The sequence below is a fragment of the Solanum verrucosum genome, unplaced genomic scaffold (genome assembly GCF_900185275.1).
Source record: "Solanum verrucosum unplaced genomic scaffold, falcon-dt-bn FXZP01000103.1, whole genome shotgun sequence".
Classification (NCBI taxonomy): Eukaryota; Viridiplantae; Streptophyta; class Magnoliopsida; order Solanales; family Solanaceae; genus Solanum; species Solanum verrucosum.
In genome coordinates, this window is record NW_026020048.1 from 2,433,797 (window position 1) to 2,504,791 (window position 70,995).

A 70,995-nucleotide genomic window follows, 5' to 3' on the forward strand; every position below is an offset into this window, starting at 1 on the left:
ATGAGTATAAATATCCAGAAATTAAAATGATATCTAATTATGTTTGGCAGATCTATATAATTCTCCTTTATATACTACAAAATTATAATCCTAAGTCTTAAGCAACTTGGTCTTAATTAAGTTTGTAAAAATTGAGCATTTTTTACCTCCCATCAAATAATTATTAAATTTAATCACTTTTTTGCGAGTTCAATGTTGTATGCGCTACCTGCCTAAACTAACACCAACTATATATTTATCAAAAAATATCTCATTTTCTGATAATATGTTGCTTTCTAATTCATCGTTAAGTTGAATTTAACTGATCGTGACAAAAGTTGTATGTCGCTAATTCTTGAATTTTGATTGCAGAAGATGCAAGTTAATTCGTCTAACGATCGACTTTCTTTCTTCCAATTGCTACGTTTTGCAGGCTTGAGATTCAATACTGATGTTTGTTGCTGCTTTCTTAACCGTTATGGCCGTAGCTGCATTCCCTTCCTTTGTTATACATATGAAAGTAAAGCCGTCAAAATGGGCTTAGTCCATGGGCAAGCCCAACTCAATCCGTTATTGGGTAGGATTGAAATATGATTTTTCAAGCTTATTTAAAATTAAGGCTTATAAACACGATCCATATAAGTCATTGGCCCTTTAGGCTTGATTGACACCTAAAAAGATTCATTTGACTTTTGAATGATGTCACATAAATTGGGACGGTCAAAACGATAAGAAACATATTGATATACTGATATGATGTGACTCAAACAACCCTTACTTTCACCCTAACCTCCTAGTTAATGCAACGATTGAATTAGTCAAAAGATTTGTACCTTCAATTTCACAAGCTTCACGACACATAATCACCGAGTCAATTCATGTCTTAAATCAAATTATAACTACTCTCTTGAGTCTTGAGTTCACTTTCTTACTAACTTATTGGACTTTGTTTGTGTATAATTAATTGCTAACGAGAGAGATTCGTGAGTACAAGTAGACATATTGCACGGCTATAGAAAGTTTGAAGTATAATCAAGTGAAAAATAATGAGTTTTGATCCCCATGCTATCGCATTATTCTAGTTTTGTTTGTGTATAATTTATTTGATCCGTCCAAATTCAGTCCAACCAGCCCATTTGACACTACACACAAAGATGGTCCAACAAGTTAAGTACGAAAGTGAACTCTAGAGAGTAGTTATAATCTTGATATTAAGTATATGGGGTCCCTATCCACCTAACTCTATGTAGGCAAAATTTAATGTCTTTCATTTTGGTCCAGAGTATAAAGTTTTAAGAACCTAAACAGAGAAGATTACCTGTTAGAAAGCATCAGTTATGTGTCAGAAGAAAGAGTTGTTGATAGTAATTGTTTCATTTCTTGTCCCATTTTGTAGTTCCATAGATACCATTTCCTTTAACCAAACTCTCAAAGATGGTGATTTGTTAATCTCTTCAGGGAAATCTTTTGCTTTGGGTTTCTTTGGGAATTCCCCTGGTAAACGTTACGTCGGAATTTGGTACAACAATGTTCCTGAACTAACTGTTGTTTGGGTTGCCAACAGAGACAACCCTGTTAATGGCACATCTGGGATTCTTACCATCGATTCAACTGGAAATCTTGTTATACGTCTCGATGCGGAATCAAAAACTGCAGCTTGGAGAACAAATGTTTCTTCAGCTACAAAACGAGCAGACTCGTATACAGCTAAGCTGGAGGATTCAGGGAATTTTATATTGTTTCAAGACTCCAAAATGGATGTTACTGAGTGGCAGAGCTTTGATTATCCTACCAATACTTTGCTTCCTTCAATGAAATATGGAATAGACAAGAGGACGGGTTTGAACCGGTTTCTAACATCCTGGAAATCATTGAGCGATCCAGGCACTGGAGAGTATCGTTACACAATGGAGCTCAATGGGACACCTCAAGTTTTCTTGTACAAGAACTCTAGCAGGATTTGGCGGACAGGATCCTGGACGGGTCATGGTTGGAGTGGTGTACCAGAAATGAGCCCACGATTCATCTTCAGCCTTAGTTATGTGGACAATGATACCGAGGTTTCCTTGACATATGGCATACATGATAGTTCAATAATCTCAAGAATGGTCCTGAATGAATCCGGGATCGTGAACCGGTTAACTTGGCAAGAGAGTGAGCAAAAGTGGGTGCAATTTTGGTCTGCCCCTAAAGACCCTTGTGACAATTATGAACATTGTGGAGCATTTAGCAATTGCAATCTGTTCAATTTGGCTGAATTTGAATGCAGTTGTCTTCCAGGGTACGAGCCAAAGCTAAGCCGACAATGGTTCTTGAGAGATGGCTCTCATGGATGTTTGAGGAAGAAAAATGAAGAGGTGTGCAACAGTGGTGAGGGGTTTGTCACATTAAGTCATGTGAAGATCCCCGACACGGGTGCAGCTCGGATGAACAAGAGCATGGGATTGAAGGAATGTGAAGAGTTGTGTCTGAAGAACTGCTCCTGCACAGCCTATGCAAGTGCTAATATTAGTGCAGGAGGAAGTGGATGCATCACTTGGTATGGTGAGTTGACAGACATAAAGCAATTTACAGATGGGGCCCAAGATTTATATATCAGAGTCTCTGCATCTGATTTAGGTAAGGAGTTAACTTAATATATTGTGTGAGGATTCAGGTAATTCACTATTATGCGGAGAAGAAATGTGCAAGTTGATCATTTTTGGTTAGTAGCAATACACAGTATCTAACCCTGGTGTTTACTGGAAGTTCTCATTTTTTCTTTGTTCAGTGCAATTCTCGAAGAATTCAAGAGGCCATAATAGGAAAAGAACGATAGGGATTCTAGTAGGGTCTGCTGCAGCAATAATTCTTGCACTCTCTTTGGCATGTTGTTTGGTTATCAATACAAGGAGAAATGGTAAGGATATTATTCTACATCATATTTTAGTCGAATATTTTCAGTATCTGTACAGCAGCTATAATGGTGAAGCACCTATAGCAACTTAGATCTCTCTACTACCTTTCTATATCGTGCAGCAAAAACAATGATATAACTGCAAATTTCATTTGATCCTAATCGGTGTTTGCTGATGTACAGATAATGAGAGAAGTGAAAGTTTAGCATCCTATGACGGCATGGATGAAAGTAAACATGCAGAAATCTCAATCTTTGATCTAACCACAATAACTAATGCCACTGATAAGTTCTCTGATGCTAACAAACTTGGTGAAGGAGGATTTGGTAGCGTATACAAGGTAACAACTCCCAAACATGATTGATATCCTAGCGATCAACATTATCTTTATAGGAGGCTGCAAATAGATGTAATAATAATTATTAAACCAAGCTTTTCACCCTTAAAAAAAAGAAGAAGCTATGTTTACCAAATAATAATCTGGATTCAATATCAGGGTCATCTGACAGATGGACAAGTAATAGCTGTCAAAAGACTTTCAGTAACTTCAGGGCAAGGGACGGAGGAGTTCAAGAACGAAGTCACACTAATTGCAAGACTTCAGCACAGAAATTTGGTGAGGCTTTTAGGATGCTGCGTTCAACGAGGAGAGAAGATGTTGGTTTATGAATATATGCCAAACAAATCCTTGGACAGTTTTATTTTTGGTAAGGAACATCTTCAGGACCGGAATTTCTTTCATTGACCTCCAGTCTCTACATGCTTTTACATGTTTACTGATGCTTACTGCTTTAACGCGTGTGTGTTCCTAAAAGATTTCTTATGCACAAATTTTTAAACTGTGATCCAGATAAAACAAAAGGGTCTTTGTTGGATTGGGGAAAACGGTTTGAAATCATACATGGGATTGCACGAGGAATGTTATACCTTCACCAAGACTCTAGACTAAGAATTATTCATAGGGATCTAAAAGCAAGCAATGTTTTACTCGATGCCTCCATGCAACCAAAAATATCAGACTTTGGAATGGCCAGAATATTTGGAGGTGACCAAATGGAAGCAAACACAAATCGAGTAGTTGGAACATAGTAAGTATGTCAAGTTGTGTATAAACATAAATGAGTTATGTTAGATATGTGCATGTGATCTTTAAAATGATAAATCTTGACATTGCTTATCTATTGCAGTGGTTATATGTCACCTGAATATGCAATGGTAGGGCACTTTTCAGCAAAGTCTGATGTTTTCAGTTTCGGGGTTTTGTGTTTGGAAATTATCACTGGCAGAAAGAACAACAGTCATAAGGATCAGGAGCAATCTCGACATTTAGTTGGATATGTAAGTACAAACATATATATGCTGTTAAAATCGAGAAATTGCATTTATTATCTTACAGTTGCCTTAGACATAAGCTGTGTCATGGATGGTAGTACTGCAAATAATAATTTGGAAACAATTCCCTTTCAGGTTGTTAAAAGTGCTGAATAGATCGAGATTTTGTATTTCAGAATTTCAATTTTTGGTGTTATGGTCGCTTCTCTTATAGAGAAGAAATTGTCTGAAATTTTGATTGTGATGCATTGTGGTGTTTCTATTTAAGGTTTGGGATCTTTGGAAGGATGAAAAGGCTTTAGATGTTGTTGATCCATTGTTAGGTGGCTCATATGAAGCTTGTGAAGTTTTGAGATGCATCCACATTGGCCTTTTGTGTGTACAACCGTTTACAGATGACAGACCGACTATGTCAGAAGTGGTCTTCATGCTGTGCAATGAAACAAATCTTCCTTTCCCTAAACAACCTAGCCTTATATTCAGATCAGAGAATCATAGTTCAGTTAAACACTCTTCATCAGCAAGTATAGCAACATCTTCTGTCAACGATATGTCTATTTCAACAGTTCATGGTCGCTAGAGCTTATGCTAACTATTCAAGAACTATTTTGAAAGAAATACAGAATTCCTTTTTCTGTACTTTGCTTTCATATTATTAGAGAGATTTATTGGTGGGTTATACACAACATTTAACATGCTAGTCCATTCTTGATTGAAACTAGTGGGGTTGGGCTCTAATAGCACTGGAACCAACACTGACTTCTGATTCCCCATGGCCCATGTTACAGACTTAAAGGTAGGTGGGTGGCAAAGGATTGGTAGGAAAGAAGCATAAACACAGAGGGTTTCTATTTCATCTGTGAATTAAATGGTGCTCTTTGTCAGCTGTATTTGATAATTGCCACACTTCATGTTTTCTTTAACAGTCTTCTCTGTGTTCATCAATGCTCTAAAAGCAACAAAGGCTAATCCTGCTAGCCACACACAACTTTTCAATGTTTTTATTGATTTGCAGGATAGTAATTTGGTTGTGGAGTTTTGTCAATTAATGAGATATTTAACTATTATTAGTTGGTTATGTTTTTCCTCAAAAATTATTGATAAAAAAATACAAACATGTAAGTTATCTTATGAAAGATTTTAACTTTTGTTTCATAATTAGATCATGAGATAGACATGTATCAAATACAACAATAATATTATGATCATGAGTAAGAGCACTGTTGTTTCAATCTTTCTGTGATGAGTATCTGTAAAAGTAATATCAACTAGTCTATTGAAAATCTTTTAGCATTATTTGCATTGAATCATTGAAGACTATATCATACTTTGGGAAGTAATGAGCACTAGATACATTTGATAAACAGATAACAGAAATACATATACACGTCAGACAACTACCGAACATAAGGTGCTGTAATTGTCACCTCGTTGATCGAAGATGATGCTGTTTCAGTAGTAATCAAGTCTGAGTTAGGGGTAATGAAGGGCTGCTTCGGGGAGGGAACTGTTGCTTCAATACTTAGCATGGACAGAATTGTTGACATGGTTGGTCTGTCTGCTGCGTTGAGTTGCAAACACAATAGTCCTACTAGAATGCAGCGTAATGCTTCCTCACTGGGACAAGAATCAACTATTGATGGATCTACCAGCTCAAAGGCCTTACCATCATTCCACAACTCCCAGGCCTGAAGCAGCAGTTCATTTAGAAAATAAGTATGATTATTAAATCAAAAGATAGTTTCAAATGTTGTATCTTAAAACTCACCCGTCGTATCAAATTTGGAGGGGAATCACTATTATAAGAGACCACGTTCCTTTTGCCACTTATGATCTCCAATAATATAACACCAAAGCTAAAGGCATCAGATTTTACTGAGAAGAGACCAGCTCGAGCATATTCAGGTGACATATAGGCACTGCAAAGGAAAAGGGCAATAATGAGCCAAGTAATGAAAAATGGTAAAGATGCGACAGAGAAATCCCTTTTGGTATTTTCTTGCTTACTATGTTCCAACAACTCGAAGAGTCTTAGCTTCATTCTGGTTTCCACTAAATATTCGAGCAGTACCAAAATCTGATATCTTGGGGTTCATATCTTCATCTAAAAGAATGTTGCTGGCTTTCAGATCACGGTGTATTATTCTTAATCTTGAATCCTGATGAAGATAGAGTATCCCTCTAGCGATTCCAATAATGATTTCATACCGCCTTCTCCAATCAAGCAATGACTTCCTGCTCTCGTCTAAGTTGTTCATATCAAATTTATCCAGTAAGCACTACTTAGGAGGAAAGGGTTAACACAAAAACAGATAGTAGTAAATTATCATACCAAATATGAAATAGTCTAGACTTTTGTTTGGCATATATTCATAGATCAACATTTTCTCCTCGTCTTCTTCACAGCAGCCAAGAAACGTAACAAGATTTCTGTGTTGAAGTTTAGCAATGAGAAGGACCTCAGTTTTGAATTCACTAATTCCTTGCTGTGATTGAGTTGATAGCCTTTTCACAGCTATTTTCTGCCCATCTGGCAATTGACCCTAGAAATTGCAATGCAATTAATCACACCATTAAAACACAAGTATGGAAAAGATTTTAGTTAAAACCATTACGCTACCTGTTCACCTCAAGAGGGACTTTTTCCCATTTTCTTTGGGCCTGAGTAGAATTTAGTGTTGCAGTTATTCAGGTTGTCAATATATTTTCTTATGTAGTAACAATACCTTAAAAACAGGCCCAAAACCTCCTTCTCCAAGCTTATTGTCAGGTGAAAAATTATCTGTCACAGCTTTCAACTCACGTAATTCAAAGAACTTCAGCTCGATGGAACGTTTATTTTCTTGTCCCATTTTACTGGAAGTTCCAGGTTTTGATAAGTTAGTTGCTGATTTAGAAAGTAACATTTCCCTGAACTTTTTCCTTCCCAAAATCCCTGATGTAAATCAATATAAACAGGAAGTTTATTGATGAGTTTAGAAGAAGCTGGACATGGGCAATTTTAACTTTTATCTAAGCATAATTCGGAGAATATAATTTCCTTTCCATGACTAATTAAATCAAAGGTTACATTTTGATTGACCTCTTTCAGTCATGCCAAATAGAAGTGAAACTTAAGTTACTCAACTGCTACTAGCAAGAATTAGAATGTACCTTTTTCCTTGAGTTTTATTCTCCATAGAAAGTAACAGCATGTACCACAGACAAAACTTGCAGAAGTGATGGACACTACTAGTGCTACCAGTAGTAGTTTCTTCTTTCCTAAACATTAAGGAAGATCAAGAAAGGAGGAAAATAACATATTTTTGGTTGAAAAGGAGCACATTAGAAATAAGATGCAGCTTGGAAGCACCTAACCTTTGTTCGAGCGCTCAAAAAGCTTAATGTTGAACTCTACTTGACTTGAATTATTAGGTAATATTGACAGATCAATCAAATCGCTATACCAAAATAAGCACTCTCCACTATTGCTGTAAGCATAAGCATTGCATGAGCAATTGGATGAACATATATATTCACAGATCTGATCATTTACTCCTTTCATTGATTCAGATGACACAGGAAGTTTTACATTTGGCATACGGACAAATTTTTTGTTATTGCTGCCACACTGCCGCGGATTTTTTCTCACACACCCACCTGAATAGTTTCTACTATCCCAATCTAATTTAAACTTCGGTTCATAACCTTTTAAGCATTCACAGGGTGGATTGGCATTCATGTCACAAATTCCAAAAGCACCACAGAAATTTATTCGGTCACAATTATCAGTAGATCGAGACCACACTAACTGCCAACTCTGATGATCTTTAGACCAGAACCATTGCTTCATCGACCCATTAAATTCTAAGACAATTCGAGAAATGTCAGATTCAGCAAAGCCATTGTAAGTAATATATTTACTATATTCAGTTGGATCATAACTGAAGTCGAATAAATCCTTATAATAATTTTGTTCTGCTCTAATAGCAAACCCTCCTTCATTCCAAGGCCCAGACCTCCATTCTTCCTGGAAATTATGTTGAACAACTAACTCACCATTTTGATTCTGGCCTACTTGCAAAGAGTAGCTTCCTGAAGCTGGATCATTCAGATCCCTCCAAGAAGTAAGTTTCTGGAGTGTGTTCTTGGACTTATTAAATCCAATCATCGCACCAGGCAGCCACGTATCTGTAGGATAATTAAAGCTCTGCCACTGTCTGTCAATGCCATTTGTCAAAACAAGATTTCCAGAGTCAAGAAGTACTGCTTTATTGGCATATGCTGAAGGTGTGGATAAACTAGAACTCCAAACTCTTTGTTTACGTGCATCCAAGAGTTGTAGATTTCCATCAGACAGCTCTAGATGAGAATTATTGAACGGAGGACGAATAGGGTTGTCCCTATTTGCTATCCAAACCACAGTTTTGGGCTTTATGTTTGTATACCATATACCAATAAAAAGCTTTTCAGAATTACCTGGACAGAAGAAACCGAGTTCAAACTTCCCTTGTTTGGATACTAAAGTATCTTCTGCAGAAAAGGAAAAGGACTGGCCAGGCAACAAGGTATCTGAACGAGTACTATTGCAGCTAACTAAATGAAAGTAAGAAAGCAAGAGAACCAATATTATCTTCATTTCTCACTACTACATAAAAACGAAAGAGGAGAATAAAGAAAGTTACTAGGTGATGGGCAATGAAACTTTGGGGGAAGTCTGATAGAGGACTAACAATAATAACCAGTAAATACAACCAAAGTTCCCACTTAATCATATACCCTAGTTCAAATCTTTGAAATTTCTAAGAAAGGAAAATACAATTGATGAAAATGACATCAAATTGCAATCTTTCCACTAAAAAATAATTACGTAACTTTGACCAACTAATAATTCCAGGCATTCCCACTGGATGTACTTGCTTCAATTAAAGTCCAAAAGGTGGCTGATAACGAATTTCACCTAACCTTGCTTATTGTCAATGAACACTTTTCCCAGTGAATGAAAAGGAATTTTATTGATTCTTAAAGTGAAAGATGTCTAGCTACTTCAGTGTTTAGTTCTTTGGTGATTTGAGTAAAATGATGATTGACTTACTCTTGGATACATCCAATCCAAATCATCAAACATCAGATATCTAAAAAGGATGAACACACTAGCCAGTTAAGTTAGAATTTAGTGTTGAACATGATTCTCCATCCTCACCTGCAAAGAAGAAATGCAAAGATGCATCATCTAATTCATAATGTTTGGGCCCAAGTTCATGGACATTTGTTTTGGAATTAATGTTATGGGCCACATTCAGAATTTTCCTCCTTAGCCCATCTTATATTTTCTCTTATCCAGATCTTGTAAATATCTTTAGAGAATAAAAGTTTGTTATGGTCACAGCCAATAGGAAAAGGGACAGCTGTGAATTAGTTAGGGTAGAACTTTCTTTTTGCTTCTTTTAGCTTGTATATAGATGGTTTGATAGAGTGATGAATGCAAGAGAGAAAAATTCCCCAGAATACTCTGTTTTCCTACATGGTAGCAGAGCAATAGGTGCTCTTCTTCTCCGTTTCTTCCCTCTCATTTTTTCACCTAATCTTGATTTTCTCTTCTCCTTGCAATGGTTGATACTTCTTCATCAGAAGTCCAGCCAGGCACTCAGTCCAGCACTCTCATTGACTCTGCCAGTCCCTTCTATATTCATCCTTCTGATTCCCCTGGAATGCTGTTGGTCAATTCTCCATTCGATGGTAAGGGTTATGCTGGCTGGAGTCGTGCTCTTGTCATTGCCTTGTCAGCCAAAAACAAACTTGGACTGATCGATGGCAGTCTAGCTGAGCCTCTGCCTTCCGATCCTACTCACAAGCTTTGGGCTAGATGTAATGACATGGTCATTTCATGGATCCTCAACTCTCTTTCAAAGGACATTGCTGAATCTGTCCTCTACTCTAGAACTGCAAAAGAAATATGGAAAGATCTATCAGCCAGGTTTGGACAATGCAATGGTGCACAACTATATCAGCTTCAAAAAGAACTCTCTAATGCAGTACAGGGTAACACTGATATAGCGTGTTATTTTACTAGAATTAAGAAGCTCTGGGATGAGCTTGATGCTTTCATTACCCTCGATCATTGTTCTTGTGCGTGTATTTGTGGAGGCAAAATAAAAACCATCAAGTCTCATCAGGATGGGAGGTTGATTCAGTTCCTCATGGGACTCAATAGCTCTTACTCAAGCGTTAATAGTAGTATCCTTATGATGGATCTTCTGCCTTCAGTCAGTCAGGCATACTCTTTGCTCATTCAAGATGAAAAGCAAAGAGAAGTGCATATGGAATCTAGCCCTTCACATGGTGCTTTCTCAGTGTCACATCAACAGTTTGGACATAATCAAAGGTTCAATAATACTCAAAAAATTTCAGGAAATCAGGATGGGAGGTTCAGGACTCAGGTTGACAAACCCAAAACTGGACTCTTCTGCACTCACTGCAAGTTAACCAATCATGAGGTTTCCAAATGTTATAGGTTGATTGGTTTCCCTCCTAATTTTAAGTTTATCAAGTCCAAGAAAGAAAAGTTTGCTGCTCATAGCACTAGTAATGTGCAAGGTGATCAATCTCCTGATGTTAATGCATCTGCCAATTGTGCTGGTATTTTTACGCCTCATTTCAATCCTAGTTTCTACTCTTTTTCTTCTCACCTCACTTCTATTTCTTGGATACTAGATTCAGGGGCATCCGACCACATGACTTTTAATTATTCACTCTTGTCTAATGTGACTCATCTGCCTACTGTTCTGTATGTTAATCTGCCAAATTCTCGCAAACTCAAAGTGACACATAAAGGGAGTGTGCATATTCTGCCTGATCTTGTGATTGATAATGTTCTTTTTGTTCCTGATTTTAAGTTCAATCTTCTTTCTGTTCACAAATTAACTTCTCAATTTCATTGCTTGCTAACGTTCTCTTCTTCTGGTGCTGTTTTTCAGGGCTCTTCTATGAAGAGCCCACTGGTTCTTGGTGAAGTTCACGATGGCCTTTACATTTTCAAATCAGCACCTATCCAGTCCAGCTTGGTTCCAGACTCATCTTGTCCAGTTTCAGCTAGTAGTTCTTTGTCTAAGTCTGTTTGTCATTTTCCTTCTAGTGGTTTAGGCGTTTCTGTTTCCTCTACTTTTAACAATGACGATGTAAGCCTATGGCATCAAAGATTAGGGAATTTGCCTCTTTCTAATATGAAGAATATTTCCAATTCCCCTTTTACTTTTTCATTGCCTACTTTACCTTTTCCGTGTGATGTTTGTGCCCAAGCTAGACAATCTAAATTGCCTTTTACTTCTAGCACTATTTCCACTCATGCAATTTTTGACTTGATTCATGTGGATACTTGGGGTCCCTACAAAGTTCCTACCCATAATGGCTTTCGATACTTTCTCACCATTGTGGATGATTATAGTAGGGGAACTTGGTCCTATTTACTTAAAACCAAGAGTAACGCTTTCCATGTTCTCAAACAATTTCTAACTCTTGTTGAAAGACAATTTCAGAAGAAAGTTAAAATTATCAGATCTGATAATGCCAAAGAACTTGGCTCTAGTTTATCCAATTCTGATTTCCTTTCTTCTCATGGAATAATTCACCAAACAACATGTGTCTACACGCTGGAGTTGTTGAACGAAAGCATCGACACCTTTTGGAAACTTGTCGGGCTTTACTTTTTCAGTCTCATCTTCCTTTATCTTATTGGGGGGAATGTCTTTTAACAGCCACTTATTTAATCAACCGATTTCCTTCAAGGGTCCTCACTTTCAAGTCACCCTATGAGATACTTTTTCAGTCACCACCTTCCTATCATCTTCTTAAATCATTTGGTTGTCTTTGTTATGCTAGTACCTTACCTCATTCCAGATCCAAACTTGACCCTAAAGCTTCCAAATGTGTCTTCATTGGCTATCCTTTCAATAAAAAAGGGTACAAGCTTTTAGATCTTACTACTAAAAGAATTTTTATCTCCAGGGATGTCATGTTTCATGAATCATTTTTTCCTTTCTCTCCTTCGTTTTCTTCTATCTCTTCATCCTCACCTGTTCCTTCTACTTTATTTCCTTCTCCTCCTCCTCCACATCTAGATATTCATCCCATTCAGTCAGATACATCTCCTGTTCCTCCTCCTCTACATCCAGATATTCATCTCATTCCGCCAGCTATACCTCATGTTCCTCCTCCCACGTTTCCTCCTTCCGTTGTTCCTCTTTCCTTCTCTTCTCCTTCTCCCTCTACCATCACTCCATCTCTTTCTTCTCCTACTCCCATTTGACATTCCTCTAGGACTTCTCATCCTCCTATTCGTCTCACCGATTATATATGTAATTCTGTCTCTTTCACTAATGTTACTTTTAGTTGTTTTGCAGCTCCTCTCACTTCTTCTATTCTTTCTTTTTCTGCCTTATCTCCCTCCAATCAATCTTTTTTAAACTCTGTTGCTCATATTCCCGAATCCACTTCTTTTTCAACTGCTTCTTTACACCCTTGTTGGCAGGATGCTATGGTTTGAGGCTTTGCAACTCAATCACACTTGGGATTTGGTTCCTTTACCACTCGGAAAACGAGCATTACCTTCTAAATGGGTTTATAAGTAAAATATAAAGCAGATGGTTCAATTGAAAGGTATAAGGCTCGTCTAGTGATTCGGGGTGATGTTCAGAGGGCTGGCATTGATTATACAGAGACTTTTTCTCCTGTGGTCAAGATGACTACTGTGAGATGTCTACTAGTTGTTGCTATTAAAAAGGGTTGGGATTTGTTCCAATTGGACGTCAACAATGCTTTCCTCCATGGTAATTTACAAGAGAAAGTCTATATGAGGATCCCTGCTGGTTTACAGATTTCTGGTTCTAATCTAGTTTGTAAACTCAATAAGTCTCTTTATGGGTTAAAACAGGCCTCTCGTCAATGGTATGACAGGCTCACTGCCGCCCTTCAATTCAAAGGTTATCATCATTCTTTGAATGATTATTCATTATTCTTCAAACCGACATCTATTGGTATTTGCATCATCGTTGTTTATGTCGATGACATTTTAGTTACTGGGATGATCTGGATGAAATATCTTCCTAAAAGTCTTTTCTTCATTTCGAGTTTCAGATCAAAGATTTAGGCCTTGCTCATTATTTTCTTGGTTTGGAATTGATCTGAGAAGAACGGGGGTTGATTGTGACTCAGAGACTATTCACCATTAATCTCATTTCTGAGTTTGATTGTCTTGACAAGAAACCTGTTGTTTCTCCTTTGGAGCCTTCCACCAAGCTTCGTGCCGATGTTGGTGATATTCTTCCTGATCCGCTTATTTATCGAAGACTTGTCGGCAAGCTCAATTTTTTGACTCATACTCGACCGGATCTTTCTTTTGCCGTGCAACACCTCAGTCAATACATGCAATCTCCTCGCATGCCTCATTATCAGGCTGGTCTTCACTGTCTTCGTTATCTTCTTGGCAACCCTGGCATTGGTCTTCTCATCAAATCGTCATCCGTGTTTGACCTTCAAGCCTACTGCGATTCTGATTGGGGTTCATGTCCAGAGACTCGTCGCTCTATCAGTGGTTATTTCATCAGTTTTGGAGGTACTCCAATTTCCTGGAAATCAAAGAAACAACCTTTGATTTCCCTTTCATCTGCTGAAGCTGAATATCGATCAATGCGTCGGGTTGTTGCCGAAATCACCTGGCTTGTCCGTTTGTTATCAGACCTCACTGTTTCTCCATCACTTCCAATCCCTCTCCATTCAAATAGTCAAGCTACTATTCATATCGCTAAAAATCCAGTTTTCCATGAGCGAACCAAACAAGTGGAACTTGATTGTCATTTCGTCAGGCAACAATTTCTTGCTGGTCTCATCTCTTTGCATTACCTTCCTTCCACGTCTCAACTGGCTGACATCTTCACTAAACCGCTTCACGGTTTTCCTCATCATCACTTACTTGGCAAGTTGGGGGTCTTTCCACACCCTTCCAACTTGAGAGGGGGTGTTGAACATGATTCTCCATCCTCACCTGCAAAGAAGAAATGCAAAGATGCATCATCTAATTCATAATGTTTGGGCCCAAGTTCATGGACATTTGTTTTGGAATTAATGTTATGGGCCACATTCAGAATTTTCCTCCTTAGCCCATCTTATATTTTCTCTTATCCAGATCTTGTAAATATCTTTAGAGAATAAAAGTTTGTTATGGTCACAGCCAATAGGAAAAGGGACAGTTGTGAATTAGTTAGGGTAGAACTTTCTTTTTGCTTCTTTTAGCTTGTATATAGATGGTTTGATAGAGTGATGAATGCAAGAGAGAAAAATTCCCCAGAATACTCTGTTTTCCTACATTTAGATGGTGGAATAACACAATTCTATTCCTAGTTTAGTTAAAGACCGAGACATGTTAGTTGACAAGAATAGTACAACAATAACATACCCACTAGAATCCTACAAGTGGAGTCTGGGGCTGTGATAAGTGCTTATGCTCCTTGATGTTTTGATGATCTCCTCACAAGTGCAGAGACCTGGTCCTCTGCAGAGTATGAATACTCGTCCAGTGGTCAAAGTGTTGTACAGCTGGAAAGTTGTCTGCGTCAGAAAGTTGGTGAAGCTGCAAAGTACTGCACCAATCAGAAGCGACGAGGTTGCATGTTCATTGGATAATAACTTTTCATGTCTAAATATATCCAAGGAAAAACAACAAGTTACTCATTCATTCAAAAGGAGAAAACTATTCAAGCTTCAAGACCAGCAAGGGACCTGATAGAATCATCATTAATGCTTTCTGTGTCTATTGTCTTGTTTGCTTGTAATAAGTACTTACATGGTAGGATTCGTTTCGTTGTGTTAAGAAACGTTTCAATTTGTGTGAATCATTGTGAGTTCTGAGTTAGAGTTAACTTGGTTCTTACTTTAAATCTATATTAATCAGGATAGGATTAGTATAGTGGGTAGTGTGGTATCTACTCTAGCTCGTCTAAGTAATAGGAGGGGTTACTTAGAGTTGGGATTAGCAGGCTAATCTCGGTTTGTAACTAGCTTTTACTTTTGCTTGAGAAGATTAGTGAAAAACAGTTCTAAAAGTCCTGGCAGGCCAGGTCGTGGTTTTACTCCTACGTAAACTCTCTTGTCAATCTTTACCTTTCAGCACTTGTTCTTTACTGTTTTAGTTTCAACTGTGCTGAGGACCTGGTCCCATTGACACTGATGGACGTATACATTCCAACAGGCTGCCTCGTGGAGTTGAAGAGGCTCTTTCATATTGTTTCTCAAATTTCATTTTCCTGCTTATTTCAATTTGATTGGAAATAGGGTTATACCGATTCTTTGTAATGTTGATAAGATACATCATAATAAGAAAATATATTTTGTTGACTATCAATCTATTGCAGTCATCTTCCTTTCCACATACATGCATCTAAACAATTATGTTTCACGAAAGTGCTGACAAAGTGGAAAGGAACACACACAGTGCAACTCTAGAGATGAAATTTTACAATGAGAAAAATTCCCCAATCTGGATAACTGATTATTGGAATTTTGACTTTCCGAATACGTCCATTGACGCCCGCTCAAAGGAGACTTGTTTTCCTTTTTAATTAAAACCAAGTTGCTTTGCAATGTTCCACCACCCTACTCTACTCTCTCCCTATCAAAATAAATGTCCTTTTAATTCTTTTCACCAGTTAAAAAAACAATAAAAAATATATAAGGTACTATTATTTATTGAATTCTTCTATTTATTATATCTTTTAAAAATTGGGTATTATTTGTTTCAGAATAAGGATATAATTAGAAACAATTACTTTTTCGGTGTGAACGTTGTAGAGAAATGAGGACAATAATGGGGATAAAATTCCAGTTCACTCAATAAGAAAACAAGAAGAAAGTTCCTAGTAACGCTGATGAGTGATGGGAAAGCAAGAACCCCACCAATTTTCAAATTTATTTGTTGACTTGTGGGTGTATTGTGATATTCTCGTGTTTATTAAGATACACGTGCCTCGGCTCCCACGTTAGCAATTAATTATACAACAACCAAAAATTCAGTGAATTGGTATGGATCTAACGTGTCAATTAGATGGGTTGAGTAGAATTTGAGTGGATTAAATTTGATTGAAACAGGACTGCAATGTGAGTTGTAACTCAATCCGTTCAATTCTTAGTAAGGTTTAATTATTTTATTTGTTCTTTTATGAATTTTTAGTACCTAAAATTATTGTTTTCTTTATGGTAACTATATATATAACATATCAAATAAAAAAATGTCTTCTGAAAATTATTTTGGCAATCTCTCTTGAATCAATTTGGACAGTATATCAACCCAATTCGTTGAGCTAGTAAATGGACGGGTCACACTCGAACGGATTGGCTGATGACTGATGATTCATCACTCATCAGCTGACTAACGACCGTCAAGTACAGTAATAGTCACCTCATTGATCGAAGATGGTGTTGTTTCTGTTGTACCCAAGTCAGAGTGAGGGGTAATCAATGGCTGCTTTGGGGAGGGAATCGTTGCTTCATTACTTAGCATGAATAGAACTGATGACATGGTTGGTCTGTCCCCTGCATTCACTTGCAAACACAAAAGTCCTACTTGAATACAGCGTAGTGCTTCCTCACTGGGGCAAGAATCAACTATGGTTGGATCTATCAGCTCAAAGGCCTTGCCATCATTCCAAAGCTCCCAGGCCTGAATCATTAGTTCATTGAAATGGATAAATTTGATTCTTAATCAAAGAAAGATTCGAACATTTGCATTTTACAACTTACCTGTCGTATCAAATTTGGAGGGGAATCACTATTATAAGAGATTCTGTTCTTTTTTCCACTAATGATCTCCAATAATATGACACCAAAGCTAAAGACATCAGATTTTACTGAGAAGAGACCAGCTAGAGCATATTCAGGTGACATATAGCCACTGCATAGAAAAGGAGCTATAATGAGTAGGCAAAATATTGGTAAGTAGTATGGGAAAAGACCTTTCAGTATTTGCTTGCTTACTATGTGCCAACTATTCGAAGAGTATTTGCTTCATCTTGGTTTCCGCTAAATATTCTTGCTGTACCAAAATCTGATATCTTGGGGTTCATGTCTTCATCTAAAAGAATGTTGCTGGCTTTCAGATCACGGTGGATTACTCTCAATCTTGAATCCTGATGCAGATAGAGTATCCCTCTAGCTATACCAATAATGATCTCATGCCTCTTTTTCCAATCAAGCAACGACCTCCTGCTCTCGTCTAAGTTGTACATATCAAATTTATCCAGTAAGCACACATTTGACAGGAGGAAAGGGTTAACACAAAAACAGATAGTAGTAAATTATCATACCGAAAATGAAATAGTCTAGACTTTTATTTGGCATATATTCATATACCAACATTTTCTCCTCATCTTCTACACAGCAGCCAAGGAACCTAACAAGGTTTCTATGTTGGAGTTTTGCAATGAGAAGGGCCTCAGTTTTGAATTCACTTATGCCTTGCCTTGATTGAGTTGATAGCCTTTTCACAGCTATTTTCTGCCCATCTGGCAATTGACCCTAGAAATTGCAAAAAAACATTTATCACACCTCCAAAACATAAGTACAGCTAGCAAAGATATTAACTAAAATCAGGATATATACTATCTGGCTATTTCCCGAGGGATTTCTTTCCATTTTCTTTAGGTGTGAGCGCATATTTGTGTTGCAGACTTGCAGGTATTCAGGTTGTAGTAACAATACCTTAAAAACAGGACCAAAACCTCCTTCTCCAAGTTTATTATCAGGGGAAAAATTGTCTGTCGCGGCTTTCAAGTCATGTAGTTCAAAGAACTTCAGTTCAATGTCACCGTTCTTTTCTTGTCCCTTTCCAATGGAAGTTCCAGGTTTTGACATGTTAGTTGCTGAGTCAGAAAGTAACAGTTCCCTGAACTTCATCTTTCTCAAAATCCCTGAAAAGGCAATAGAAACATGAAGTCTATAGATGAAGCTGTACATTGGTAATTTTAACTTATAATCTAATCCATGATTGTAGTGAGTGTGACAGCGAGAACACAGTTAAGTCAGATAACCGGCTACTAGTAAGATCTAGAATATCACACGAAAACTGCCCACGTTCCAGCAGTTTAATAATGAATCCAGAAGGACTAGGTTCATTTATTGGCATACCACATATGTTCATTGTTAAGAAAATGTCAATCTCGATTGAAAGCTAGTTCATGAGGTGAGGATAGCCAAGACAATATAAGGAGACAAGATCCTATACCCTCATCGCCTCAACCAATGTAGGCCACATTAACATTCATAAAGCGCTGGCATAGCTATTGGAAATATAAAGAAGTACCTTTTTTCTTGAGCTTTCGTCTCCATAGAAAGTAACAGCATGTACCACAGACAAAAATTGATGAAGTGATGGATGCTACTAGCACTACAAACGATGACTTTTTATTGCCTGAGCATTAAGATAGATGGGGAGAGGAGAAAACGAACATAATGTCAGTTTCAAGTAAGCACAATTAGAACAAGATGCAGTTTAGAAGCACCTAACCTTTGTTTGAACGCTCAAAAATTTTTATGCTTAACACTGCTTGACGTGAATTATCAGATAAGCTTCTCAGATTGATAAGATCATCATTCCATAATAAGCAGACTCCACTATTGCTGTAAACATAAGCATTGCATGAGCAATTGGATGAACATATATATTCACAGATCTGATCATTCCCTACTTGCATTGATTCAGATGATGCAGGAAGTACAACATTTTGCATACGAACAAAACCATCGTTATTGCTGCCACACTGCAGCGGAGTTATTCTCACACACCCACTAGAATAATCATTAGTAGCCCAACCTAATGGAAACTTGGGTTCATAACCTTGTAAACATCCACAGATTGGATTGGTATTTATATCACAAATTCCAAAAGCACCACATAAATTCGTTGTGTCACACATATCAACAGGTACAGACCGCACAAACATCCAATTCTGACTCTCATTAGACCAGAAGAATTCCCCCATGAACCCGCTATGATCTAGGACAATTCGAGAAATGACAGATTCACCAAAGACATTGTATGTAATAAATGCACTATGTTCAGTTGGATTATAACTGAAGTTGGATAAATACTTGGATACTTTCACGAGATTCAAAGGCACCCAGCTCCACATTTCCACAAGGTTACGTAGTATGACTAACTCACCATTTTGATTAGGGTCTAATTGCAAAGAGAAGTGTCCTGAAGCGGTATCATTCGTATTCGTCCAAGAAGTAAGTTTCTGGAGTGTGTTCTTGGACTTATCAAATCCAATCCTCGCACCAGGCAGCCATGTATCGGTAGGATAATCAAAGCTCTGCCACTGTATTTCAATGCCATTTGTCAAAATGAAATTTCCAGAATCAAGAAGTACTGCCCTATTGACATCTGCTGTGGATAAATTAGAGTCCCAAACTCTCTGTTTACGTGCATTAAAGATTCCTAGATTTCCATCAGACAGCTCTAGATGAGAATTATTGAACGGAGGGCGGATAGGGTTGTCCCTATTTGCTATCCAAACCACGGTCTTGGGCTTTATGTTTGTATACCATATACCAATAAAAAGCTTTTCACAATTACCTGGACAGAAGAAACCGAGTTCAAACTTCCCTTGTTTGGACACTAAAGTATCTGCTGCAGAAAAGGAAAGGATTTGTCCAGGCAATAAGTTGTCTGAACGCGTATTATTGCACCTAACTAAATGAAAACAAGAAAGCAAGAGAACTAAATCAACCAACAATATCTTCATTCCCAAATACCTGTTTTTAAAAAGCATTGACAAGTCGAGGGAATAGACGAATTAACACAAACAAACATTCAAGTATCCATAAGTATATCAATGTTATCATCTCAGAGAAACAGAAAAAATAAAATTAGTCTTTGAGAATTCTACCAAACCATTAATATAACCAAAGTTACGCAACAAATCAAACACCTTAGTCAAAATATTTGAAAATTCTACGTAAGGACAATATCCAATTGATGAAAGTGACATCAAACTGTAGTAGTGCAATCATTCCACTAAAAAATAAGTACTAATAATGTTGTGAACATGGATAACCCGGATATTAATGCATATGGACCAATTATCTGGACAGAGGCTGGCTAAGATGTTGGGCGTAAGGTTAAACTACAAAGAGGCACAAGAATTAGACAGCCTAACGGAAGATTTGTTTGGGATTCAAGTTGAGTAGGAATTACGTGACAAAGGGTTGTCGTCAGCTGCTTTGGAAATTATGGACGAAAATGTGTACTCCTCTCGTCCCCTTTCTTAAAGTCTCAAGTTTTTCATGCCTATTTGTATCTCTATTCTTAATTATTTGTTATATCAGTATTTTCCATTGCAATTCAATAGTTTTAATGTTGCAGTTGTAATTAGACAATATCATTGATTATACAATACATAATTGAGAATTCTGATTTATTAGAAATAACGAACTAAGAATTCCAGTCATTCGCCGTGGATGCTCCTTCCAGATACTTGCTGCAATAAATGGCTGGAAATTTTGGTACCGAAATAACCAACTTATGAAATTGGACTTTTGTTTGGTTATACTTTTTTGTAAAAGAGGAAACACAAGTTTTTTGAAAAGAAAAAATAAGCTTGTATTCAAACATAAAGGGCAAAGCCGTGGTTTGACAATATTATATTCTATTCAAATTTCAAACATAGAGGATTGATTTATCTTTAGAGAAGAAAAAATAATACTGTAGTAAGTTGGATTGTTGATAATTTACCTTGAGAAAAACTTTGACTGAACAGTTCCTCCAATGCCCCAATCTGATTTTGTGAGAACTGAATTGAGCTTCCAAATAATTAAAGTGACGGTCCACATTGGCTATCATCACATAATTCTTTAGTAAAAATAAAATAAAATAAAATTGAAAGATGACTTCCTTAATTGGCACCAACCGCACATCATTAATTAGTTTCCTTGAAAATCCATTGTAAGGCATTTTGACGAATGAAAAGACTGACTTGGTCCAAAATAAAATTTCCAACAAGCAAGGCAAGTTCTAAGAAAATAGTAGACAAGTCCCTAACTAGCTCGTTTGACTAGTCTAGAAATGGGATATAAAAAACTTCCTTAATTCTATAAATATCCACACTTAATTTATGTCATTTTTTATATAACAAGCAATAGCTTCTAGCAATATTAATTTGTGATTGTACTACAGGAAAAACAAATATGGTACATTTAGAGTTTCAAGACTTGCTGCCAATTATGGCGAGAAAGCTAGGTGGAGAGGGACTGATCAACGAGCTATGCAAAGGTTATCGGATGTTAATGGATGGTGAGAAAGGAGTGATCACAATTGATAGCTTAAAGAAAAACTCTGAGCTGATGGGATTGCAAGAATTTAGTGAAGAAGAATTGAAGAACATGATTAGAGAAGGAGATATGGATGGTGATGGAGCTCTTGATCAGATTGAATTTTGTATTTTGATGTTTAGATTGAGTCCTGACTTGTTACTTATGGCTCAACAATTGTTACATAAAGCTGATCAACAACAAAATATTGTACACCTTAAGTGATACTGCATTATTCCTGATTCATATGTAATGTTTCACTTGATTTGTCAATGTTAAACTTTTCTTCTTATAACCATGGTGTTCAAGTTAGTTTGTGTGTAATTTGATTGATTTCACGGAATGTTATCTCCTACCAGCATAGATAGTAAGTAAATAGCTTTATCCAACAAAGTTTGGAAAAATAAAATTAAAGTTACAAATAGTACTTTTATTACCTTAGAATTCTCAACACTCTTCACTGACCTAGCGGTGAAACTTGCTTTACAACATGAACTTGAACAAGTATGTGAGGGGATTAACCAATTCGACTCCAAAGATCATGTAAATGTGAATCAATTACTAATTCACGAAGAAAAAAATAACTCGTGATGAAGTATGCACTACGAACCAAGCTCAATAATATTAAAACAATTTTAAGAATTATATTTATGTATGTTGACATATGAAAAAATGTGATAGACTCGGATTAGCTACATATAAAGTCACTCAACTTAACTTAATAGAGTAATTGTCAAAAATATCTTCAAATTAATTTAGCTAACAATAAAATTAAATCACTCAACTTTCACTACATATCCAAAAATATCATTTAGGCAAAAGACCAATAAAAGCATGGTGGAAATCATTCTATTCTATTTAACAATTTTTTTATCAAGTTAAAAAAAAATGTTTAACCCAAGTTTGGAGCTGTGTTAGGTTTTTTACAAGTCGAGTTTTGGGTTACGGTATTCATTTGGATAAAATTTAGAAATAGTTATTTTCACTTCATGTAATTGAAAATATTTATATTATAGAGTTTTCAAATTTCATTTAGAATATTGTTAGTTCTCAAAACTGTGACGTGGTCAGTGTGCCGTATATCATCTTTATATTTGGGTCATTTTCTCTTCCCTCCCATCTCTCGGAATAAAGCTGCTATTTGTTATAGGGTTAAAGCAATTAGCGTCTGGACAATCGAAACTTGAGATTAAGCTTCTTCATTCTCAGGTAGCCTTTGTTTTTCTAAGCTTGTATTTTTGAGAAGGTAACAAAGTACTTTGCGAAATATTATTATTACAAACTTTGATTCATTGAGCTTTAACTGCTTGCCATTGTTGTAGTCATGAAGTTATATACATAATTAATGTATTGTATTGTTTGATTGTAGTGTATGGATGGTCTGATGACCTATGCACACCACATGTTTGATTATTTGCTTATTAGACTTTCAAGTTTCAACCTCTATGCTTCGAATTATGTAGCCTTTAACGGTAGCCAAAAGCAGAATTTTAAGTCGTCCATGTGGAATACCACCGTCTACGCTACTTCTTCGTGTGGATTTTGCTTAGTTTAATATATTTTTGTTAAATAAAACTTAAAAAGACCTAGTACTGTGCTCAACAATTCAACATCAATGTTATGGCTTCTACATTTGGCTTTGTTTAAATACCTTTTGAATGTAATGCTAGTCATTTTGCATGTACATAAGACTGTGATGTGGATGATGAGATGTTTGATGTTTACTCTTATCTGCTAGTTTGAAGTGATGTCTTAAGATATGTGTTTTGTAGACTAGAGTTTGATAAAATTTCACTCTTAATTTTGGTTGGTGTTATCAACAGGCTTCTTGTATTAAGAGTTATCCTCGTAGAGATTTTAATCCTCCCAGCAAAGTATTTAAGCGAAGGAAGATGGTCATCCATTCTGCATTAAATCTTAACTTTTGTGCTATTTCATCACTCTCTGCACTCAAAGCAGGGCAACAGTGTAGTTCTTGCTCTTTTTCTAACTTCCTATTGCCACCTCCTTTGAAACGTCTGACTTGCTTTGCCACTTCAAGAAAGTCTGAAGAGGAACAGGTGTCTGATCCTAAGCATAACTCTGGTTCAAGGCCTAGGAAAGCTACAAGGTCCCAGGAAAATAAAATTTCTCATAATGAAGACAAAGACTCTGCCAAGATCTTCCCAACAACAATCCCTAAAAAACCGAGGCGTGGTCGCAGGAGCGAAGCAGCTGCAGTTGAGGATTTTGTTCGTGATTCATTAGAAAAGACATTTGCCTCTATCCGAGAGCAGAACTCTGATATGATGAAAGATACCGAGAATATCCTCAAAGATAGGGTTGATGATGACACCGATTCTGATGAAAGTAGTGATGATGAAGATGACAGCAGTAGGGATAAGAAAGAAAAGAAAATGATCATTGAGGAGGAGGATCCAAATTGGCCTCTGGATGCAGATGTTGGATGGGGAATTAGAGCATCAGAGTATTTTGACAAGCATCCAATAAAAAATGTTATAGGAGAAGATGGAGTTGAGATCAATTGGGAGGGGGAGATTGATGATTGCTGGGTGAAGGAAATCAATTGTCTTGAGTGGGAGAGCTTCGCTTTTCATCCCAGTCCCCTCATTGTTCTTGTTTTTGAGAGATACAATCGGTAAGTGAATCTTGTTTTGTTTACAAATTGAAGTCCTAGAGGATATATCCTATAAGCAATATGCAAGTCTTTTATGTTCTCTGAGATAATTTCTAATTGCACAGGGCTAGTGACAACTGGAAAGCTCTTAAGGAGCTAGAGAAAGCAGCCAAGGTGTATTGGAGTGCCAAAGAGCGCTTGCCTCCTCGGGTTTGTGAAACATAATCACTTGTCCTTACATTGTCCGTTAGTGAACCCTCTTATCTTACTTTCCCCTAATTACTTGGTGTAGACTGTGAAGATTGACATTAATATTGAGAGGGATCTAGCCTATGCGCTTAAAGTTAAAGAAAGTCCACAGATATTGTTCTTACGAGGAAACAGGATACTATACAGGGAAAAAGGTACTTCTTATGTATCCCCTCACTAGTTTGATAAAGTAATTGTAATCTTTTTAGCTACATTCATTGTTATGTTGAACGATTGTTTACTTTGCAACTTCCGATAAATCTATGCAGAAATTCGTACAGCTGATGATTTGGTTCAAATGATAGCATATTTTTACTACAATGCGAAAAAACCTTCATGCATTGATGATGCAGCTTTATCTCAACAGTCATAGTCAACGGAGGTACTGATGCTGACTTGTCTAGGCTTTCATTAGAAGCTCATAGATTAATGTCATTAAAAATATTTAAACTTGTATGCACATCTCAGATTAAGAACAAGGCAATGGAGCATGGATCGATCCCTGTGTAACTGGAATCAATCGTGGTTGTTTTGTTCACGGGAAAACAATTGACCAATTGAGGACAGAACCTTAGAAGAGTGACTGGTTGAAACGAGATGATGGTACTACCCGCTTGATGCTTCCAGCTGCTGATGTAATTAGCAAGTGGAAGGTTGAAGAAAAAGGCTATATACTATAATGTGCTTAAAGTAGTGCCATACTATATAGAAGAGGATAGTTGGAAAGAGAACACTCAGTTGCATGATCTTACTTTAGTTTTATTTGCTTGTTTACATATCATACTAGCCCTAGATGTCTATAAACTACTTTATGTATTTAACTAGAAAAGTCCATGCACCTTCTGTTACTTACATGTATCTTGACCTTGCTAGCTATAAATAAACGTTTTCGGAGGAGACGTTTGTCACGCTAGGTATGGAACTTTTTCCCATTAATACTAACCTAGATAGATATGAATGGATACTGTATTGGTACCTTGCTTTATTCCATCTTAAGATAGGAAAGTTCAGATCAGATAAACAAGACACAGTATGTTCCTTGGATGAGTCAACTATGTCTGCTTTTATCTGTTTTAGGTTATATTGAGATACTAAAGTGCTTTCTTTTGAAAAGTTTTGGATATCACATTATCAGGAATATGCCCTGATTAAAGATATGTTAAATCACTCAACATCAAACCTAACTAGGACCATTTGTAGATAATACAGTTTAACAAAACCTGAACTCTGAATAGACTCAACTAACAAACTTTCACCTAATTGACCTCTTAAATATGCGGTGATTTTGTTCATCTACTTAATACTTGGCGGGTGAAGTCTGACGATATTTTAGTGGAAGGTAGCAGATATTTGATGATACTCCTCCGTTTTAATTTATTTTTTCTACTTTTTTTTATAGTCCATATGTTTAATTTTGGGGACATTGTTTAAGGCTACAAGGTTAAAGGACATTTTTGTATATTCTACACATGTTTAATTTAAGACCGCAAAATTTAAAAAGCTTCTTTACCTTCATCTGGGTGTTTGTTGTTGTACTAGATGTATTATTGTAGTTTTTGCTTTTGTTTCAATTATCGCATGTGTCTTGTTCCTTTCTTGTAGGATTTACACTGCTTCCCTTGTTAGTTGTTATGTTTTCTTATCCTTTGTACCTGTTATTTATGAGATTTTTCTGAATATGTTATTATTATTATTGCACCTACTTAGACTTTGTGTCAAATTAAAACATGACAATTAAATTAAAACTGATGGAGTATAATAAACGAGTTGGCTAGAACACCCATCTTCTTGTTAAGAAAAAGTTCCACGCCCTTCCAAAGAACATATTATATGATGGGACAAATAAAACCATTTAATTGATTAATAATTTTATAAGTAACATTAATCAAGTTGGGACGATAGGAATATACTGTAAAATGATCCAGACATTTGGCAAGTATGAGAGGTTGTCACGAAGGCTTTAATTTTGTCATAACGGAAAAATTACAATTTAAAAAGGTCCCATTTACCAACCTATGTCATTCTCAATTTTCTTAATTCCAACATCCATTCATTTATTTATTCTTGTCGTTTTCTTTTATGCTTATCATAGCTATCGTAATAGGCGTATATACCCTTTTTATATAGTTGGAAATTATATGCATGCTAAGTCTTAATGATTTATCAAGTGAGAATGAAAATAGCATATTATATCGAGATCTAAGCAGATAAAGTGTATCGAGATCTGAAAAGATAAAGTGTATGAAGATTTTATCATCAGTGTTTTATAAGATTAATCAAGTTAATTAACTTGGAACATATTTAAAGTACATACTAGAAATCTTTCTCATCGCAGGATTACGAAATTCACGTGGTAAGAAACAATCAACTCTTTATATTGACGTGTTTTTGTGGTATTGGATTTTAATGCTTTTTAAAAAAAATAAAAATTGCATACTTTATGTGAGTTGACTTGTAACAGTTCCACCGCTAAGGGTAAATCAGTAAATGAATATCATTTTCATAACGGTTACACTTTCTCGTGACTACAGACCGATATATTAATCAGGGGACCGTTAAGGTACTACCCTACTAAATTTTACTTCCAAAAATACCCCTTTTCATTGAACTGCGATTTTTCGTAATTTGTTAATTAATGAAAAGATATTAGGAAATTGAGTTTATTTTCAAGTATAAGATTCAATTTCCCTTTTTGAGAGAAAAAGTGACCGACAAATCCTTTTGAATCAATTTAGCTTTGAGAGTCCCAAACGGCAAATATCAAACTTGTCAATATCTAGCAAATTACTATATGTTTTCCTAATTATTATTTTCACCTACCCATATTGAGCTAGTGTTTTATGATATTATATATTTAAGATATTATGTGAGTTAATATATTACTATTATTGATGTCATTTTCAAGGAGAATAATGTCATTTTACATAGTGATGCATGTCACAAGCTGAGCTCTTCCACCTCACAAGTGTACACCTTTTACTTGACCTAAACCTCATAAACCCTCTCTTACCTCCACACACACACTCTTCTATATATTATCTATATCTATAGATAGATACGTATAGAAAGAGAATCTAGAGAGAGAAAACAGAAACCCATTTCCCAGAAGGAACAAAAATAGAAATGGCAACTTCAACCCAGTTCCCGGACGATTTTCGGTGCCCGATTTCCCTTGAGATTATGTCCGACCCGGTTATTCTCTCATCGGGTCATACCTTCGACCGCTCTTCAATCCAACGGTGGGTCGACTCCGGCCACCGGACTTGCCCGATCACCAATCTACCCATTTCCGACCCGGTTTCTCTCATCCCTAATCATGCCCTTCGGAGTCTCATTTCCAATTATACCCTCGTCTCTTTCCCCAAACCACTGGCTTACCCTGACCCACAGTCCCTTATTCAAACCCTTATTGCTTCTTCTTCTTCTTCCAATTTGGATTCTAAGCTCAACTCGCTCGACCAACTAAGTAAGCTGTCTAAGCGTGACTTGGCGATCCGAAGGAAACTCACTGAGTCAGGCGCTGTTTCTGCTCTTCTCAATTGCGTTAACTCGGATGATGACTCGGGTGGTTTGCAGGAGAAAGCGCTTCATTTGTTGTTGAATTTGAGCTTGGATGATGATAACAAAGTGGGGTTGGTGGCAGAAGGGGTTGTGGGGAGAGTGGTCTCCGCTTTAAGGAGAGGTGCTGGAGACTCGAGGGCGGTGGCCGCCACGGTTTTGACGAGTTTAGCGGTGGTGGAAGTGAATAAGGCAACAATTGGGGCATACCCAGATGCAATTCAAGGGTTAATTTCGCTGCTTTGGGGTGGCAGCGGTAGAGAGAGAAAGGAAGCTGCTACTGCTCTCTACACGCTGTGCTCTTTCCCCGATAATCGGGTTCGGGCCGTGGAAAACCAGGCTGTTCCAGTACTGATTAAGAATGCTAATTCAGGCCTAGAAAGATCAGTTGAGGTATTGGGATTATTAGCAAAATGTAGAGAGGGTCGTCATGAAATGATTAAATACTGTGGGTTATTGGATGTTTTGATAAAATTCTTGAAAAATGGGTCTTCAAGAGCTGTGCAATATGCTCTTTTGACCATCAGTTTGCTGTGTAGTTACAATGAAAGGATGCGTGTGTTGGCTGTAAGAGAAGGGGTGTTTGAGATTTCTGTTGGCTTATTAGAAGATGATAATGAGAAAGTGAGAAGGAATGCTAATAGCTTGATTCAGGTTTTACAAGGGAAAAGATTAAGTCTTTGATTGGTTTATAAGGAAAAGATGTGAATTTGGCAAGTGTTCATTTTGAATGGATTATGGAAGCTTTGGAGGAGGGTGAAGAAGAAGGTGAGTTGGGCTTCCTCACAATTATTTTTGTTGAATAGTTTTTCTTTGTACAAAAAGATTAGAATTTTAGGGAAAAAAATGTGTATCTCTCTTTTCATCTATCAATCTCTCTTTTGTTTTTTTTTTTGGTTTTATATTTTCAACATAAGAATGAAAAAAAAAAAAGATCAATGGTTCTTTCACTGTCTTTCTCTTGTCTCTTCTATTCTCCTCATTGAGTTCTGTTGATGTAAAATTAAAAATCCAATATTTCCAGTTTTTCCTTTTACATTTAGTAAGAATGATCAATGAGAGCCTACATATAGCTGCTTATAAACAGTATACAAATACAATAGTGTCCAAGATATTTTCTAGTGCTGGTAAAGACTACAAAGTAATTAGGCATGATTTGAATAAAGAAAGATTTGTTCTGCCTATTTTTATCCATATTGGTACACTTGCTTAAAGATTTCATTTGTGGTACTTTTTGTGCATGGAAAGGGGTGAAGCACATGATTGATTTGATCTTTATTTTTGGATTTCCACCTTACATGTTAAGACTGAGACTGTCCCACCTCTATTGCTACTTCATCAATTTTCATCTAACTGGATTGTAATCTGCTAATGGCTAAATGGTTGCTGTTAGTTGAGGTTACTACAAGCCAAAACACTTCATTCTCCAAATTGTTTAGAGGCGGATTCAGAATTTTGAGTTCTACAGTTTGAAATTCTGGATTAACCGGCATATTAGGTTTGCAAAACCATGAACTCGTGAGCAAAAGTTGAGAGTTGTCAAATGTAGTTAGTTAGTTATGTTGGAGCAATGTAACTAACACTCGGTTTGGATCATTGTTACCCATTGTTTCATAATGTATTGTATTTTATTGTGCTATACTGTATGGTAGATTCAATGTTCGGCTAGACTGTATTGTTTGTTGTTGTTTAATAACATTTTTATTGTTTGGTTTGACTATATCGTACTGTATTGTAATTTATAAATCTACAAAAATATCCTTAATTATTCTAGGATAGGAGATTTGACTAGAATTAAATAATATATGGTAAAGGGTAAAAAAGTATTATGAAATATTATGCCATGATATAATTGAAAAAAGAAATTAAGTAACAAAGGGAACACACCAAATCGATTGTTCCATAAAATGGGAGTTTTCATTTTTACGTAACAACGAAATTTAACAATACAATACATTTTAAGTAACAATCAAATACATAAAAAAAAAAAAAGTGTATAATAAAAAGGGCACATAGTTGAATGGGACCAAATAGTTTTTTCCATTTGGATTACATTCATTATAAGATTGGATGAACCTTCCATACATACCTATCCTTGTTAAATTTTTAATTTGTTAGGTAAGAATCTTATATCGAGGTTTGAATATAAAACAAATTAAAGTTGGAAAATCTTAGGTGACCATATCCCCGCACGCTTAGCATTTAGATTCCTCTACCTCTTCTGAATTAAATACACCACAATTTCAACGCTCTCCCAAACAAGCCTCAATGTCATCACATTAAATTAAATTAAATTAATAAATGTCATGTATATATTTTTCTATATAAAATTTTATTATTATTTGTTGATAAAGACGGTTCTTCTTTTCTTTTATTTTTTCTCATTCAAACTTTGCATTCAATTATGAAGCTTTTGTTCATTTTTTTTCTTGTGGACATATTCAATTCAACGGAAGTTGCATATAGATTCATTTCTGGTCCTTCCTAAGAATGTGCCAAAGCCTATATGGCTTCTTACTTCTTTTCTCTCGTCAGTCGTCAACGACATTTAATTACACGATTTTTCCTTCAAATTTATTGATCATTAATTTTATTTTTTTAAATGAACTGGTCTTTAATTTTGCCTTCGAAAAATCAAAATTATATTTTGGGGGACATAAGTATTTTAAGAGCATAATGCATAATTTGTGATATATTATGATATGAAAATATCAACTTACGTATATGAAAGAGTTACTATTTGTGAAAGACAAAAATTAAAGGCTAACACTAATTAGGGAAAAATTGAAAACAACCCATTTAAGGGGGGGAACACTATTTCATGGGCCTGGGCTTTATATTGTGGGTTTACAAATTTGTAGGCCTATGGGCTACAAACCAGTCCAGCATAATAATCCACATTAGAATCAGCAGTCAACTTGAGATAAATATTTGTTCCACATGGAAAGCCATTTGAACAATATCTTGTGGTATATTATACTATTTATAACTCAAAATGCATAATAATGTAATTTTAAATATACTACCATCTCTAGATTATAATTGATTAATGCATGTATTCATATTATTTTATCACTTATGATAAATTAAGATAAGTTGGGATAAATTTCGTGTACAAGTACAATTTTACCTGTTTATTGTCCCTAAAACGAAAACTCATTCTATGTTATGGGAAACAGAACTCATTCTAAAGTTACTAGTTTGATGGTCATCATTAAATTAGATGCTGGGGAAATTAGTGACCACAAAAATACAATGAATAACATCTAAGAAAAATACTTCCTCGATTACAATATATTTGTCAGATTCTAACTTGACATGGAGTTTAATAAACTAAAGAAGATTTTTGAATTTTGTGGTCTTAAATTAAAGAAACGTAGAATGTATCAAAATGTTCTTTAATCTTGTGGTTTTAAATATGTCCGATAGAAAGTTGAATTTAATTAAAGAGTTTTCAGCAAAAGAAAAGAGATATTTATTTCTAAACGAATTTTTTTTAAAAATAGAACACATCAGGAAAAAAAATTAAGACCGACAAATTGAAACCAAGGAAGTACTATGTGATGAGTCATGCTTGGTGGACCATACTTTCAGCTTAAAAAATTGACTTAGATGATGAGCTTAATCAAATGAACAAATAGTATAGTGCGGATATGTTATAGAAAAAGTTGTGCTTATATAATATTGTAGTAAAGTAGTAGTAACAAGGTGTAGTGGTAGATTCAAAAGGAAGAGGAAGGTGACATGATGTAACCCTCGTAAAAGCCAACATTCAACTAAAAATATCATCATTTCTTCAACTACTTCATATGTGCTATTAAAGTAGTCTAATTAATTACACAGACATTCTTGTGCTATACTACTATATATATATATATATATATATATTACTGTATATGTACTACTTCATAAACAAGCAAGCCTCTCACAGGCCAAATGATTTTAACTTCATGCCTCCACGACATCCTTCAACCACAATACACTACTACCCATGCTAAAAAACAATTTCATTTGTATCTGGCATTACTTGACTTATCTAGTAGACTGTTTTTAGCTTTTATGTGTCGAGAGGAATATGGTTGATCGAATCATGATTTTGCGGATTAAATAGAATTCAGTATTTCGACATTGAATATTGTAAATGTGAATGACAAGTATGAAAAGAATTAGATATATTAACTCTTTAATTATTCAGAATTCCTAACGTCTAAATTCAGAATCTTCCAACATAGTTGTATTTCTAGCTATGAATTGACATATAAGATCTTTAATTTTTGTTAATCGTAATTGTGACTAAAGCCTTGAAATTTAACATTATTGTTAAGAGAAATAAGAACATATATAATGAAGATTTAGGCGTAAGGGCCGACCAAAAAGAAAGAGACGTGTCCATATATAATATAGTTGAAAACTTAATCCCAATCGAATATAATGATTGATTAGCTATGATGCATGTTTATTAAGTGCATATTATATTAATAATTGTCTTATATCATGAAAAAACTGAACAAAAAAATGATGAAAACTTAGATAAATAGGATGAAGTAAATTAAGCAAAGATGATCACGCATTCACGCTTCAAAGAAAAAGTATATTGTTCAATATACAAATAATTGTTTTACTCTGACGACTCGATCTCGTTCTAATTAAGTTCAGGGGTTGAGTGTACTCTGGCCATGACCAAATTCATTCGGATTTGTTCGTAGCTTTGAGTCTCGTACAATATATTAATTTAAAAAATTGAACGAGACACATACGTCCTACATAAATAATCACATGAAATGTATACATTCAACACGACAAATCGCATGAAAATTGTTATATAGGACGCGTGAGTCTACTTGTTCAACAGTATGATTGCTTAAGTGCTTACTTCTGCACATCCAAAGTTGAAGGGTATAAATGTCATCTAAGGCCAAGCTAAAGAGCATGACAAGAGTTCAGTACAGTATAATGACGAGTCTCATGTTGTGACATGTACAAATGGGACAATTCTTTTGTATTATATCCATGACGAATAAGACCGGTAAATAAAAATTTCACTTAAAAAAGACAGTTTGATGTATAAAGTTTTTGTTATGTGTGGGGCCTGGAGAAAAACTGAAACATATAATGGTCTAACTTTTTTTACATAATACACAACAAGACTCATTTCACTACCCCATTAAATTGTCATGCTTTAGATATTCAACCCTAAACGTGAGACGAGGTATAGAAGAATAAAATATCTCACAACGATGATCTTTATAAATCCATGCGGACTCACATATTTCTACTAATCTAGTGTGAGTAAAAGGGTAAATTCAACAAACCTTTTTGGGTTTATCTGTTGAATTATTAGGATAAATCAAATAATTCAACCGTTAATTGAATCACGAAGACAATAGCATAAGATACAAAATCAGATCGCTACCAGTATATATGATAATTCAATAACACTTTTTCGAATCATCAGTTTATCATTCAGTTAAATCAAAATTTACACCCCACTCCTTAATTGGATACTCCACTGCGCCTTTATTTATTTTTTAAATTTTATTTATCTATTTTTTCTTACATATTCAAAAATAATTTACATTCTCTATTTTACCTTTCAAATAAATTTAGCTCCGCAATCAAACGTTAGTTCAAATATACCCCTTATCCTAACAGAACCACTAGGGTAAATTCAGCCCACTTATGAAAGTACAAGGGATAGCTTTTTTTCTTAACCCCGGGATAACCTACAGTCGATCACTAAAACTTCTGCCACAGTCTCTACCCTTTAGGTGAGCACTCTAGTCAATTAGTCCAACTTAATTCATGTTTTAAATTCTAAACCATGTACCATAAATTGGATCTTTCTGGTTGTAGTAATTGAAAATGACACATGCATTGATACGTGGTACAACTAAATTCAACAAAACAGATTTTGCAAAATTATACGTGGATATCAACTTATGATTTATAAGTCATCGTCAAAATTCGGTAAGTTGTAAGTCTTTTTCCATTTGAGATTAATTAGGAGTATATAGTAGATACGTACATAATTTTAAGAAATCCTACAAAAGAACAGCAGAATTCTTAATTTCACATTATGTTTTTCAAAATTGTTCTCCAATTCATTGCAAGATTTGTGATGATCATTTGTAGAGCTTTTCCTTTCATGATTAATTAACATACTTCACAACAAATATATGTTATAATTTTAGATTTTTATTATTGAACTCATTATATTTTTGAAATTATGAATTTATCGCGTGTATATATGTTTACCGTTTATTAATTACTTTTTAAAATTTACCTTAAAAAAAGTGATTTTATCTTAGCGGTGTTAATTTTTGGTTTGAAAAAAGTTATGTGCCAATTTATAGGACTTTTAAGTCGCAATCTATTTTAAAAAAATGCATTGCTTTATAACCAATTATACAATATTAAACTATTTGCACTACGCCTAGTTATTCAATTTGAGGTAAAAGGAGTAATTATCTTGTAATGCATGCTTTGAAAATGAAGAATTTAAGTTACAGTAATACTCGATATATGAAGTATTTCTTAAGTAGTCGTTAATAATAGACCCTCCGTTTATATTTATATGTCATCATTTTAGATTTCACGTCCCTTAAGAAATTAGGTAAGTTTATCATTATTGTATCCTTATTTAGTGTTCTCTTGAAGTCAAGTTTTCAATTAATGAACATGAATTAATTTATTTTGATTAAATAATTTGACCAATTAACATGAATAAATTATTCAATTTTCCTATATATGTTGGTCAAATTCATATTTTCAAGGCTAATCACTCTCACGTGTAAAATAGATAGAACAATGCTATTTATGCATTTGATTTTGTGAATGACAAATATTGTAGAATATTTATTTTTAATAAGAACGGCATATAAATAAGAACGGAGGAGTGGAGGGAGGGAGTATGTCATATGACAAAAAATGGACATCATGGTGATGCATGAACTAACATTAGTAGAATTTTGTAAAAGCTGACAAAAATAGTCAATTGTAGAATTTTATAAAGTTGCATGCATGTTTACGTCTCTTCTCTTTATAAAAATTCATTTAGGACTTCTCTAGATTTATTCACTTATAAAATTAAGAATAAGATATAGTCATCAGATTATAAGAGTAATAATTTCGTCACTCTTACGCAGATGATTTTTTAACATTGAGAAATTGTTTTAATTAGGAGGATTTATTGTTTGACTTTATTTTTAAACAATTGTTTCTTTAATAAATTCAAAAAAAAACACGCTAGAAGTAGTCCCGTACAAGCTACAGCTTCAGAAAGCTCATTGGTTCCTCAACGTAACAAAATTTATTTATGAAATCATAACTACATAGTTTAATTCATCCAAAATTTCAATTGATTATTGACTCACTCATTTATTACTTCAATCACTTTATCAAAAGTTGAACTGATATACACTACAAATTGACTGATGAGAAATAAAAAGAAAAATAATATCAATTCTATTAAATACTATAAATTTATTTTAAAAACAATTGAGAATTAGTAAAAAAAATTGACAGATTGAGTTTTGATCCATTTTTAGAGTATTTTAACCCAAATAACTTTTGGATGACTTTAAGGGCCCATTTGGCCATGCGATATGGTATCATGAGATGAAATTGAAGTTTTGTTTGGACATGAGATATGAAATTTTTGTGTTATATATTTTCTCATAAACATAAAAATCTCATAAGTTGTAAAACTATTAAAATAGCCCCAATTGTTTATTCAATTTTATCAAATAAATAAAAATTTATAAAATCGCATAATAAATTATTACAAAGCTACTGTTCTCCACTTAAGTAATTGTTTCATCTAACTTTAATTTGATAAAAAAAAATTGAACATAAATTGTAGTGCGTACTAGTCTTTAATATAATCATTCTACATAGTACGGACAATTTTCTAACGTTGAACTTGCATTTCTCGATCATGTGACCGAGAAAACGAACGAACATTGTTACTTTGAGCCATTTGTTGGTCAATATCATCCGCAACTATATTTTCATGCTCATAGACCATAAATATTTCATCACTTTAACAATCGGTTGGTGTGAGTTAAAGTGACTATATGTTGGTGAGAATAATAAATTTTATGTCGGTGAGAATAATAAATTTTAAAAAGTAATGATGTGATTAGAAATTTTATTTACATATGAAATAAATGGTTAGTAGATATAAATGTGGGGTTGTTTTGACAAAAATATAAACTTGTGGATCAATTTTTGTATTAAAATATCTCAAATCATGATATGAAATTACCATATAATTCCATATCATGGTTTTTGAAGAATATAGAATCACATCTCATGATATGGAATCAGCGTAAATCGCATGTCCAAACGTTGATTCCATCTCACGATACCATATCGTGATATGGTATCGCATGGCCAAACGCCTAGTTAATAACCTGTTCATTTTTTTAACTATCTCATTTAGATTTTCCAAAGATCAACATTGAACGTACTCATTTGATATCCTTACCCCCTAACTATGATTAATGAAAATATAGACCATCAACTTAATAAGAGTTCAATTTTAAAATTTGCTATTACAAAACTAGGTTTCATTTAGAGAGAACACTTGATCAGGTTAATTAAACAATTTTCTTCGAACTAACACATGAACAGTTGAAGACAATAAATAAATAAATAAATAAATAAATAATAATAACAAGAATACAACAACAACAACAACAGCAACAACAACAACAATAAAATAATAAAATAATTTATTTTAAAAAAAAAAAAACTTCCCAAAGGCCGCCTCCAATGTACCCAGTCAAAATATTTCGTCAAAATATTTCAAATATTTGTTTATATACGTCAATTCTGATATCCCTCCATATATTCTAGAATTTGTCAAATTAACTTGAGGTTTGACATATGTATCTACTCTTTTGACTGCTTATTATATTAACTTTTAATATATGTGTATTATGTATATATTCCTTTTGGTACACCTCAGAACTCTTTGTGGTAAAATTTAGCACGCACTCGATATTTATACAAAATCAATAAATACAAATAATTAGAGATTAATTTTTCCAAGAATTATCCGATTTCTTCTCTAGTTGATAGAGATTGATCATCTTTTGATTTACCATCTGTAGAGGACAAATGATTATAAAATATCATATCAAATATTCAGAATCTGCATATAATTAATTCAAATCATGTATATATTCCTTTGTTTTTTTTTAAAAAAAATGGTCCATAGAATAATTTTAAAAAGGCTATGACCACTTAGAAATATTGACCCAGATTGATTTACCAGTATATGTGCTGGCATCCATAAAGCTACATTTTTTTAAAAAAAAACGTATTTAATATCATGCCATTAATTCTCTGAAATCTCTTCAATTTGATTCAACCTCGTTTGTTTTTTTTCTATCTTTTTTCAAGAATGTGACTGTTAATCTTCAGTCATAAAAGGTGAACTATATATGTCTCATTAATTCTATAATAATTAATTCTCTGAAATCTCTTCAATTTGATTCAACTTCGTTTGTTTTTTTTCTATCTTTTTTCAAGAATGTAACTGTTAATCTTCAGTCATAAAAGGTGAACTATATATGTCTCATTAATTCTATAATAATTAATTCAAAAGCATTGAACAAAATATTATGTCTCCTTTCAGAAATGAATAATGCTACTATTCGATGAATCAAATATTTTCCCTTTATTTATGATTATTTTAGAATAGTCTTTTTAATATTTTAGCAAAAAATATATGCATTTTATTTCAGAAAGAATTTTTTTAATTGACATTGACAATTAAAATTGTCCCTCATTGTACTCCGAACTATTAAACAATCTTTTTCGGACTAAAAAAGTATTTTCTTTAAATGTGGCAAGTAAGGTCTTACAAGCTAAAAACTTAAATGAGCACTAAACATAAAAATAGAAAATGAGTAAAAGGCCCCCACTAGCAAGAAAATATATGGATATTTATTGGATCTAAATTTTTATACGAACAATATAAAAGAGTTTTATCATATCACACTATTAATAGTCAATTCCGTATGAATCAACTATCCATAAATTAGTAACCTAAAATAAACTTTTTATTTGGTATTTTGTACTCATGTTGGACTTCGATCAATTTAGTTTTGCACTAGGCCCAATTTGGGGAGACACTCCCTATCAAAGATTTTTTCATACACACGACTCAAACCTAATTCTTAATTAAGAGAAGACCAACCTCTTACACTGCACCATAATATTCTTTTAATGGTAATAACCTAAAATAGATAATAAGTAATTGAACATAAATTATCTATCTATAGTATTGCATTTATTCATTTACTTTTATTGGCAAGTAATCCAAACATTTTAGTAGTATTTCTTTTATTACTCATATCCTTTCTTGTAAAGAATGTAATGTAAATAAAATAGCAAAAGTGCACCAATACCAGCTGTGCACAAACCTGTATTTTCTGTTACTTTTTTTTTTTCTTCAAATTTTCCTTTGCACTTGTCTTTCTTTTCCCCCCTCAATAATGAAGAATAAGAAATTGAACTAGAATATTAAAAACAAAGAAATAATAATAATTTTAAAAAAGTATAATTATTACGATAATGATGATGGGCGTGACATCAACAACCTATTAGCAAATCAAATAAATGAGTGAACAAATGACATAATTACCCCTAAGTAATCCACATAAACCTGAGATAGCCTCTAATTAACCAAAATTGAAAATGGTCAACTCTTAATTTTGGGGTTATTTGGGTTCCCCCACTATATAAGCAGCAATTGCCTCCCCACTCTCTTCCCATTCCATTCCATCACCATCCTCTTTCATTTCTTTTCTATTCCAACAACTCATTTATCTACCTACTACTTTCCCTTTCAATGGCAACCAAAGTCTACATTGTGTAAGCAATCCATCTTGTTCTACATTTATATCTTCTTGTTTTTATGCATGTTCTGTTTTTTTTTTATATATAAACAAAAAATATATTTTTGAGTTTGGGGTTCTTGTTTTGATGTTTAGAGTGAAATGAATTGTGGGTATGATTTATTTTTTGTTAATGTGATCTGGGCTGATAGATTCTTGGTTCTTGATGTTTGCCATGTATGTGTGCTGGTAAAGACTCTGTCTTTATGTTCTATTCTTATTATATATGTGGGGATATTGTCCTAAGGCTTTACAAGATTTGCTTTCCAATGATTAATTGATGGATGATCTTGTTGAAGAGATTGTATGGGAAGGTACCAGTTGTTTCCAGTGTTTGTTGTGTTGATCTAAAGGTAGGAAATTTGTAGTTTATTGGAAGATTGTTATGAAAATGATATAGCCAATTAATTGTTGCAGGAGTTGTTGGTTAGGTATTTTTGTTTTGTCTTTTTTATGAAATGACATTCTTGAAATTAAAAAAATAATATCACCCTATCTACTTCTACAAGTGTTTGTTGTCTTGATCTAAGGTAGGAAAATATGTGCTTACTAAAAGGTTTTTATGAAAATGATTTACCAACTAATTCACTGGGGTTTGGTTAGTTGCTCTATTGCTAGTCTTTATGAAATGACATTCTTGAAATTGAAAAATATCAACTTTGGAACATCAAGACGGAGTTGTTGATATTTTCTTTGGTACTAAATGATTTTGCTGATTAGCTTCAAGATTCCTATTGGTAAAGAAGTTCTCCTACAAATTTCCAGAACATGTCTCATTGGATGATTTGTGTTTATTGAGTGCTAAGTTCTGGCTTGTGCCATCTTTTGTTCCTGTTTTATCTCTAGAAGACTTCGGTGAAGTTGGATTCTAGTGCCTGATGTCTTCATCCAGAATGTATTTGGTGTTATTTTACTGGATTTCTTGCGACTGTTCCAATCTGATCTGTGATTCTTATCCAATTTAAAGTCAACTTTTGTGTGTCTCATACACTCATCTGATGCTGTGAAGTCTTATAAACCCCCCAAAAATTGTCTCCAAAAGTAGAATGGTTTGTATGATTAATTTGATTTTCATGTTTGGGGCTTGTAAAGCTAATGGTGAAAAGTATAAATTAATGCAGTTACTACTCCATGTATGGACATGTTGAGAAGCTAGCACAAGAGATAAAGAAAGGAGCCGCATCAGTTGAAGGTGTAGAAGCCAAACTATGGCAGGTCTGTTTACATTTCAGTTTAATATGTTATTAATGTGAATGAGTTAGAGAATTTTTTTATCCCTGAGAATTGAAGAAGTTATGTGATTTTGACTTTGCAAATAGGATGTCTCCTAAAGTGTTATACATTAATCATTGATAGTGTGGAATCTCTAGAGTCATACCCTTTCCTTAAAATCCTGCTGAGAAATTATTGTCTTGACATTTGCCATAGTGTTATTCCTAGTTTGACTACTACAGTAATTGTTTAATGGAGTCAATGAAGTTAGACAAAGAACCATATAGTTGAATTGTCTTTTCTCAATTTCACTTGTGACTAACTTTTCCTTGATTTCTTGATTCCTATGATTGATTCCATATTTTGAACAGTGCTCCTTTAGAGGGATTTGGAGATGAAAGAAGAAAAAACTAATGGATGTATATCACTTCTGTGTTCTGTTGTTGATTTGTGAATGGCACAGGTACCAGAAACTCTTTCAGAAGAGGTTCTTGGAAAGATGGGTGGACCAGCAAAAGGCGATGCACCAATTATCACACCCAATGACCTTGCTGAAGCTGACGGCTTTGTGTTTGGATTCCCAACAAGATTTGGGATGATGGCTGCTCAGTTCAAGGCATTTCTTGATGCCACTGGTGGTCTCTGGAGAACTCAGCAGCTTGCAGGCAAGCCAGCAGGCCTTTTCTACAGTACTGGCTCTCAAGGAGGTGGCCAAGAGACTACTGCGTTAGTCCCTTCTCCTCAAAAGACTTTCACATTTTGAGCTTGACTTGTGATTTGAAAATTCTAATTGAAACTTTTACATTAAACTCAATAAATCTGCAGGTTGACAGCAATTACTCAGCTTGTTCACCATGGAATGATCTTTGTCCCAATCGGTTACACATTTGGTGCTGGCATGTTCGAGATGGAGCAGATTAAAGGTGGAAGTCCTTATGGGGCAGGAACTTTTGCTGGAGATGGCTCTAGACAGCCAACAGATCTTGAACTGGAGCAAGCTTTCCACCAGGGAAAACACATTGCCACCATCGCAAAGAAGCTCAAAGGCTCTGCTTGATTGTTTCACTACAAACTCATGTCCTATTGCATTCTGCTGTTCCATTTTTTTTTCCTATGTCTAATATACTCTTGTTTTAAGTTGCATTCCTACTACAAACAATAAGTGATTATTACCTATTATATCAGCATATATATAGGGTCATTGGTCAGTGTCTATCACAGTTTACAGAGGTTGGTTTACATGTTCTATGAATCATACTTAATTTTTTTTCTCATTTCATAATCAATGGCTACAGCAACAATCTCTTTATCTCTCTCTCTCTCTCTCTCTCTCCCTCTCCCCCAACCCCCTACCCCCCAATAATTGTACTCCTATGTCCATTTGATAAGAAGATTGGTGTGGTCCAATCCCAATAAGTTGGCTCAAACTACAAATTTTTGTGTTATGAAACATATGTTGCTACCTTGTTTGCTTAAGAAGCAACAGTTAGCTTTAATATTGAATACTCCTTCGTCCCAAAATAAGCGTCGTTTAAACTCTTATAATATACCATATATACAAGGTATCATTTACCAAGTTAACTCTATTCCCAAGTGAAATTGATCTCCTCATTCACTTTTTTTTATCTCTACCTTGTTCATTTCCTATTGTCTCTAAAGTCTGCTGGACACATTATTTTCAGCATGACTTGTAGAAGGATTTCAATAAAAACAACCACTTTAATAATTGGTGGCGGCAACTTGCAGCCTTTTAAATGTTAAGGCTTTCTCCTTACAAGTTATTCTATTTATTTTGGTGTTCCCTCTTCTAGAAGATTATAATATAAGATGGGATAATTTACACACTTCGTTTATATAAGATCATAATATACAAGTTAGAAATTCGAGTCTACTCTCACTGTCAATGAGACATATTCCACACTTCCAAGCAGTATATACCGAACGAAAACTTCATTCTCGATTCTTGTTGTGAAAATCTTTTATTTGCTTTTCTACGATGAAAGTTTGGTTCAGTTCTAAACTTCTAATAAACTTATTTTGTATCTCTAACATTAGGAAGATTGGGAGGGATCAAGTTTCATAAATTTTGAAGTTTAAAACTAAAGAAATTTTGTTTTTCTTAAATTATTATAGTTTTTATCTAATATTTTGAGTGATTAATTGAAAAATCTATAAAAAAAAAAAATTTGAAATCTTATTTCGTTAATAAGTGTAAAATTCTCTAACTAATATATAAGCATGGTAGAATTTTATTTGGGCTTAATTGTTGGCCTGCTAATGAACTACAAACCACAAAAGTGAAAGAAAAAGGGTCCAAGCCCCAAGGAGGAGCAAAGTTATTGGTCTTATTCTTTGCATTCATCTATAGTGAAATCATAGCACATATGCCTGGACTAGACCCAATCCCAAAAAAAAATAAAAAAAATAATAATAATAAAAAATAATAATAATAATAATACATATATATATATATATATATATATATATATATATTATTCGTTTATTTCAATTTGTTGTTTTATTTTTGTTTTTAGTCTGTTTTTTAAAAATACTCTCTCTGTCCTAATTTATGTGACACTTTTCATTTTTCGAGAGTCAAACCGTTTAAGTTTGACCGGAAATTTGCGCACGAAATCTTTAAAAAAAATATAAATGAAACTTATATATTTATAAACTACGTGAAAAGTACTATAATTCACGATAATTGACAATTCAAAATATTTAAAAAATTAACAGTCAAAGATAAACTTATTTGAATCTCAAAATTCAAAAAATGTCACATAATTGAGACGGAAGGAATACCACTTTTCATATTGAGTAACTCTTAATTTAACATCCTATATGACATATTTACTATCATAAAATTCAAATATCATTTTGGTACATTACACACACTTTAGACAAACAAATTAAGACATAAAGGAATAATACTTAATTGTTGAAAAGAGAAGTAAACTTGCCAATTAAGTTGCACTCAACTAAGTAAATCCCATCCACTACAACCGTCCACAAGGTTCCCAAATTAATACGTAAATCGAAAAGAGAAGTGAACTTGCAAATTAATAGGAGTTTTTTAGGGATGGATTAGCTGGAGATTTTCGATAAATTTCACGTTTTCTAATAGCGAATTCAACATAAATGAATTGTTAACATTTTATATGGTCTAAAATGAATGAATTTTTCAAAGTTTAAGAATGTATAATTATTATTTTTCCAGAATTGTTCTTCTTTTTAATGGGGGGTTTTGAACTACTTTTAAATTTTAAAAAAATGACTATTTTTACTTTTAAGAAGAGCTTGAGAAGAATCAAAGGATAATACTCAGAAATTGTCCTTTAATTAATGTCCTTAAATATATTTCTTAAAGGTGTGTCATACCCCTAACATTTCATTTATGTTGGATTAGAGATTAGAGAGAGTAATATTTCCTTCTCACCGATGATGAAGCGAGATATTTCAACAAGAAGATTTAATTTTTTTGAACGTATGACCTAAAATAGTTTTAGAAGTTAGAGTGGGTAAAAATCTATATTGATCGGGAAATGGACTGATGGTCTCCTTGTATGAACATATGCAATCCACCCTTTTTGAGCTAACTTTTGGAGTTGAGTTAGGCTCAGATGTCATATATTTACATGGTATTAGAGTCAGGTACATCCTCGTTTGGACTCTCGGTCCATGCTCCAGTTGGGCATGGGCGTGAAGGGGGGTGTTAGAGTGGGTAAAAGTCTCACATTTGTTGGGAATGCGCTGATGGTCTCTTTATATGGACTTAGGCAATCATTCCCTCATGAACTAGTTATTGGGATTGAGTTAGGTCCAGGTACCATATCTTTACAAGAACTATCTTAGTTACACTGAACACTTTTCTTCTATCGAGGGGATTCAAAAGTATATATATAAAAAAAATTAGTTCTGCCTAATTAATTTGCACGGTATGATTTTCCAACCGTCAATCGCGAGCTAGTGTTTAACATGTTGGAACAGTAAAAATGTAGGTAGGGCAGAATTATATTAATGTTTTGATGGCTATATATTCCAATTAATTCTCAGTGGGAAAGTACTTGAAGATGTGATTCAAAGTTGAAGAAAGCAAATGAACTTTTTATGAAAATTAAACTTATGCTTGAAGAGAGTCTAAGAGAACTTTGCAATGATTAGCCAAAACAAGAAAAAAAAGCTACCATCTTTGCCTACTAAAGTCAGACTACTCAAACATCTATATACTTTATTAACATCAAATGATGCTTTTTTTTTCCTCTGTATATATATACTATTCCTTCTTTTCTGTTTTTCCAAAACTATTCCTCTAAGTTATAGGAGTAATAATATCTTGGAGATATATTGTAGGGGGATCTCATATTGTGATGATCCAGAGCCCAGTCATGTTCTTCTATTCTCTATTCATTCATGACAAGCCCACCTCACCTTTTTCAAAAGGTGTGGGCCGGCTAAATCAATTCAAAAATATTTCTAACATAGTTCCAGTCTACATGATTTATTTTAAAAGGTCTCAAATTATTAAGAGTATTCTTATATTTTTTATATATATAGCTTTTTTTATGTGAGATTTTGTTCGTGCACTTAATTATGATCTTTCTCTCAAAACTAAGTTTTTTTGCACGCCTATCATCAAGATTCATTGGCTAATCTGAGATTCACAGAGTGCCAATTAGATCATCCGAATATTTCTGATCATCAAAGCGCACTAACTTTTATCTATAGGTGTCACAAAGCTATAGGTACTTGATGATCACCAAAGCCCATAGGCTTTTTATTTTGTATATGTATACCTCTGACTTCTAGCTTACGAATAAAGATAGTAATTCAGTACTCCATAAATCAGTAATAAGTCGGGCCCAATGAGTTAATATCTCATATGGTCACTCAACTTATATTTTTTTTCACAGAAAGTCACTCAAGTTTCATTTATATCTCCAAAGTCACTCAACTATGGATTTTTCTCACAGAAAGTCACTCAACTAATAGTTCTTTTCATAGAAAGTCACTCAATTTTCTTTTATAACTTCAAAGTCACTCAACTATGAATATTTTACCTACAAAGTCACTCAACTATTTATATTTCTTTTAGAAAGTCACCCAATCAATTTAAATATATTTTCATTAAATTTTGTTGAAATACAATTATTGTTTCAAACTATTTTTTAGAGAAATAATAACTATTGTGAACCTAATACAAAAATAATAAGATTTACACGGTAGCATTTTTTTAATCGAAAATGATGTATTGCACTGTATCCACCGTTACTAGTGCTGGTGCCTGGCAGCATAACATTTTTATTTTAAAAATCGTTTTAATAAATTGGTATTTAAACAAAATTAAATAAAATAATTAAAATGAGTATCTTACTATTTGTTTTTGTTAAGAAATCAGTTTAAAATAAAAATTGTGTTTCAATAAATTTTAAAAAATAATTAAAATGAGAATCTTATTATTTTTTAAGAAATTAGTTTAAAACAAAAATTATGTTTTAATAAAATAATTAAAATGAGCATCTTATTATTATTTTTAAAAAATAAATATTTTTCAACAAATTTTAATGAAAACATATTTAAATTGGTTGGGTGACTTTCTAAATGAAATATCAATAGTTGAGTGACTTTGTAAGTAAAATATTCATAGTTTAATGACTTTGGAGTTACAAAAGAAAGTTGAGTGACTTTCTATGAAAATAACTATTAGTTGAGTGACTTCCTGTGAGGAAATTCCATAATTGAGTAACTTTGAGGTTATAAATGAAAATTGAGTGACTTTCTGTGAAAAGAAGTATTAGTTGAGTGACCATATGAGATATCAACTCGGCCCAACAACATCATTACACCCTCTCCATATTGTATTATCGAACCATTAGCTATAATACTAGTTATGGTCAATAACAGTGGAATCAAAATCATAATAAATAAATAATAACCTCATATATATATGTCCAAGAAAGTATATAAGATATTTTAGTCTGTGGATGGATAAGTGAAGAACAAAGGTACAGATCCTGATGTTCTAAGGTTTGGTATAATAGCCATCAACCGATCAATTCAATTGTCATAAATTATAAAAGTTGATTGCTAGAGATACTACTAATCAACTAAAGTTATTTTTTTCTTTTGATTTCTTTTGATGAGTCGCTTGTCATAGGGATTCTTCAAGTTTAAGCTTCTCAATTAAAGATACGCAAGCATAAATAGGGGTCAATTTACGTGGTTCAAACTCTCTAAAATTATTGTACTCGGGTCAGATTTGTTAAACTATATTCTCTTAATTTTATATTAGTTGATCATTTTTCTTTTATACATATATTAAGAAATAAAAAAAAAATTACTAATTCACCCCTTAAAAAATAGGAAATTTTACAAACAAATGTGAACACTTATAAAAAGAATTAATCGTAAGTAATATAAGAAAATTTCAATTAATATTTTCTTAATTTAATAGGGTGGACAACTAATAAGAAATAATTATTTAGTAGGATGATCGATTAATATAGGACGAATAGAGAGAGTACTATTTTAAAAGTATTTGACAACTATCGATTGATATTTTAAGTCTGAGCAATATATATGGGGTAAAACATTACTACCTCAATCTTACACTTTCAGCTTGAGATTTAATTTTTTTTAACTTTGGCCGTTTATTTAACGCAGAATCTATTAATTCTTCAAAATAAAGTTTATTTCCTTCATTTCTAGTTGTTTTTTTCTATTATATGTTTGTCATATTTTGACTTAACACTGAATTTAAGAAAGTAATGAAGATTTTTGTATCGCATGGTCTTAAATTAAAGATATATCAAATATATTTATAAAATATCCTTTAATTTTAGGGTCTCAAACATGTCACGTATAAATTAAATTTGAAATTAAAAAGTTGTTAAAAAAGAAAAAGACATTTTTTTTCAAATGAACTAAAAAGAATGTAGGACAAACAAATTAAAAATACTATAAATTATAATAATATCTATTTAAAAAGACATATGAAAGTATAATAATCTTATAAAAGCCATGTCACGTTTTTGACATTCATAAACGGAACACCATCACGACTAAGAAAATATAATTACTATTATCTTAGGCCCTTTAACGTTTAGAAAACGTTTCATTCTCACTTTCCTGAAGTCTTCATTTTAATTCAGTCCACTTATTTAACTTCATAATTATTCTCAAGTCATCTACTTCCACTTATTATTATTATTAGTTAATCCGATTATTGATAAATCATTATTTAATTCGTCTCCAACAATTATTAACTATCCTATATATCTGTACTATTTGAGATGTAAAAGGTGGGGTGGATCAACTTATTATTAAACTTCAACACGTTAATTACTTTGCTTAACATGCATTATGTCTAAATCCTATTTTATAATATATCTACAAACGTTCAAATAATAGAAAATCTTTCAGTAGGACCAACTAAATCGTTACTGATAATACCTTAAGAATGGTGATACACACAATTTAACATTAAATTGTCTTATGTGAGGTAACTTTAATCTTTTCTAAACTAAGGATAATTAGAAACTAAGAGATAAATTAGTTCTTGAATTTTCTAAACTGAACAAGTAAAACTGGACGATAACTATTGTCTATCTTTAATATAGTAGACAATTAAAAGTGAACAAAGAAAATAGCAAGTTAAAGATTTGAGTCACCCAGAATATATAAAGTTGGAGAAGACGTTAAATCCTTCAAGCTGGCTGGGAAAATATGACTTGTAGGATTTCTTCTAAAATATTTAAAGATGAATTATGTGTTTAGAATATGACAAGAAAACTTTAAAGCTAAACCTAATCTAGCTTAAAGAAAGGATAGAATTTCTGCACCAAATAATTATATAGTACTTATATAAATAAATTAAATTAATAAGACTTTTCATATTCCATGGTTGTTCAAGTAGGATTTTTAGTTTGGTGTAAGCCATAGGTTTTGTGGTGGGGGGGTAGGGGGGTTGTGTAGTATGGCCGCCAAGACAATTTGAATCACATAAAAATGGTTATAAATAGTGGGTTATGCCCGACCCGACCCACTAGCTTGAAAACAAGAATTCTCAGAGATTATCCTAAAAGTATAATCAGTGGGACTCCCCCTCTGACTTCCACTACACACATTACATTACAAATTCTAAACAAATCAAAAGCTATGAATTTTCTATTTTTGTTTAAATTTCTTTTTTATAATCGTGAAGTTTGAATTAATTTACACGCATCTCAACTGATTCAATAAAATACCAACTATCTCCCACTCAGATCAGCAATAATACTCTGTCTATCAAGACATAAACAGATAAGAAAAAATTACATAGTAATATTTTTGTCTTCACTCAAATTTAAACATGAAACCTCATTTATTGATTCATAGATAAATTAAAGAGTGGGAAAAGAACAACAAGGAAAAAGAAAGAGAAGTCATGATAACTCATACGACCATTTTAAATATATAAATATTTAGAAACAGGAACAAAAAGTTCCTTATGATGTGCTAAATTCAGCCCAACCAAGAGCAACAAATTAAAACAACAAGTTACATAAAACATAAACACAAATGTGTAGTCTTAGCTAAATTTAGCACTTGTTCCTGTTCCTAATCCAAGCCGATTATTAATTAATTAATGTCATTACAGCTCTACACTTAATCTTCTCTATAATCATGTACTTAGCCTACCAACACATCATTCTGCCTGTAGATATGGCCCAGCTAGCATTGGCTGTCAATACTCACTTTCCCTTTTCTTACCTAAAAATGAAATCACTTCGTCTCTACCTGAACGTACCACCAAAATTTGGAGTCCAAAAATCTGTACTAGTTTCAGTTGCTACTGGAAAAGTACTCGATATCGGTACCAGGCACAATCCTCGGCTCCTCAAATCTTCTTCCTTAACCTTATCAACAATCTGTCAATAACATTTTTACGTCACTTAAAAGATAACTACATGTATGTCACATTTAGTAAGTAGCTAAGATTTAATTTATCGATATGTTTTACCTGTTGGTGTTGAGTGGTTGATCCATTTTTCAAATAAGGAGTACTAAGAGCCTGAAATTAAATAAAAACAAAGAACATGTAATTAGTTTAATTTGAGTTTTCTTGAATCATTATTTATTAATTTGAGTAATTAACGTACATTGACTTGATCATGGAGAAACTTGATGTACTCAATAGCTTCATGGAGAACTGAAGCTGTATCAGTCTGAAATTAAAATAATTAGAGTTATTAATTAAAAAAAAATGATGATAATTTTGTTAGTTGGAAAAAATCGAAATATTTACCTTTCCGAAAGGTGAAACCAATTGCTGGAGAGCAGTAATACGGTCCCCCAATTTCTCTTTTCTGACCTGATGATAACAAAAAAAGCTGAAAAATTCTCATCCATTTCTTTGGACAAAGCAATCATTTTACTTATTAAAAGAAAAAGCTTCAATCTTTAGTCTAAAGTTGGATTGCATAGATATTTTTGTCCTTTACCTTAAAAGTTGGCAATGGTGATGGTGTCTCTATTCTTGCCCTCTTCAATGTTGCTTCATTATTCACACTTTTCTTAGTCACCCTCGATTCTCTTAAATCTTCAACTTTACACTGAAAATTTTGTAAAAAAACAAATGCTCAATTAATCATTTTATCCTAACAACAATAATCTGATTGTATAAATACTTTTTAGATCGTCAGTGAATAAAACTTACTAAGTACTATATACTATGAACAGTACTAGTTGAATTGTATTGATGGTGCAAAAAATATTTATGATTTTTAGTGTATGCAACTTAAATTCGTATGTATTTACCTTTGGAGTAACGTTAGGAGCTCTGGAATTCTCGTTAAATGTTGGTGACTGGAGAATTTGTGGATGCATAAGATTACCGCGCATATTGTTTAAGGATGTGGCTGATGAAGTATTGTAGAGAGAAGTGGTAGCATTAAGAGAGTAATTTGGAAAATGATCAGAAGGTGTACTTTGTTTTGGTATCAACAAGGAATTAGGGAATTTAGGCATAGAAGGTGAAAAGTCATTCAAATCTGGCCTGTAGTTTAAGGATGATGTTGGGAAATTCATTGGTTGGTTGTTATTAGTATTAGCAAACAAAGATTGTTGTAATTGTTGTTGTTGAGGAGGAGGAGGATCATTATCAAATAAAGTTTGAAGTAAAGCTGAAGGATAATTAGAGAAAGATGAATTCATTGGAAAGGTTGAAGAAATTTGATCATGATGATGAGTATTAGTTGAGCTAGTGATTGGATGATTCATTCCTAAAGTGAAATCTTGTTTAAATGAGTTGCTTGAACAATCAACCCCACTTTCTTGTTGGTAATTCATGCTTGAATTTAGGTCTTCTTGTAGTATTGAAGGATAACTACTTTCACTCCTATCATTTCCATGCCTGCATATACAAAATTTCAAGAAAAAAAAAGTTATGAATAAAAACAACAAAATTGACTTCTTTAAGCCTTTATAGAGAAAAGAAACCCTTTTTTTCCCCATAGAAATGAAAGAATATCTCCTTTATTCCCCTTTTTTTCTCCATCATCTCACAACAATAACTAGTATAGTACTTCTTCTTCAACCTCAATCAATTTAGGATCGACTGTATAAATTCTCACTCATCTCATACAAATATTATACATACAACAACTTAGACTAAAAATAATACGAAATATATATATAGTAATAAAAATGCTTACATCAAGGTATGACTCCAATTATTATGATCTGATGTTGATGAAGAATTAAGGCCAATACCCAAGATTTGTAGAGTGGAATCATGTTTAGGTAATTCTTGAAGAACAACAGATTCATCAGAATTACCAGATTCATCGTTAGACCTACAGGAAGATTTCATATCCAACAAATGATCATTTGTCCATGCAAAATTAGAGTTCCCTAAAGGAACTGAAGATGCACATAGTGATGAACCAAATATACTTCTACTTGAATTCCACCAGTTTCCTCCACAAACACTTGCTTGATATTCATCAGCCATAACTTATTTGTTTTTATTCACTCTCGTAAATAATTATAACTTCTTTGCTCTCTTCTTCTCCTTAGCTTCAATAAAGCTCGAGTAGTCGTAATATATAGTACTTGTGTGTTTTGTATTACATGAAACTGAATTTATGAACTGAGAGTTGTATTTATATATATAGGTGTATAATATAGGGGTGGGGGTGGGGAGGTGAAACTACCGGAATCTGGTTGACATTGTAAAAAGAGAGAAGATGATTAGACAAAGCAAAGGGAGAGAGATCAGGGGCATATAATTAAATTATGACTACAAAAGATTAAAGGAATTTTGGATCGAATTTTCTTACTATTATTTTATTTCCCTACTTTACACCTACTTATATTATTATATACACTCTTTCTCTGTTTCAATTTATTTGTCCTGCTTTATATTTGTCTATATCAAAAAGAATGCTTTTTTAGAATTTTTTATATTTCAACTTTACTTATTTAATACATAAGATTAAGAAGCATTTTAGTAAATTTAATATATCTTTAATTAAAAAATATTTTTTTCTTGACCTTCTTGTCTAATCAAAATAGAACCAACGAATAGAAATCTTTAATTAAAGAAAAGTTTACTAGGGTCGTTTTATAATACTTTTTTTTCTACAAAGTGTCTATAGTCCATATTAAAGCCCGATTAACTTTTGATCACATATTACAGGGTTCGTTTAGGGATAGCGCTCTCAATAAAAAAATTATATATGCTCAAGCCTCGAATTCAAGACCTCTAGTTAAAAATGAAATAATCTCACCATTGCATCACAACCGTTATCATTTTATAATATTAATGAAAGAATTGTTATATTTCGATGGATTGTGGTTGCTTATTAATAAAGGATGAGATTTAATAGGAAATGATGGTGAAGTTTGATTGGCTGACACGTCACATTTTAAGGAGGAATAAATGTAGCTTTTAGTGTTGTTAAAATTCTACGGCTCAAATTTTTTATACTTTCGGAACCGAAATTTCAGGACCATATAACCCTATTGTTTTATCAGCCCCTTTTTCCCTTCTTAATTTCCCATACTTCACTTTCAAGTTTGATTGTGATGTTTTTCTATTATTATTTTTTGTTTTTTTTCCTTCTTCAATATATTTATATATTATCGATATACAAAAGTTAAACTTGATAGGATTAGTGATACATAATTAAAGAAGAAAACATAAAATATGAAAAAATTATAATTTTAGCAGGTTACCAGTTTAATGTTTAGAATTACAAATTTTATATTTTAAAAATATTCGGTTATAAATATAATTTGAATAACGAATACTGTAAAAAATATTTACCTAATACTTAACATATACTACTATAATTTAAAGGCTAATTTTTGTTGGGAGTGGATAATATACTTGGCGCTTTGGCGGTGTGAAAGGTTACTATTACCTCACCTAACATTAGTCTAATTTGTTTTTCCAGATTAAGAATTTGCATCATTACTTTTACTTCTAGTATTGGATATTTGACCATATTATACTATTACAGTAGGTGTCATTTTATTGAGTCCGGAGCCAAAAGAGCAAAAATATTTGTCAAAAATTCCAAAAGAGCACATCAAATTTTTTAAAATTAAAAGGGAAAAATCGCTCCTGATTTTCCTCTAACACATATTAACGCCGTGTACTCCGTTAAAAATAAAATCGCTACCAGGCCAGCGATTTTTGTTCAATTTTTCTTTACTTTTTTTTTCCACTAAATCCGCTGGCACAACAACGATTTTTTAACTCTAATATGTTTTCCTCCAACTAATATCGCTGCTATGGCAGCGTTTTCATAGAAAAAAACAATTGGCAGTTTTTTTGGAAAATCGCTGCCTTGGCAGTGTTTTCCATAAAAAAAAATTGAAAATCTTTTCTTAATTATTTTTTTTAAGTTTTATGAACGAACAATTATTTTTTTTAAAAATTGCTAACAGAGAACTTGATTCCACCCAAAATTTTGGACTAGACATAAAATCATCAAAATGAGGCACGAACTTTAATCGATGTCAAATTAAATGTTGACTAGTTGATAAAAATTTCAAAAAATAAAATAAAAGAATATTTCTACCAAAATCGCAGCCAAGGCAGCGATTTCAAGATATATATATATTTTTTTATAAAAAGCTGTTAAATGGCTGAAAATTGCTGCCTAATTCGACACCGATTAAAGTTCGTGCCTCATTTTGATGATTTCTACGTCGAGTCCAAAATTTTGGATAGAATCAGGCTCCCTGTCAGCAATTTTTTTTTTAAATAATTGTTCTTTCATAAAACTTAAAAAAAATAATTAAGAAAAGATTTTCAATTTTATTTTTATGGAAAACGCTGCCAAGGCAGCGATTTTTCAAAAAAAATGCCAATTTTTTTTTATGAAAACGCTGTCATAGAAGCGATATTAGTTGGAGGAAAAAATATTAGAGTTAAAAAATCGTTGTTGTTGTAATTGCATATTATGATAGAATCATCAAATCTTATTATGATGCTAATGACAGGAACTATCATTCTTAAGGACCGTATAATATATATATTTGGCATAGTAAGGACATATACAGCAACAACAGTTCTATCTACATTCGCAGGAGAGGCGCAAATGTCATGATTCGGAGAAGAGGGAACACCGACACCCGTAGGAGAGGCAACTTTGCAAGCATCCACTTGGGAGTCGCAAGTATGATTATCCAAAGATGAAAATGTATCTTGAGAGGACGCAGCAGGAACAGTTCTATCGACATCCGCAGGAGAGGCATCCGCTTGGGAGTCGCAAGTACGATTATCCAAAAGAGAAGATGTATTTTGAAAGGAGGCAGCAACAACATTTCTATCTACATCCGCAGGAGAGGTGCAAATGCCATGATCCGGAGAAGAGGGAACACCAACACCCGTAAGAGAGGCATCTTTGCAAGCATCCACTTGGGAGTCGCAAGTACGATTACCCAAAGGAGAAGATATATCTTGAGAGGAGGCAGCAACAACAGTTCTATCGACATCCGCATGAGAAGTGCAAATGTTATGATCCGGAGAAGAGGGAACGACATCTTAAAAATGAAAAAGAAAATATTTGTTACATATTATTGGTGATTTATCATTAACTAAAATTACTTCAGCCATAATACCATTCAAATCCAAAATAAGAAGCTTTTTACCTGTGCTTATCCCCAACACAACTACACTTGTGAGTATTTGTTCCTTTTGCACTTCAAATAACAAGATGAATCGTGCTATTTGAGCATTACTCTGGAAAAGAAAACCCAATTTAAAGAAATTACTACTAAGAAAGTGTCCACAAAAATACTTCTTGAAGCATATAAATGAGATTTCACTACTTACCTGATCAAAAGGAATTTTTTCTCCCCTTGCATAAAACTCAAAGTACTTGCAAAGAAAAACTCCACAACTTAAAGTATCAGACTGACATGGATTATTTCCCATCGTGATTATTTTGAATTGGAAAGCATTAATAGAGTTCTCCAATAATTGAATCTGAAAATATAATGTTAGTTTGAGTATTTCAAATAATTCGTACTTCAATAGATAATTGAATACATACCAATAAAAAAATCAATGGCTTATAATATTCCACGCATGTAAACACGGATTCAAAAATGTGAATACTCTTTTTTTCCAGGTCAGCACATGCTCCAAAGAAGTGATTCTCAACCAGCATTGAAAGAAAAATCTTGATGAAACAAAAACAACTGGAGTTATACTCATGCTTTAGCATGTGTCATAGATTTTGTCTATTTTCCTTACCTTTCTGTGGTTTTCATTATGTTTGTGTAATTTTTTAAAATTTATCTCCTGTGAAGGAAAATTGCCGATACTACACATCTAGAACCAAAGAAATGAAGTTACTTTACATGGATGATGTACATTACCAAGGAAATACATGATGACAGTTAGATTTAACATATGAAATGCAAGACGCTGTAGAAATAGGAATCTTTGAATTTGCGACTCAAAATATCAAAAAACTTTCAAGCACCTGCAATAAAGAATTATTAACTGTATTAAATATGAATTTAATAAACATTATTTCATCTCTTAAGCAAACAAATTAGCTATCTAAATAGTACATCTCTAAAGCAAGCAAATTAACTATCTACAGAGGACACAATTACCTCAGTGCTGAGCCACGCGTTTGTATCAGAATATTTTTCCAGTTTAAACAAAAGTTCCTTCTTTTTCATTTTCTTAACACTCTACCATTTGTCCAACAGAAGAGACAAAATGTCATTATTATGTTAATGAAAACAACTTAAGCTCAACCTATTGTAATTTATCACCTTTTGCGGATCAGTTAAATGACATGATCTCGAAACACATATCAATTTTTTTCACCCTAGAAAAAGAAATCTATAAGAAAGAATAAGATATGAGAACATGATCCCAGAAGACATTTCAAGAATTTCAAACTAAAATATGGCATTCTTGCAATTACCTATCTAATTTCTTCAATATCTTCCAAGCATCAGTGACATTCTTTTTATTCTTATCTTATTGGTTCATCTTGACAAAGCAGATTTCTGGAGAGAACTGATCAACAATACTTGGGTGATCAACCATTTTCTTCTTCGCCAGCATATCTGGTTGACCATCACCCACGTTATCGGTGTTTATTGATTCTTCTACAATGACACGCAAATCACTCACTGTGTCACTCAACTTGTTCACTTTTGCATCCAAAACATCCAATTTTTTATTTATCATGTTCATCCCACTAGACATCTATTTACATAATTCAATAATGTCTGAAAGTTTGTCACTCAAATTTGCATATTCACCAACTCCCTCCAGTGGTTGTCTACTACTAACAGTTTCATGCATCTTATGATCTGTAGCAACCACAGGCCTTCCATCAATTTCTTTTTGCTCTGGTGGTTGGCTATTACTAATTGTTTCATGCATGTTATGATCCGTAGCAACCATAGGTCTTCCATCAATTTTTTTGATCAACTCATCCATTTTAAGATCCATCTTATCTTTCAAATCCTTCCAATTAATCAAATACGATTTTTCTGACTCCACAGTAATAGGAATCAGAGTAGGATGCATTACAACCTATATGAAAATAAATTGTCCAACAAAATCACAATAATAAAAACTTCTAGAATGAAAGTTTGATCAAGGGCAAAGGCAACATGGATTAAACTTGGAGATGACAATACTAGATATTTTTATTCTGTCATATCACATAATCTCTTATTGTAATATTTTGTATAAGACTATTTCTAAGATGATACGTGTTAGACTGAAGGAGGCTGTTAATTTCATTGCAGCAGAGAATCAAGCTGCATTTGTACAAGGAAGGTCTCTTGTCAATTATGTGCGTATTTGGCATGACCTGCTAAGACATTATAATAGGAAGACATCTTTAAGATGTTTGATGAAGATTGATTTGAGAAAGGCGTATGACATGCTGGATTGGGGTTTCTTACAGGAAGTACTTGTAGGTTATGGTTTTCCTTCTGATTTTATCAATATTGTAATGACTTGTGTAACTTTCACTTATTTCACTGTAAAGGTGAATGGGGAGGGCCATGGTACTTGCAGTCTGTTAATAGAATCAAGAAAGATATTCAACACTTTTAGTTCACTTAAGGATATCATGAGAGGTTGGTATACGCAGGAGAGATACATCTTAAATTCGACAGGAAAGTATTCCATCTCGCAGAGCTATATGGCTATCCTAGGGAGAAAAGAAAAGATTGATGTTGCTGGGTTAATATGGAAAAAAATCATGGAAAATATGGAGCCCCCATGCAATGGGCTTGGGGGCAATGATCTACAGTACATTGAGGACATGTAATTGGAAGTTGTTCAAAGGAAAATATGTATATATAAAGAGGGTCATCAAGCAAATCAAAGAAGAGTTGATGATGAGACTGACGATAACTAGTTTAAATAAGAAAATTCATAGAAATGAAAGATTGCACCAAAAAAACTTAAGTATTCACCTTGTTTTTTTTTAATACTAATGCCACTTTCTCATAATCTGAAATTAACGATTTTTTAGCAAACCATCGGAGCAATCTAGGAAGTGGCGAGGGAGATTGTGTTAATAGTTTTCCAAAAGTCTCTCCTAGTATAGGAATTGCTTCAGAAGCCTATACCTGTATTGAAAACAAAAATAATATTAAATAATATTAGCATAAATTTAAGTTCGATATATACTGTCATGAAATTCAATATCTCACCATAAAAGCCCAAGAGAACCCTTGTAAGTTGATGCTTGGCTTCAATTTTTTGGACTTACTATCCATACTTGAGCAAGCACTGTGCAGAAAGTTGATTGTAATCTCAAATGAAATCTTACCCCAAGGATATTCATTGAATTGAGCCAAGTTTCTCACCATATTAATATAATTTGAATCAACAATTCTCTTACGGTCACCAGCACACAAGAAACAACTAGCAAACCAAACCAAGGCAATCTTAAACTTCGTTTCTGGATCAAATCTTTTAGATTCAAATAAACCCTCTAATTCTAAGCCCTGTACATTACCTTTCTTGCTCAACAATCTTGAAAACTTTTTTGCCTTCTTTTTATCATATAAACACTCAATAGATGAAATTTCTCCATAGTTCAATCCCGTAATCAGAGCAAACTCCTTCATGCCAAATCGAATTGGCTTACCCATAATCAGGAACCAAATATCTTTTTTTTTGCCGCAAGAAATTCTCCGCAGTAGAATATAGTGAAGGATCTGGCTCAAAGTTTTTTTCTTCCAATTTTGCTCATTTACTTCTAGAAAGGAGTCAAAACACGTTTCCATAAATAGTTCGCGCACTTCTTTATTTTTTTTAATGGTTTCGATAATTTTCCAATTTGCTGAAATGTTATATGTTGCATTAATGTAATTCATGAGGTCGAATGTTGTTAAAGGGAACGGGGAGAGGTCTACCAAGGTAGTATCAATATGTTCCTACAAATTAAACAAATATAGTTGGTTATTACTCCAAAATTTAAAAGTTGAAAAAATCTAAAACATGAAGGTACACCTGATTATACCCGAGCTCATGTGCAATATTTTCATTATCTAGTTGCACCATGTGCAAAATTGTTTAATCGAAGACTACAATCAAAATAAACACTCATAAGACTACAAATGGAACACATATGAAGACCTATAGCTTTCCTGTAGTATCTGCGGAGCTGGAGGACCCCGGGTTAATACAATACTGGTGAGTGGTATTGTAAAGAATATGAGCCTCACCCTGTAAATTGATTCAGGAAGAACTCACAGTTTCATTGATCAACACACAGCCATCGAAGCAGGTTATAAAGCTAGTTATTGTGCGTCAGTAAGAGTCACAATAGCTGATGGTAACTATATCATGTGTACATCTCATTGCCAAGGGGTTAAATGGAAAATGCAAGGGAGGTCCTTCCAAAAGGATATGCTTATTATTCCTCTAGGTGAATGTGACCTTGTTTTGGGGAATGACTGGACGAAAAAGTACAATCCAACCAAGTTTGATCACGAGATTAGTAAGTCCTGGTTTTCCTGATTAGAATTCCCCTATTCTTTGTGTTATCAGAAGCTATAGGCTGATTGCTTTTATTAATGACAATCCCCTGCAACTGATGATTACCCTTTTTCTGAGAATTGCCCTATGTTTGCTGATGTTTCTGCCTGGTTTTATCCTGTTTGAGGTAGCAGTGGCTCTAAAGTCCAATCTATGGTCAGTGGTCAGTGTGTACCCTCGTGCAGAACATGAGTCAAATTCCCCCATTTGGTTACCCCTTCCTGCAGATTAGTAGGTTTCTCCTGACAACCCCCATCCATCCCTCCTTACACTTCCATAGAAAGAGGCAACAATCTATCAACAATGAAGGGTTTGGGGAATTGGGAGCATTAAGTCAATACCCGTCATCTTGGAATATTGGTATTGTGGTTACTTGTGTGATCCTGAAAATCATGTATTACCTTACCAAAATTCCTTTGAGTACTTTTCATCTGTTTTGGTTCAGTCTCTGTATACTAGCTACTGAGTAATTAACCACATAAGCTAACCATTTCACCAACTAATAGAGTCAATCAACTAACGACCTAACTAGCGACAGAATTTATCAATCAATTAACCAATAGAGTCAATCAACACAACAATCTCAATATCAAATATGAACAGTCAGCACCATATCCCTTACCAACTGATAAGGAACAACCCAACCTATTAAAACATGGAACCCATTCTATCAAAACATGGAAATGCGTACTTACCATCTGTTTTGGTTCATTCTTTCTATACTTCCAGATATCAGAAAATATCGGGACCACTCTAACAATATTGCAATTCTAGATGAACCATACTATTACTAGTGCAACTATTGATTAATTAACCACCTAAGCTAACCATTTCACCAACTAATAGAGTCAATCAACTAACGACCTAACTAAGACAAAATTTATTAATCAATTAACCAATAGAGTCAATCAACTAATGATGGAAGATGCTTTGATGGAATATCAACTAGAGAAGCTCATACAGAGTCACTAGAGAAGCTAATGGATGTTACTAGAGAGGAGCTTACTGACACTATGGCTGCAGTTCGACATACAGTAACCTAACTATGGAGCTTAGTGGCATTGGACTGACACTATGGCTGTAGTTTGACTCTCTGGTATGGAGATCAGTGACCTAACTATGGAACTCAGTAACATTGTGTTAGTACAAAACATATGAACTTATTCAATCCTATGCCATCAATTTGTGGAATTATTCTTGGACACGATGTTAATATTGTAGTCGTGATCTTCCCAACCAAGGATTAACACAAGGTGTTAGAAGCTCAACTCGAGCTGTCCGTTTAGCAAATGAAGGGTGTTAGCAATTGGCACACAAATTTCAGTAACCACACTTTACACAAATTTCAGTAACCACACAAAAGAACACTAGCAAAAAGGAAAATAGATGCCAGAAATCCCTGAAGACAAAATAAGCTACTAACCAGTAGCCGTGATCTTCCCAGCCAAGGATTAACACAAGGTATTAGAAGCTCAACTCGAGCTGTTCGTTTAGAAGTGGAAGGGTGTTAGCAATTAGGACACAAATTTCAGTAACCACACTTTACACAAATTTCAGTAACCACACAAAAGAACACTAGCAAAAAGGAAAATAGATGCCATAAATCCCTGAAGACAAAATAAGCTACTAACCAATGCTCCAAGTCCAAGATCACTACTTTTCTCTGCTTTTTCCAAACATACAACTTGCCAAACATAAAAACACTCACTACCACAATCAACAACAGAACACAAAGACCAAACTTAAATGCAATAAAGAAAGCTATGATGCAATGGGCTAGGGGGAAATGATCTACCATACATGGAGGGCACAAAATTAGAAGATTGCACAAAAAAGAGGACAAACCAAAAGAAGCTCCGGCGATCGCAAGGTAAGGCAAGGTCCGGCGATTGCAAGGTAGGGTAAGTGTGGAAATATGGGAGGTGAATGGCGGCAGGGAGGTGAAATGCGGCAGAGAATTTTGAATATATCCGATGGAGGGACGAACTGTCGATATATTTAATATTTTAAATTTGGGGTTTGTTTTTAAATATATCCGATGGATAGAGGAACAATCAATATATTTAATATTTTGAATTTTGGGGTTTTTTTTAATAAAGATTACTTAAATTTTTAAAATTTACACTTTATATTGACTATATCCGATGGATAGATGAACAACCGATATATTTAAAATTTTGAATTTTGGGTTTTTATTATTTTATAAAAGATTACTTAAATTGTTAATAATTACATTTTATACCCATTGACCATGAATTTTCGGGATATGTGTACGGGGTCTCAGTTCCGAACCCGTCGGCTAGGGCTGTACAAAATCAAACCAAAAATCGAATCAAACCGCAAACCGTAAATTGAGTCAAACCTAAAAAAAATGGTTTGGTTTGACTTGGTTTCATATTAAGAAAAACCAGACTATACTTGGATTGGTTTGGTTTTAACTAAAAAAAGTCAACCCGAGACCAAACCAACCCGACATTATATATATAATTTTTAAAATTTATTTTATATATAAAAGTATTTACTTTGATGTAATTTCTAAATATTTATCCGATGGATGGACAAACTGTTCATATTTTTAATATTTTGAATTTGGAGTTTTTTTTAATATATCCGATGGATAGATGAACAATCCATAAAATTTTGAATTTTGGGTTTAATTATTTTATAAAAAATTACTTAAATTTTTAAAAATTACTCCATCTATTTCATATTAATTTTCTTTCTAAGTGATAGAAAATCATACAAGAGTATATAAATTATTTTTTTTATAAAAAATAATTGAATTGGAAGATTGATATAAGCGTAAATTCTATTGGAAATATTTGAATAAAATTTATATAAAACATTTCAAAATCGCTTAAAGGGTGTGAAACACCTCAAAAAATAAATTAATATGAAATGAAGGGAGTACATTTTATACACATTTAACTTAATTTTCTAATAATGAGAAGATTTGAATTGGGTGAAATATAATTCGGCTCATGAAATTTTGGGATATGTGCACTGGGTCTCATTCCGGACCCGTCGGCTAAGGTGTACAACAAACCAAACCAACAATCGAATCAAATCACAAACCGAGTCGAACAAAAAGAATCGACTAATAAATGACTTGGTTTCGTATTGAAAATACATAATCTAATTATATTTGAATTTTAAAAAAAAAAGATTTTTTAAATTTTAAAAATTATATTTTATACCCATTTAGCTTAATTTTCTATTTAGTAGAAAATTTGAATTGTGTAAAATATAATTCAACTAATAATTTTTTTGAAATATGTGCATTGAATTGTGTAAAACCGAATAATCTTAAACATAAAAAGAAAAACAACAATCTAATTAAAAACATAAAAAAGAAAATAATAATAATCTAAATAAACATTTAATAGATACACTTACCCTCTCAACTCCATATTCCACACTTACTGTGCCGTCTCCATATTCCACACTTACTGTGTTGTCGCCTGCCTTGCCATCATCGCCTGCCTTGCCATCGCCGGAGCTTGCTTCTTTCGGTTTGTCCTCTTTTTGTGGGTTTTGTATTTGTGCAATCTTTCATTTCTATGATTTTTCTTGTTTAAACTAGTTATCATTAGTCTCCCCATCAACTCTTCTTTGATTTGCTAGTTTTTTTCTCTTTGATTTTTTTTTTGGTACAATCTTTCATTTCTATGATTTTTCTTGTTTAAACTACTTATCGTCGGTTCCCTATCAACTCTTCTTTGATTTGCTTGATTTCTCAATATTAGAATCTATATGATTAATATTAATCATTCAACAAATTTGATTGGTTGATACAAGTTGATTTTCTGTTACGGTAAATTGATGAAACAATAGCTAGGCCAATGGCTGCTTCAGCGACTGCAATAGCTATAACAAAAATTGAGAAAATGTCTCCCATTAATTGACGATTATCAAAAAAATCAGAAAATGTTACAAAATTTATATTAACCGCATTCAATATAAGTTCAAGACACATAAGGGCTAAAGTAGATTAACCGCATTCAATATAAGTTCAAGACACATAAGGGCTAAAGTAGATTAACCGCATTCAATATAAGTTCAAGACACATAAGGGCTCTAACCATATTTCGACTTGTGATCAATCCATAGATACCGATAGAAAATAAATAGGCACTCAAAACAAGTACATGTTCGAGAATCATTAAACAACTCCTTATCAATCTCGACTCCTTTCAATATGAATAACAATTCAACTAATTTAATTGACTAGTATATAACAAGTATGGAACAAAGAAATAGCTTGGTACTAGATTGACCTAAAGTCTTTCTAATTATCCAGCTAGAATTCAAATAGAATTCAAGGAAAATAAATGTGATAAGACAGAACAAAATTTTATTTGAATTCCAAGTTTTAATAGAAATTTTTTATTGTGCCTTCTTCTTCTTTTTTAATTTGGTAGCTAGCATTAATAGTAGAGTTCGGGTAATATAGATTTGTGTCGCTAGGATCCCATTCTGGTGACAACGCTTTTTACAAAAGATTTTTTCATATTAACGACTCAAACTTGATTCCTATAATTAAGAGAGGTGCAATCCTATGCACTGCACCACCATATTCTTTGATAATGAAATGTCCTTATTTATCTATTTTAAAAGATGAAAAGACCATCACAAGAGAGAAGTGGGATTTTTTAATTAAAAAGAGGGTATCAATGAAAATGTAACATTAATTAGATAATCAATAGTAATATGTTCATAGTAATAAGTTTCGTAATACTTAATTCTTCTATCTTTTAGTTTTCATGGAGTTTCTTTTTTCTACGGTAATAATTTCTCCATGTAGAGAATTATGATATTTCACGCAAATACTAAGTATGTTCCATCATTTTTTTTAATGTAGTTAGTAATGTTGCCATCATATTCCCCGGCAACAACTAATTAAATCCATTATTCTAATTTTGTGAGAGTAGATATTTCTAAAAAAAAAAAAAATCTTAGATCCTTGATATTTTTCTTCTTTGTTTTTTTAACTTCTCAAGTCTATTTACGTATTCGTCATAAATAGGAAATCTTGATATGACATTGAGAAAGTCAAATATTTATTTTCTATTTTTTTTTAAGAAAACATATTTGGTGTATTTGATGGAGCAGAAAAGAATATTGTGGCAGTTGACCTAATGATCTATGCACTCAAAGTCAGCTGAAATTTTTAGATTCATGTCCAAATATCTAGGAATTTGTGATCAGAAATAATGTTGTCAATTCATAGAATTAATTAAGCAATATCTCTAATTATATGACCAAAATTGATATGCACCATAAAGTGGATTTAGATAAAACTTTTTTCAGCATAAATTCCAACTTATTAATCATAATTGTCCAATCTGATGTTTACTTAATCGTAAAATAACAACATTTCATCGACCATTGTCTTTATTACTTTTGGTTCTATTGGTCTTCAAAAGATAGAGTTAGATCAGTTCCATGAATTATACCTTTTTTTACCTAAAAAAGTGTAGAGAGAAATTAAAGAATCTAAGCAAGAAAATTAGGTTAGATCTTATTTATTCATGAGCCATGACTAGTATATTAAAGGCGATCATTGTTCATGTTTCAAAGATTAAAGATTATAGTGTCATATTTGTATGAACAAAGTATTTTATCGGTAGCTAAAAAAGAAAAAAAATTATTTATGATATTCATAATGGTGTGAAGCCTTTCAAAAAAAATTGAAATGATTTGATGTAAAATGGATAATATCATATTATGTTACTCATTCAAGCAATTGGGAAACATATTAATCAAAATATTTTCCACGTTAATTAATACACTTTCACATGATTCTTCTTTAAATTTTATTATTTAACTATACATAAAATGTAAAAATCATTTTACACGGTCAATGTTTTTTCAAATTATTATTTATTTGAAATTACACGATCAGTGTAACTTGATAAACTCCAACAAATAATTTCCTATCGTTCTCAAGTTACTGGTGTAAACTCGATCTAATCGCATAATTGACTTTTGAACAACTTGATATATACTATAAAATTGTCTTAAAATAATGCTGGGAGTTACTGTAACATTAAAATAATACTTCAAGTTGTATTTTAAATTATGATGATGGTTATAACTCCACCTTGCACCACTCAAGTAGTTCCTAAGTATATCCTCAAAAATTACCCACTTAATTCCTTACTATTGCCCGGAAGGGCATGGTTGTGTGATTGGGAGGTGGGTCTCTTATTAGTGGCGGAGTCAGAAATTTCATGAAGAATATCTAAAAAAGCATAAACAATGTTTGAATTTGTGACCACTTTAACTCTGAACTATTTGAGCGTGCCAAAAAACACTACGCTACAACACTTAATTGTTTTAAATGTGTCCAAAATTATTTAACTATTTAGCATATCATTCTACATGTATATATATAGTATAATTTTTCGATGAAGGGTGTCCAAGCGTAGCTAAGCCGCTGTCTCTAATGTGGGAGACCTGAAATCGAATCCTGCCTTCATATGCTATTTAGTTATGGGTTTGTCTAGTACGATTTATACTTTTTGCATGATTTGCGAGTTATTACATAGTGAATAAGATACCACAACGTGTTCGCCACAAAGTGCTCACCCTAAAAGAAGAAACTGTGATAGAGACTACGCGTTCCCTAGGGTTTTCCAAAAAAAATTCCCTACTATTTACCTTTTCACATTATCCTAATATTTTTTTAAAAAAAAAACTTGTGGGACACTATATTTTTGTACCTATGACTTTCACAATGCTTTAAAAGTTTAAATTCACCGAATAATTCACATAGTTGAATTCTTTTTCACAGCACTACTATTTTATATAAATCAAATCAATATCTTAAATTCTCTGACAAGTCAAAGCATTGACACATAAAATGAAATTTAGGAAGTAATTATCATTTCTCATTTTTTTTTTGTGTCAATGTTTATCTGGTATTGAATTATAAAATAAAAATATTATACCTTGAGATTTAAAATATAACATAAAACTCTCTAACATTAATAAGTCGTCATTATAAAATAAAATTTTAATAAATATTTATAAATAAGAAATATCCTTTTCCAGAACGGAATAATAAAAAAATAATACCACGTAAATAAAAATGGGGAATTATGTGAGAGCCAAAAACAAATTTGGAAATTTTGAAAAAAGGAGTGGGACCAACACGGCACGCGCGCATGAGTCCAAATAGGGTCCGCCCTTGGACTCGTCTACAGAGGTTTGCGGGTAAAGAGTCAAAAGAGCTTTTTCTCCGCAACTCAATATTCAATATCTATATTGGAGAATCGATTAATTTAGTTTTATATTTGACATAATTTATTTTCTGTGACGGCACTTCAGACAAAAAAAATAAAAATAAAAATAAATTATCAATTTCAAATTTTCTTCAAAATATTTGATTAAGAAAATAAAAAAAATTCCAATCATCCTATTATAATTTTTATTCGTAAGAATTAGAGAGTTGGTCCTTCGCGACAAAATTGAACTCCACTTGGGTCAAGGAACCATCATTTCACTTCTATTTTTTCTCACACTTTATTATTCAGCTAATCTTCATCTTACCTTTAAACTGTATCTTTAACTGTTTTTGTTATCATTACTTGTATTTTTTTTGTTTGACTCCACAAATTTCCTCTATTTTCACACGACAATTCAATTTTCTTTTTCAATTCTTCCTTCTTTTAATTGGATGAAAATATATTGTGCCTACTAATACATATATTATTTTATTTTTAAAAAAAAAAAAAACTAACTTATGGACGAATACAAAGTATACGTGGACCATTACCAAGATTAGAGTTTTTGGTGAACTTTGCTTTACTACTTTTATCGTTTGAAATTGAGTCTTTTCTTATAATAAATACTAACTATTTCACTATCAAAGAAGCGTTTTGACTTATACTTTTACTTTTAAAAATGTTTCGTCAAAATTGACTTTATTTCACTTCCTACTTTGATTGTTATAATAAAGTTTTTAACAATGATAAATGTTAGTACTACTTTAAATTTTACCTTTTAACTTTTTATCAAAATTAAGTCAAATCATGTTCTAGAAATGGGGAATTTATAAATGTTAGTGAATTATATGTAGGTGTGTCTAAAATAAGGTAAAGATATTGAGCACAGTCGCTTTCCGTTCAATGAAAAACTGAATTAGTTGACGTCCATCCAATCTTTGGATTTTGTTATTGTCTTCTTGTGTACTATTCATTATTCTCTTTCCCCAACAAGAAATTGACCCATTTCTTAGTCATATAAAAGAATATATTTCTATTATAAAAGATATATATATATATAGGGAGAATCTATAAAATATAATTATAAACCAAAAGCATATATTCAAATATAGCCGAATTTAATGATTGTAAGTTATGCATATATACACACTATTTATTGTGCCATGTCGTCTCAACTTATGTAAAAGTTTGGTGAACATATTTTAAATTATCATTGGTGATATAATCTTTATCGATCCAATAATTTACCTTTTAACTTGTTCCCTTCAGTATTCAATAATCTCGAATAAGTGCGCTAGTACCCTTATATAGTGCAGTGAAAAAATCTTATTCAAACTTGATATTTATATCAAAGCATATTAACTTATTAGTAATTATTGAGATAATAATATGAATAGTAATTAATTATAATTTAGTACTAAGAAAAGGTGATTTGACAGACACATTTTGTGTTTACATAGTTTAAATTTGGTATTAATACATTTTGCTTTTTTTCACAATAAAGCTGCCCATGATACAACTTGAACCCGCAGCCCGTTAATAAACCTTAATGCTAATGTCATGGTTAATGACTCTTTCAACCACCAAATTTTCTTGTTTAAAATTAATGTAATTAAATTAATAATACTTGACCCTTCATTGACACCCTTTGAACTTTAATTAATTTAAAAACACAATTATAGGGAGGGGCAGACATTCACCAAAACATCAACTGATCCTAAACCCCCACGCTTGTCTCAACTCTCCAACTTGGAATATTATGATTACATTTGTTCCTAACTAAGATTACATTATTTCATTAATCCCTTAATCATTCTCATCCATCCTAGTCGTTGGTTTAATTTAGGCCCATTCAGTAATAAACAATCATTTCAGGTCTCTTTTTTTTTAATTACAATTAATGATTTTTTGAACAGTTTTTTTGCTGTACTGAATAAGACAAGTGATACTTGAGTTGATTTGGAACATTTCACAATCAACTTGGAATTTAATATGACCAGACGAGTTTTTTTTTACATATTATTTTATTTAAAACAATAAGAAAAATATTGATTACACAGGCAATAGAGGATTTCTTAACCATTAAATTTTGAACTCGTGTTAACCATTTGGCTTACAACTTAATTGTACCGGTAGAGTTTTTTTTTTTCCATATAATAGATGTGAGTTTTAAGAATTTATTTGTCTTGAGTGTTTATATCAAATTAATAAATATATATTATGTAATGCTAAATAATTTTTAATATTAACTCAATTGCAATTTGTGATATATTTATCCACGTGGGATAATTGATGAAGTTTAAGAAACTAGAATTATGACATCACGATGACATAATTATTGCGTAGACAAAATAACGCGTGGGATCACGTGGCAAAAGACACGTGGGTTGGACCCCATTAAATAATCAATGAGCCAAAAAAGGAAAAATATAAAGTAGAAATGAATGGTTGTAAATGACTAATTACAAATTACAAAATTTAGTGGAAAAAAGTGGTAATTTTTTTTTAAAAAAATTAATAAATAAAAATATAATGGACAATATAGAATATACAGGAGGTGCCGCCCATTTACCCATATTCTTCTTTCACGTGTATTTCTATTTCACACTACTTTTCTAAAAACTATTTATTTTTCCTTTTAATAAAGTTTCTTTTCTTTTTTTTGTAAAAAAAAAGTGATATTTCAAGTAAAAAGTTTCAAGGAATCGAATAATACATCGTAAGGAAAGAAAAAAGTGAAAGAGGGCATAAGAATTCATCGTGCAAATCATTAGCCAAATAATTCATAAGAAGAAATAAGATCCTAGAGTATTATGCAAACTCATTAATCAATGTCCTTTATCAAGTAAATTAATTACTCCTATGGTTAAAAATTGAAGCAAAATCAGGATTTATTTATCTTGTGAAAGTATACAAAAGACTTTGCATTATAAGTGAATCTAATTTATTATATATAGCAAGTTACTATCTTATATTTAAATTAATAATGCTATTTATTATGAGTGATTAATTGTAATTACATCGTAAATAATTAGATAATGTAATTTATTTATTGACATTCCTGTTTATAGAAGTTAAAAATCAACTACCCCTAAAGAGTGATGATTATATTTTGACTATTCTCGTACATAGATAATCAAACAATTTTCAATTATAATCCTTACTAAGCGAATCATCCATATTAAATACATACAACAAAAAAAAAAGAAATATCTTTCTTTGCGTACAGCTGATGAAATTTATCGCTCTTAATTAGAGATTTCAAGAAAATTTTAATAAGTACTTTTTTATTATTGAATTATACGTGAATGAAATTTGGATTATTTAGTCGAGATTTTTATAATTTTATATGTTACTTCTTTCGTTCACTTTTACTTGTCACAATTTGTCTTGACACATCCATTAAGAAAATTATAAATAATATGGATATTTTACAAAACATGAAAAAAATTTGTATTTTCTTGATATGTCAAAAGTAACAAGTAAAAATGAAAATCTATTTTAGAATTAAGTGACAATTAAAAAGTGAATCGAGAGAACCGCCCTACATTGACTTTCTGCTTTAGGAGATTTGGTTATTGTTTTTTACTCCCTCCGTCCCATTTTATATGTCATCCATTTCTATAAATAATTGGATCACAATACTTGTCATTTTATAAAATTTATGCATAAATTATCATATATTGCCTAGTATACCCTTGATAGAGTAGTTAATTAATCTTGAAAATGTATTCATCATTTATTATAAAGTTGACTTAAAATAACATTAAATAAGGGTAAAGGGATAAAATTACATCATTTCTTAATATAAGTGTAAAGTAAAAAGGTGACATATAAAATGGGACGGAGGGAGTAGTCATTATCAATGCAAAAACGTGTTTTTATCCTTGTATTTCTCACCTAATCTCTCTAATTAATTAAGCACACACTAATAACTTAAATTACCTCATCAAATTCCATTTGTAGCCCCTAATTAGAGTTAGGCTCTAGGTGTCCACTCCCCACTTATCTCCCCATCTTGCGTAATTTTTATTTATTTTTTATTATAATGAGTTGAATTTTGTAAACGCACTCACTAGGGAATTAAATGTTAGTTTGAAAAAATAAAGAAAGGAGTATGTAAAATTACAAATCCATTAATTAGTTGACTGGTGGACTTATGACTAAATTAGTGTTACCTTCTTATAATGGCGTTGACTCTATCTTGAAAGAACCTTCTCTTTGTGGTCATCCAAATCCCCACCTCTAAATAACCAATAATTGCATTTCAAAGAATTTATTAACTCTCTTTTGTCTTATTGTGGTGTTTCACATTACCTCATTGTTTTCAAGTCCAAAAGCCATCAAAGGTTTAATTGACAAATTCATATTCATAGTAATTCATTCTTCCTTTGAAAAAATATAATTCATTCTTCCTTTGAAAAAATATAGTACTCCTTCAACTCGTTCTTAAAAAAATAAATATAATTTTTAAATTTTAACTCGTCATTTTACTCTTAGGAATCATTTGGCATGAGGTATAGGTATAAGAATCATTTGGTTGGAGGTATTAGGCAATCTTAGGATTATTTATCCCATCACTTATACCTTAGTGATGAGATAAGTTATTCCAAAATAATTAATCTAGGATAACTTATTTCCAACCAAACGACCCTTTAATGACATGTTTTTATCATCACATGACTGTTGTTATAATATTCTTAAAATCCCAAGGTTCAAATTTTTTTCATAGTCACAAAAATGTTATTTCATATTTAATAATCAATACCACAAGCTAAGTTTAAGGATAAATTCCTTTCTTTGCTAAACAATATGTTCAATCAAATTATATATCATACTCTCACCGCCCCATTTCATGTGAGATGAGTTGGAGTATGAAAGTTCAACTTATCTAATTTTTGGTATAAAATCAGGCATAAAATTTTCAATTTTCATTTTGAAATAACATTATTAGATAAGAAAAAATTAGAAAATATATGAGATAATTTCAGTCCAAAAAATTATTTAACTCTTCAAATAATAACTAGAGGTGCAGAAATAAATTAAAATCGAGGGAGTAGAATTAAACTCTTGGACGTACTCTTTCGATATTTTTACCTTAATTAAACCTTTTTAAAAAAACATGGACATGACATATGTATTACATCAGAATGTA

The 70,995-nt window shown here is 32.8% G+C and overlaps 8 protein-coding genes and 1 long non-coding RNA gene across 11 annotated transcripts; 4 read left to right on the top strand and 5 right to left on the bottom strand.

Annotated features, from left to right (window-relative positions):
* The first annotated feature begins 1,247 nt into the window (after nt 1-1,247).
* On the top strand, nt 1,248-4,849 carry LOC125821835 (G-type lectin S-receptor-like serine/threonine-protein kinase At1g11410). Its single transcript, XM_049501197.1, has 7 exons — nt 1,248-2,598; nt 2,750-2,878; nt 3,059-3,216; nt 3,373-3,583; nt 3,727-3,964; nt 4,064-4,214; nt 4,477-4,849. Exons 1-7 carry the CDS (start codon nt 1,317-1,319, stop codon nt 4,786-4,788), a joined length of 2,481 nt encoding a protein of 826 aa, XP_049357154.1. The 5' UTR covers nt 1,248-1,316; the 3' UTR covers nt 4,789-4,849.
* On the bottom strand, nt 4,506-5,074 carry LOC125821862 (uncharacterized). Its single transcript, XR_007442617.1, has 2 exons — nt 4,965-5,074; nt 4,506-4,852 (listed from the first exon to the last, which is right to left on the bottom strand). It is a non-coding gene; the product is annotated as an uncharacterized LOC125821862 (long non-coding RNA).
* Nucleotides 5,075-5,387: 313 nt separating this feature from the next.
* Nucleotides 5,388-19,310, bottom strand: LOC125821838 (G-type lectin S-receptor-like serine/threonine-protein kinase B120). 3 transcript variants are annotated; one of them, XM_049501201.1, is made up of 8 exons: nt 18,739-19,310; nt 18,535-18,642; nt 17,954-18,142; nt 6,935-6,954; nt 6,541-6,751; nt 6,216-6,453; nt 5,977-6,127; nt 5,388-5,896 (listed from the first exon to the last, which is right to left on the bottom strand). In XM_049501201.1, exons 1-8 carry the CDS (start codon nt 19,211-19,213, stop codon nt 5,606-5,608), a joined length of 1,683 nt encoding a protein of 560 aa, XP_049357158.1. In that variant the 5' UTR covers nt 19,214-19,310; the 3' UTR covers nt 5,388-5,605. The 3 variants fall into 3 exon arrangements, with proteins under 3 accessions (XP_049357158.1, XP_049357159.1, XP_049357160.1); XM_049501202.1 differs by lacking the exons at nt 5,388-5,896; nt 5,977-6,127; nt 6,216-6,453; ... (1 more) ...; nt 6,935-6,954; nt 18,535-18,642 and adding exons at nt 16,603-16,896; nt 16,977-17,127; nt 17,211-17,448; nt 17,540-17,750 and having other exon boundaries at nt 17,934-18,142; nt 18,739-19,309; XM_049501203.1 differs by lacking the exons at nt 5,388-5,896; nt 5,977-6,127; nt 6,216-6,453; ... (1 more) ...; nt 6,935-6,954; nt 18,739-19,310 and adding exons at nt 16,603-16,896; nt 16,977-17,127; nt 17,211-17,448; nt 17,540-17,750 and having other exon boundaries at nt 17,934-18,142; nt 18,535-18,732.
* LOC125821845 (G-type lectin S-receptor-like serine/threonine-protein kinase At2g19130) lies at nt 7,538-8,882 on the bottom strand. Its single transcript, XM_049501209.1, has one exon. It carries the CDS (start codon nt 8,824-8,826, stop codon nt 7,561-7,563), a length of 1,266 nt encoding a protein of 421 aa, XP_049357166.1. The 5' UTR covers nt 8,827-8,882; the 3' UTR covers nt 7,538-7,560.
* Nucleotides 19,221-19,991, bottom strand: LOC125822994 (S-locus-specific glycoprotein S6-like). Its single transcript, XM_049502447.1, has 2 exons — nt 19,323-19,991; nt 19,221-19,227 (listed from the first exon to the last, which is right to left on the bottom strand). Exons 1-2 carry the CDS (start codon nt 19,976-19,978, stop codon nt 19,221-19,223), a joined length of 663 nt encoding a protein of 220 aa, XP_049358404.1. The 5' UTR covers nt 19,979-19,991.
* A 3,311-nt stretch (nt 19,992-23,302) lies between these two features.
* LOC125821850 (thioredoxin-like fold domain-containing protein MRL7 homolog, chloroplastic) lies at nt 23,303-25,246 on the top strand. The gene is made up of 5 exons (XM_049501212.1): nt 23,303-24,180; nt 24,285-24,369; nt 24,452-24,563; nt 24,678-24,790; nt 24,877-25,246. Exons 1-4 carry the CDS (start codon nt 23,435-23,437, stop codon nt 24,779-24,781), a joined length of 1,047 nt encoding a protein of 348 aa, XP_049357169.1. The 5' UTR covers nt 23,303-23,434; the 3' UTR covers nt 24,782-24,790; nt 24,877-25,246.
* Nucleotides 25,247-27,450: 2,204 nt separating this feature from the next.
* On the top strand, nt 27,451-28,857 carry LOC125821849 (U-box domain-containing protein 8). Its single transcript, XM_049501211.1, has one exon. The coding sequence runs from the start codon at nt 27,532-27,534 to the stop codon at nt 28,648-28,650; it is 1,119 nt and encodes a 372-aa protein (XP_049357168.1). The 5' UTR covers nt 27,451-27,531; the 3' UTR covers nt 28,651-28,857.
* Nucleotides 28,858-38,682: 9,825 nt separating this feature from the next.
* LOC125821856 (probable NAD(P)H dehydrogenase (quinone) FQR1-like 1) lies at nt 38,683-41,394 on the top strand. Its single transcript, XM_049501218.1, has 4 exons — nt 38,683-38,850; nt 39,995-40,088; nt 40,549-40,811; nt 40,911-41,394. Exons 1-4 carry the CDS (start codon nt 38,828-38,830, stop codon nt 41,140-41,142), a joined length of 612 nt encoding a protein of 203 aa, XP_049357175.1. The 5' UTR covers nt 38,683-38,827; the 3' UTR covers nt 41,143-41,394.
* Nucleotides 41,395-48,777: 7,383 nt separating this feature from the next.
* Nucleotides 48,778-51,102, bottom strand: LOC125821844 (transcription factor bHLH112-like). The gene is made up of 7 exons (XM_049501208.1): nt 50,777-51,102; nt 49,881-50,475; nt 49,565-49,675; nt 49,369-49,434; nt 49,223-49,288; nt 49,084-49,134; nt 48,778-48,991 (listed from the first exon to the last, which is right to left on the bottom strand). Exons 1-7 carry the CDS (start codon nt 51,073-51,075, stop codon nt 48,857-48,859), a joined length of 1,323 nt encoding a protein of 440 aa, XP_049357165.1. The 5' UTR covers nt 51,076-51,102; the 3' UTR covers nt 48,778-48,856.
* Nucleotides 51,103-70,995: the final 19,893 nt, after the last annotated feature.

Coding starts and splice junctions, on each gene's coding strand:
- LOC125821835 (XM_049501197.1), top strand. CDS start 1,317: ATGTGTCAGAAGAAAGAGTTGTTGATAGTAATTGTTTCATTTCTTGTC. Junction 2,599..2,749: donor AGTCTCTGCATCTGATTTAG/GTAAGGAGTTAA, acceptor TTCTTTGTTCAG/TGCAATTCTCGAAGAATTCA. Junction 2,879..3,058: donor TATCAATACAAGGAGAAATG/GTAAGGATATTA, acceptor GCTGATGTACAG/ATAATGAGAGAAGTGAAAGT.
- LOC125821845 (XM_049501209.1), bottom strand. CDS start 8,826: ATGAAGATAATATTGGTTCTCTTGCTTTCTTACTTTCATTTAGTTAGC.
- LOC125821838 (XM_049501201.1), bottom strand. CDS start 19,213: ATGGGGGAATTCTTCTGGTCTAATGAGAGTCAGAATTGGATGTTTGTG. Junction 18,643..18,738: donor TTTTGAGCGTTCAAACAAAG/GTTAGGTGCTTC, acceptor CTTAATGCTCAG/GCAATAAAAAGTCATCGTTT. Junction 6,752..6,934: donor GTTTTGGGCCTGTTTTTAAG/GTATTGTTACTA, acceptor TGCAATTTCTAG/GGTCAATTGCCAGATGGGCA.
- LOC125822994 (XM_049502447.1), bottom strand. CDS start 19,978: ATGAAGATATTGTTGGTTGATTTAGTTCTCTTGCTTTCTTGTTTTCAT.
- LOC125821850 (XM_049501212.1), top strand. CDS start 23,435: ATGGTCATCCATTCTGCATTAAATCTTAACTTTTGTGCTATTTCATCA. Junction 24,370..24,451: donor AAGAGCGCTTGCCTCCTCGG/GTTTGTGAAACA, acceptor TACTTGGTGTAG/ACTGTGAAGATTGACATTAA. Junction 24,564..24,677: donor GATACTATACAGGGAAAAAG/GTACTTCTTATG, acceptor AAATCTATGCAG/AAATTCGTACAGCTGATGAT.
- LOC125821849 (XM_049501211.1), top strand. CDS start 27,532: ATGGCAACTTCAACCCAGTTCCCGGACGATTTTCGGTGCCCGATTTCC.
- LOC125821856 (XM_049501218.1), top strand. CDS start 38,828: ATGGCAACCAAAGTCTACATTGT. Junction 38,851..39,994: donor GCAACCAAAGTCTACATTGT/GTAAGCAATCCA, acceptor AAATTAATGCAG/TTACTACTCCATGTATGGAC. Junction 40,089..40,548: donor TAGAAGCCAAACTATGGCAG/GTCTGTTTACAT, acceptor TGAATGGCACAG/GTACCAGAAACTCTTTCAGA.
- LOC125821844 (XM_049501208.1), bottom strand. CDS start 51,075: ATGGCTGATGAATATCAAGCAAGTGTTTGTGGAGGAAACTGGTGGAAT. Junction 49,289..49,368: donor TGGTTTCACCTTTCGGAAAG/GTAAATATTTCG, acceptor TTTTAATTTCAG/ACTGATACAGCTTCAGTTCT. Junction 48,992..49,083: donor CAACCACTCAACACCAACAG/GTAAAACATATC, acceptor TGTTATTGACAG/ATTGTTGATAAGGTTAAGGA.